Below are 72,089 nucleotides of genomic sequence, written 5' to 3'. Positions count from 1 at the left end.
TGAATTATATGGATGTGAGATGTCAGGTGCTATTCTAATATTCTATAATCATATCAACAAACAACCGATATATTTAAATTAATAAGAATTTCCACTTTAAGACAATTATATCATTTTTAATTGATACGGGAGATTTAGCGTGACCACTAAATGCACATCACAATATGCCACTAATAGCAATTAGTATTTAAATAATGCCTACTTTTCAGTTTTGTTAGATAATCAATTAATTGTCATAATGACAAGCATAATTCAAAAGAAATCAATATTACTGGTTCTGATATCTAAATCCACGTGAAAAGGGCCCTCGTTGAAAAGAATTCTTCCTATGATTAATCCTCTTCCTTAAACAAACCAAAAATAATGTGTACTTGCTCAATTTCTTTTAATTCTAAAATATATTTAATCATACAAGTCAAAAAAATGTAGTTACTCATAATTTTAAATTTGTTTAAACATCATTTCATAATCTATAGTTTAATAATAATATCATAAAATTGAAATACATGTACCATGCATGTATTATGATAAAATATAAATAGTAGTTGACCTTTTTTAGACAGCAACTAGATAAGGTTGTCTACATAAAAAGGTCTGACGATGGCTGATCGTACAGTTTTCTTCCAAAAATCAGGATTGAATGATAGTACTAGATTCTTGAATTATTTCCAATTATTAAAACAATATTATTAGCGCACAAAATTGTGCAATTTTGCTACTCCTTAACACTCAAACATAGAAATACTAGACTATGACATATCAACAGTTAATAAGTGACAGAAACAAAAAGATGCACTTTTCACGATCAATCTTAACCCTAGAAACATGCATGGTTCCATATCTTCGTCCCCAAATTTTTTCCGATTGTCTCGTATTTTATTTCATCAAATTTATCACGATCATTCTAACTGAAAACATTTTCCGATCCATAAATTTTACACCAATCACGTGATATATACTAAAAACACTACTAAGTATTTATCATAATTCATAGATAATTCTCTAAAAATATTGGATCCTTAAATTAGTGTTTTAGTTTATGAATTTCATTCTATCGCCATAAGTCTAGCTAACATGACTTGGCATAAATTTTCTAATCAAGCACGTTGTGTCAATAACAAACATACAAACAAATAAAATAAAATAAAATAAAATCGAAAGACGAGATTAGAAAAGTACCTAAATTTATTGGATTCATCGCTTTGAATCAAGAAGGGGGAGGAGTTGGGTTGAAAAATGAGATATTCAACTTCTCCCACATCGCCCTTCACCCCTATGTTTTTGAATCCATAGGTTGGCCCGGCCCGCATCTTTTCCGGGCCGGGCATCGCGAAGAAGCCCGCGGCTTCTTCCTCCACTTGGGAAATTATCTCCTGCGGCACGCCATGGTTGATCACTTTGAAGAAACCATATTCCTCACAAGCTCTCACCATCTCTTTCATGGCTTCGGATTTGTTTAAGAGGTTTATGATTGGAAGATCAATGTCGTCTCTTATTTTTTCGATTTTCATGGTTGGATTTTGAGATATTACAACCATGTGTGTGTGTGTGTTTTGTTTGAGGAAATATGAATGAGAGTGGTGAATATTGAAGAGAGTTGGGAATTTCTCTATAATAAATAGAGGGAAAGGGAGGAGAGAGAGAGAGGTATAAATGTCAAAGGACTAAAGGAGATCTTGCATTTATAGTATAGTAGTTTTATTTTTATTTATTTTTTTATTTGGAGGTTGTTGACTTGTTGTCATTAAATAGATGTATGTAATATATCATATACTATACTAGTTTATAGAATATGTGACGATGAAGATATGACATAGTATCATGTTATGAGTGAGAATTTGGGTGATATAAAATGTATTTGAAATTTGAAAATGGTGTTTTAATGTACATAAAATAGGTTAGGTGGTGTGGGTGGGGGTTGGGGGTGGCGTGTGTAACGCTTTAGGATTAAAAGGGAGCTACAAAAAATTTATGCCATGAAGAAAGTTGACTTTTTTGGCTAAGTGCTTTTTATTAGAGGGTGTATAACATTTAATGTCATTTTCCTTACTAGAAGAGAAAGAAAAAAAGCATTAAATATGGATAAATATTTTTCAAAATAATACTAATAATTTGACATTTGGTGCATTTAAAGTTCAAAATATGGAATGGACAACTTTTCACACGATTGATCGATCCCTTCTCGCCTTTTCCAATATTTTAATTAGTTCCATCTTAATTTTGTAACACTACAATTAAAAAATCAGATAAGGACACTTTTTAATTAATCCTACTATTAAAAACGCTAATTTGTGCGTCTAATTATACCACAAATGCTCTATAAAATGTCATTATTGTTAGTGTCTCAATTAAAATTAGGAGACACAAATAAAGTAAAAAGTAAAATATTTAAGATAATTGCCCTCACATAAAGACATTTTCTTTTGTGTCCTAGCCTCATAATTTTTGTGTCCCTAAAATATAAGTTTTTTGTAGTGTAAAGTTACATAGTCGAAAATCGAATATATACGTAAAATAAATGAGTCTCTATAAAATTGAAAGGATGTACTACAAACTAAGTAAATGAAATGAATGACTATTTAAATGAATTAATTTTTTTTGTTTTATAAAATACTCCTAACAATGAGCATGAAAATTACCTCACGTTATCGCCATAAAATTTAGTCAAAAAGTGCAAAAAAGTCATGGTCTATCTATAGTAAAAGGGGAGCAAACTATATTTTTTTAGAGAGTGGTCGCAAACAATGGACTCCAATAATATATAGACATTTATGCAGGTCACACTTTATAAATCTTGAATTAGATCTTGTAAACCACTAGCAATTAATGTAATGAAGTTATATTTCCTAATCAATGTGTGAATATGGGAAAGAGTCATTTACTTTGAATTTTCAGACCTAGTTTTCTAGACTTCTACACTTCGATATCACCATATGATATTTCAATTATATTTACATAGCCTAAGATCATTATTTACATAATTAAGTGGAAATTTTGAACCGGCAAAATATCGCCTTGCACAAATATATAAATGACAGATCAGTCTAGAATATCCATTAGGGCATTTAATGTAGAAAAATTAAAAAATCTTGCACTTGCGTGCCATATAAGCAAGTAGCAACTACTTAATTTTGAAAATTCTCCAATTTTTTTCTACCATAGAAAAATCTCCAAACTTCATCTTGTCATAAAGAATGATAGAGAAAAATGATGAAATTATTATTGACTGAAAGCAAATAAATAGGATAAATAGAAAAAAAAATAAGGGGAGACAACTAGAAAAAAATTTACTAGTAGTACAATATATTACCAAAAATTGAAACAGACCCATATATGTGAATGGACAGAAAAAGGCTATTAGTTACTACCTCCATCTCCCAAAATTTGCTACACTTTGACTCATCACGGGTTTTAAAAAATGTAATGGAAAGTGAGTTAAAAAAGTTAGTGGGATGTGGGTCCTACTTTTAAAGTACTAGTTTTATAATAAAATGTGAGTAGGAATGAGTTAGTGGAATATGGTCACTACAAAAAATAGTAAAAGTGAAGTGTATCAAATTTTCAAAGACGGACCGAAATGATAATATATATCAAATTTTCGGGACGAGTAGTATAAAGGATGGAAGTAGTATATAATTAAAAATTAATTTAATTATCTTTAAAAAATACTACAATTAAATGATTGATAGTATAAAATTAAAATTACTGACAGTAATAGTATTATTTTAATATAAGAAACGAAGACAGAAAATAAAATAAAGAAAATAAAACAAAAAACAAGGAAGTGTGAAAAACCTAGTAAAATAGAATAAATTGAAAATGATAAAAAGGAAAATCAAGAAATATAAAAGAAAAATGGAAAATTAAATTAAATAATACAGCGTTGTGCGTAGCCGGTTCTCTAGCCATGTGGTGGGTGCTGTCACTGCATGCGCTCACGGTGTCTGCACCAAGTCGCGTCCACCACATCGCGAGCTGCATCCTTGATCGGTGAGGCCCACTGACTACGAGAAACCTGGGTGCCAAATTTGCTATACATTCTAAAATTCCAACTTTAACGTTAGAGAAACTAGAATGTGACGGTTAATTGACTCATTTTATTTATTTAAATGTGCATACTAGTAGCCCTTTTTCCAATATTCTTATCCTCTTGTTGCATTATTTACACGATTCCTTCTATAATTTTACTCACGCAATGCAATTTTGTAATCAATAATTGAATGTTTTGTAGTTCGTGTTCACATCAATATTCGATATTACTATTTGAGTAAGCTGTCATGATTGGCGTGGTTGAAAACTTGAATTATATGCATGTTCCCATTTTTTATTTTACTGGAAAATCACATCCATTTTATGTGATTCATGTATTGTCACTGAAATTATTAAATAGCAGAAAAACATCTATTTAGTAGTACTTCGTTCTTATAATATTATCACTAGCTAGGTTCTCTGAATATTTCTTTGTTCTACTTAGACGAAATTCGATTTACACCAACTTAATAAATAATATACTATTATAACAGTATATGAAGTAAATTGGTGTTCATTTTTAATATACACAACATTGTTAAAAGTGAAATAGCTAGCTAGGTATTAATGATAATAAGTGGCTAAAACTCAATTTTATTTATTTAACTTATTGATGACCATATGTACAAGACTAGAATGTTATCCTAGTAGAAATATCAAAATTTGTACAGGTAATAACAAATGATAAGTGTTAAGTCCTATACTTTTTAGAATAATGTGAAATTAATTTACTATATATGTACACATCCTCGACAATGTCTTGAAAATCATAACTTCTACTACCTCTCCAAAATTTGTCCTTTGATTGAACGATTAAGAAATGTAATAAAAAGTGTGTAGAAAAAGTTAGCAGAATGTAGGTCCTACTTTTATATACGGAGTATTAGTTTTATAATAAAATGTGAATAGAAATGAGTTAATAAATATGAGATCCACTTGCAAAAAAATGGTAAGAGTGAAATGGGACAAAATTTGGAGGACGGACGGAAATGAAAAAAATGGACAAATTTTAGACGGAGTGTATATTATTTATTAAAAAGCTATAACAACTTTCCAATGTGGCCATAATATTTCAACCTTGTTTCAGTCACAATAAAATATGAATATGTAAATAAAATTTAATACGGAGTACTAAAAATATAAATAAAAATCTTCAATCCCGGTCACAAATAAATGTAAAGCAAAAATCATTTAATCGGAAAAAATAAATTGGGATGCAGCTACCATCGTTTTCTTTTGTGGCGCCGGATAGGGCTGGTTTCCGACCAGTCCGAAAAGAAGCCGATTGTGGATGGTCTAACAACCAAATCATATAAGTATTTCCTCAAATTATTTTAGAAAAAGTGGTCAAGATCGATTCAAATAATTAGTCACATCCAAACATTTCATAGTACAACATATATATGGTGAAAACAAAGGCCAGAGAGAGAGAAGAAGGGCCCAAAGGCAAATGCGCAAATGGCGTAATAATTGTAGACCATTGCGCTGTCATCATATGAATATTCATAAATCATAATCCATTAATTATTTTATTTTTCTATGTTTGACCTAATTCTTTCAACTGTCAATATCTCTCTAATCTATTCCACCCCTCCACCATTATAATATAATACAATTTTCACCACCACAAAATTTTATTTATAAATTATATTCCTGTAATTAACTACATGTCGCTATTTCATGCAAGTTTTATTGTGATATTTGGACTCCGAGTTGTCAAACATAGATGGTAGGACACTAAATTATACTCCCAATTGATAAAATGTATATTTATGTTCTCTATATATAAGAATGTGGTTATGGCCTTCTAGAAAAGACATTGCGAGAAAAGGAGCTACTCTCTCTCAACATCACACACACATACATACATATTTATATATATGTAGATATAGTTATTAAGAAAGCTATATACATATATCTAGATATAGATATTATGATAGCTAGCTATATAAATGTAGAATATTGTTGTGGACGCGAGGATGTGACGGAAAAGGATTATATCTATCTTTTAATTTAGAAAATGACACTCACTTAATTATAGCAATTTTTTGTTCTTCAATTTCACATCCTTTGTTTATTTTCTCTCGTGAACCAATAGGGCATTGAGCACCACTCATTTTTCATTGTTTTTAATTTGCCAAAATTTAAACATAATTAATTAGACGAATTATATGATAATAAATTTATTAAGGCTAATTCTTTTTAAAAAACCTATGCATATATCTTCTTAATCCCAACTTTCATACTCATTGAAAGTTGCTCCATAAATTATAGAGTTTTTTTTTTATCACTTTCCTTCTTCGAAGTTCTAGCTTGGTCTCTTATGATGTATATGTATAACCATAGTATAGAGCAATAAAGTCATAGTTACATAATTGTGAAAATTAATCTACATGTTATATAAGCAAAAAACTAATTGTCAAGGATTCCCTTTCATTTTAGAGATTTCATTTTCATTGGACCAAAAGTATTACTTCAAATTCAGGCAAATAGAAAAGAATATATATGATCATAAAAGACGACAATGACGTGTACACTGATTTTTCGACAAACAAATATATGGAGTAGTACTTTTTTTTAAAAAAAAATTTGATGGAGTTCTCTTATATAGTTGTAGTATATTTTATTTAGTTAGATCTAGTCTATATGCGTAACGAATTTTAACTTGGCCCTCAAATTTTCATTTATGTAATGGGCTCTTCTCTGAACTTCATGCTAATTATGTAGGTAGTTATATAAGTTTCATCAACTACCTATTTAGATATACTTTTATTTTGACCTTATCAATTATCATAACAAGATTCAAAAATTAAATTGAACATAAGATTCGATTCGATCGAGCCAATTTCATCAAGAGTTGGATATTATAACCAGAACTCATCAATACAAACGCAGAACAAGATTTGAAAATTATAAGTAATTGTTCCCTTTTATTATTTTACTAACATTTACCTATATAGTATATTGATACTATAGCTCATATTCACATGTATATATAAACTATAAAGTGTGTGAGAGTTGAATTATAATTTTCATAAAAATAACGATCCAGCTAGTGTATTGAATGTTTGAACTCTTGTGCACAATGGAATATCTCTATGTGTCTTTTCAGTCGACCAAAGACATGTCTTCTCTTTTGGCTCGATGCCCCCTTCAAAGATCTTAACAAGCAAGTTTAGACCTCTATGTTCTACATGATATTATGGTTCAGATTATTACTTTGTAATTTTCCTTTCTTTTCTTTTGGTTGTATAATACCAGGTAATCTTTTTATCTTCTCAGTTTAACAACAAGACATGTGTAATAAGATTGTATTCTATCCCAATTGAGAGTTGAAGAAGAAATAACTTTTTTGGTGTCAAAATTTCGATGAAAGGTTGATGCTCCGAATTTTTCTTTTCTCGTGTAAACATATATATGATAAAGAATTTTAACAACATCAGGATTTGGGCGAGGTGACGAGGTCAATACTTGTGCAAAAGTCACTGTGGGTGCCACAAGGTTCTTTTCTTGTGGTTTTTTTGGTTTTTGGATTGTGAGCTTATTGTTGGGCTTATGGATTGTCAGTTTGTCGCTAATTTTACTTGTTTATTGTTGATACTTTGAGCTTTCTTTGCGTGATTCTTTCATATAAAAAACTGTCTGAACTTATAAAGTGGAGTACTAATACTTAGCTAACACAAATTTAACTGCATTGAAGGAAACTATGGCGAATTCCTTGCAATTACTTTGTGACTGTAAAGCTATTATAATATCAATGTTTTGGGGTGAGTAACTTTTTTATTATAAAATGATTTTGTATCATATAGTAATCTTAGTAAGACTCATTATATGCACAAATATATACTAGTAATAATAACAATACTTGAAACAAAACAAAAGCGCTTGAAGATGGATGGACAAAAAATCAGATAGCAAGCCCATTTATATCGCGAAATCGAACTTTGGGCTTATGAGTGAGGTTTTGCAAAAATAACTCTTATAAACAAGAATGAACCTAACTATATAGGCCCACTAATTTTAATACCCCATTTCATAGTTGTTATTTTTCAAGAATATTTTTAGAAGATAGTACTATAAATTACAAGAATTTTTTTCAACCTTAATAATTGATTCTTTTTGCTGAGTCGTATATTCTTGTGCATTGCCATGTCTCATCTTATGTATGATTTGGGCCATAAATATTGAGGCACTAGTGAGTTTTTCGGATATTAGCTTGTTCGAACTCATTTTATGAAAGCTCGTTAGCGAATGTTATTGCGAATAAAATATATTTATTCAAAAATATAAAGATAAATATAAATTTAGAAAGTTTGTTGAGAGACTATAGATCTACAGTGAAAAAGATTGATGCTTGACTCGATTATATAGAACAATATAGGTATATGTTTTTGTTACATCCACATATGATGTAAAAACATAGGCATGGTGATTTATTTATTTATTTTTGTTATGTAGCAAGGCATTATTGAGAGTGTCCTTGACAAAATTATGTAGCTTTTTTGGAAAAGAGTCTTGTAAGGAATGATTTGGTGTGAAAAGTCCATGTTACTATGTTACTAAAAGATGGAATAATAGCCTGCCACAAATGGGCCCATTTACTTACAATATTGTAACCCTCATCACTCTAAATCATTGCAATTAAACACTTTATTCTGTTATTTAGTACTTATTCAAAAACACCCACTCACCAAACTTATAATAAGGCCAATTTGGTCACTTAACTAACTTGATGTTAGATTGAGAAACGTATTAAACTGGTAAATATTCACCTCAAATATATTAATTGACTAGTGAATTAATGTAACATGATTTTTCAAATGGGAAGAACTTTAATTAACAAATAACAATATATGTGTATATGGATTAGTGGACATTGTAGAAGATTGCTAGCTCAAAATCTAGTTCTAGTGTCCATTATTACTTTGACTAATTTGTCCAAATTTTCATAGAAATAATTTATGGAGAAAATCTTGTTCCAAGATACTCCCACATAGCCATAGATTTAGGATATGAATTAAGGTGGTTGAACATGGAAAAAAGTTGTCTACTCTCATAGCCCAACTTGGAAACACCATAATTTTGTAGTTGGAATTTCTTGACAAAATCTTTTTAATTAATGTCGTAAATCCAAATTCAAATTATTGGTAAATCCAAGGCTGAAATTGTAACTTCCCCAACTAAAGTATTGAAATAGTATTAATCTCAATAAATACAAAAGCCATCATCACAAGAAGACCCAAATATCAAAGAAAGCTGTATTTGCAGAATATGTCAAAAAATGTTGAAACTGATAAAAAAAGGGGCCCCCATTTTCAGACGTTTCTTTTCCTCTTCAGAAAAAATATAAAGGGAAAAAAACTAAAACCCTTTTTTTATTACTTTACAAAAGAAACAATAACAATTATAACACTACTGAAATTTTTTTTGACCTTTTTTTCGGGAATTCGCCCAAAAAAGCTTTGTCTTTTGCACTTTTTTTATTAATTCCAGAAGTATTATCTTGCAGTTTTAGCATTTATATTTTTTATAGTAAGGGAAAAAAACAAGTGCATGTGCAGCTATTTTTCAATTCTTGATTATTTAAGCCCCATATACAGAGATAAAATTAACAGAGAAATCGAATATAATTTCCCTAGCAAATATTAAGTAAATAGTGCATGAAAAAAATTTAAAACTAAAAAAGTTTTTTGGGAGAATCCAATCATAATTTTTTAATTAGTGACTTTACATGAAAACAGTCACGAGAGACAAATTAATTGAACCAGATTTTTAGTGAAGAATAATTCTATTTTTTGTGACCAACAACATAAATATAAAAAAACCAAATTTTGAGGGGCCCTTTAAATTTCCCCAGCATGTCTATATTTGGATATTCTGCCCCTTCGTAACATAATTCAATTTCATGGGCCTACCACGAGAATATACACTGTTAATCAATATATATTTTTTTTTCGATAAACACAAAATTTTCGAATTACATTAATTACAAGCAAAAACGAGTTAATTTTTTTCTAAATTTTTTAAAATCAGTAATGTGTGGACAGCTCGGAGGGATAGACAAGGAAGGGGGAAGATGAGTCGGGGCCGGGGAAGGGGAAGAAGGCGGATACGTCCGTCATCAGACGAGTCTGACATAGATCCGAAAAGAAGGGGATTAGAAGACCGGAACGGCCGGGGTCTTACAAGGTCAAGAAAAGGTCTTCAAGGGCAAGAAGACACAGAAAGGGAAAAAAAAAAAGGCAACAAGTCAAAAAAAAATTTTACGAATAAAAAAAAAAAAACTCAGGTAGGATAGGCCAGTCAGGACAAATTCGCGAGGGGTGGCCGCAGACTTTCATCTTCTTGATTTGATCTTGAAAAACCTAAAACATAGTGTGAATTGAATTAATATGTTATAATATAAGTAAGTGATAATAGTGAAATCAAGAAAATTGTGTAGATGTGAATTTTTTAGTACAAGAAAAGGGTCATGCAAAAAACAAAAAAAAAAAAATTTTGTGACATTTTGTATGTGTGTGTGTGCGTGTGTGCGTGTGTGTCTGAGTGTTATTGCAACCTGGTAGTAGTTGAGGAAGCTCCAGGCTTGCTTTCTGCTCTAGTCTTTTCCCTCTCTCCCATGGAAAAAAAGTGAAAAGAGAGAGAGAGAGAGGCAATGATGGGAGGAATTTAATGAAAAGGTGGAGGGGGGAGGGGGGTTTTTATGGGCACCCAAATGCCCGGGCCCCAGAAAAAAGGGGAAAGGGATGAGGTGGACACGGGGGATGGATACCCGCCCGGGCTGCCGCCCGACCCAGTAAAAAAAAAGAGAAGAGAAGAGAAGAGTTGGAAACCCCGTCCAAAATGACTTCCTAGTAAAACTCATAATTCTGTGAGCTTGTTTCTTAAAAGGTCCAACTGATTTAGTAAGAAAAAAGAAGAAAAGAAATGGAAATAATTCAAGAGTTTTACTACTGCCTCGGTCGCGGTAAAAAATGGTCAACTAAGAAAGTGATATATTTGCATTTTTTATGCTAGTAGTTACCCCCTTTGGAAAATATCCACAAAATCCATGCCGTTCATAAATAGAGCTATTTTTTTGTGGGGGAGAGGTTTTGATTCAAAATCGAGGTAATTTGGGGGGTTGAGGATTGAAAAAAATTTTTAAAATTGTAAGAAAAATTATGAAGTTTATATTTGTTAGAAATTAGGCTAGGTAAAAAATTTTGTGTTAGATTATATCAATATCAAAAAAAAAGATATCCAAGTTTACCTAGTTAAATGATTAGTCATTTATAAAGAAAACAATATCGATTGGTTGAAAAATCAACAATATACATAGATGATTAGTTTTTTTGCCCTGTGATATTGCAAAGAAATCGAATCATTAGGGTTTTTCTGATTATTTCCCTAATTTGGGGGACGAACCATACATTTAGTTTGTTTGCAATTTGGCCTAAAATTGAAGTTAGTTTTAGAATTGTTGCACGAGGGGTATAGAAGTTATATAAATTTGAAACTTTGGTAAATTTTTGAAACTCGTGTATAGCATATACGAGTTATATCGATTGTAATCGATAACACGCAAATTCTTAAACTCGGTGTTATCCCTATTTCAATTTGTTTTTCAATAGAGGATAGATTAAATTCAATGCCTTGTTGGATTGGGATATTTCACAGTTTGGGATTTTTTAAATTTTGGGGGGAAAAAAAAAAAAAGAATATAAAAAAACTATTTTAAGGTCTAGGTAAAGAAAAAGGGCCCTAATTGTGGACAATGTTGGAGTTAATTAATGATTCACTTGTTTCTAGTGTTTATAAAATTTAGGGGTTTTTGAGGGGAAATTTAAAGGGGTTTGAAATGGCAACCCATGGCCAACCATTTTTTTAAAATTTACACTTTCCTAAGAAGTCAAACTTTACAATTATGAAAAAGAATTCGATAATTTCAATTGTAAAATAATGTTGTTAGTATACATAGATCATTTTATGGGATAAGTTTCATGAATTTCAACTGTAAAATAATGTCGTTTTATACATAGATTATTTTATTGATTGTGTGGTTTTTTTTTTTTTCTTTATAAAAAGCTAAAATGAAAAAAAGTAGAAAAAAAAGATTTAAAGTATTGTTTGGGGAATGGGTTCTCTCATTGGGGAAAATGTTTAAATGAAAAATAATATTTTTTGAGCAAAAAAAACAAGTTATTTAAGGACAGGAAAAAATATATTTCCCTTGAAAAAAAGTTTGAGTTCAAATTCCAAATAAAAAGTGTTAAAAGATTTAAATCTAAACTATAAAGAGAAATAGACATATAAATTTAAAGTAATGGTTGTTAGGTATCTTAGATCTTAAGTTATTACAATCTAATTCATAATATTATTAGTCAAAATGCAGTTATGAAGGATGCATGTGAATTTGTGTGGTTGCCATTTCATTCTGCCCTCTCTGACCCCAAATTTTATATGTGTGTCCCTCTCTATCTCAATATCTCTCTATCATAAAAGTATATGTTGTCATAAAAATTAATGTCAACTAGGGGGGAATCTTTTAGTACGTTACTACAGTGTTAGAATAAAAATTTAAAATTTCAGCCAATTTTTTTTTTGAAGTTTTGGTATATAACAATTGTGCTATTACAGTGGACCAGTGTAATATGTATATCTAAATTTAAACAATGAAATGAGAGTTTTTCCTTTGTAGTAATGAACAAGATTTTGCAAGTAAAAAGTTAACATTTGATTATTTCAAATACCTCAAATTAAAGAAATTATAAATTCTTCCAAACACATTTCCTTGATTTACCAGCACATTGAAAAATCAAATGTTAACTTTTCCTTTATAATTATGCGATCATAATCGCTTAATATCAATTTTAATCGGGGTTAGAGTCACCAAAGAGATAGATAAGATATCATATATTATTGATTTTTTCAATAAATAAAATAAAATAGAACTATAATTATTCTAGATCAATAGATTAGAAAATAGATATAGTAGATCATTTTTCTGGATATCAAGATATAAAAATATTACTACTATCAATTTGGGAGTAAAATGGAAAATACGCAAAATACGACTTGAAATTAATAACTACGTCCTCTCTAAAAATATTTTAAATTATAAATTTCACATAACTTTCTATTTAAATTATTTTCAACAAAAAAGTGTATCTTTTATAAGTAATGTAATGAGATCCTAATCATATATGTTTATATTAAAAGAAAATGGAAAATATTGTACTATTATGTTCATATATTTTTGTAAAGTACTACTAGTATATTTTAACTGATATTGATGATAATGTTTTACATTGCACACGAATATGTTTTGCATTATAACTTGATATATCAAATTATATAGTTATTGTATAAATACAATAAAATTGTTTCTAAAATATGTTATATTTTAATTAATATTTATTGAACAATAGGGGCATTTGAACAATGATTCTCATAAAATATTGAAAATCGACGTTATTATTACTTCTTCAGTAAAAATATGTCAATTGATATGGCACGGGAATTAAGATAAAATTGATAAAGTAAGAGAGCGACAAAGTTTAAAGTAGTGTTAGTGAATAATGAGACCTCATTATTAGTAGTGTTTGATGGTGATATAAATTGTAAATAAGTTAATGTATAAAGGTAATAAATTGGAATAGTTTTAAAAATGGAATACATATTTTTATGGACGAGAAAAAACAAATAAAATTAACTTTGAGAGGGGCGCAGGTCCCTCCGCTTGTGTCAAATTATGTTGTTAGTGTAAAACTACAATAAAACCTTGCATGTTAATTAATCGGTATTGATATTAGAGAGAGCCAATGTTTTGCGTTGTAAACTGATATGCTCAACTGCACTGAATAATAGTATTATTTTTTAGGTGTAATAATTAAAGATGCTAATATTTAGCCAATAATATCCTTTTTTTAATAAAATTAAAGAAAAAACTGTTTATAATTAAATTGACTATTACATCTAATATATAATTTTATTTTTTACTATTTTTTTAAAGTTACAAATTGATCTTCGACTAAATTTGATGGTGTTTGAAGCAATTTATTATTTATCCAATTGCAAATGAATACACGCGGTAGATGTCATACTTCACAAATTCACGAATTATTTATGCCATATTAAACTTGATGTGCTTATTATGCATTCGTTATTTATTGTGTCATTTTTCATCATGTTAATTTATCATTTTTTCCTAGATTCTTCCTCTTTCCCATATATATATGCGTGTAGTTGTCGTATTTATAACGAATTAAATTCTTGCCGTCTCCACCCTCCACTCATTTATTTCATCTCATTTTTTTAATTGAATTTATTTTATCATATTGATGCTACAATTGCTATCCAAATTAGGTTGGAGCATCAAGGCTACAAATGGAATGTGAATGCTAATGATAATTTGTCACGAACCTTCTTGCTTTTAATGCGAAAGCAACCTTTCATAAGGATTTTTTGTCCCTAACACATGTCTATTTATTTATAATATATGATCAAGTAAGTCAAGTAATATTTGTTCCACACATATAATTTAAATTTCGATTCTTAGGATTCGGCAAGACCACAATTTGCACCATTATTTGTAGTAATTTTTTATATGTCAAAACGATACCACCCATGCCAGCCTTCAACAAAATTAATATAATTGGATTCAATCATTTCATTGTTGACTTGATAGAGTTCTAACTAGCCCCTTTTTTTAGATATTAAGTTTTAAAAAAGTACACTAATTTATCTGAGACCAAATATTTTTTCCATGAGGAATGATACAATAGTTGTTTATAGAAAAGGAAAACATTTCTTAATTATACCTATTGTTGGGTTGTTAATTAAATAACATGTACTATTAGTTTGATTTTATATATATAAAAAAAAAAAAATCAAATGGACCTCATCTTTAGCCCATTTTTGGTGTCCCACGCTCATTTTCATTTTTTTTTGTTTTTTATTTATTCAATCTCTTGTTATTAATATGAGGTTCATTAATTTCATCAGGGCTTATATCCATTTTTTTAATTCAATTTGTTATTTTTAATTAATAATTGATTATTAGGATTGATTATTCAGAAATATAATCTTTTAAAACCTTAATTTTGTATAGTAGTAATTAGCAAATGTTAAAATTAATCTTTTTACTGACTAGAAAAAAGTAGTAGTATGTGGCAGTATAAAACTTGTGGGACAGAAGACCTAACCTCAAAATATCAAGCTCCAATTGTCTCCATGGATAATAAGAGTTTTATATAATCTCATTTTGCGTCTCTCTCAGCATTCATAAATAAAATAACTATAGGAAATTTAAAATTTAAATTTCAAGTACACAAAACAAAACTTAACAATGCTCATGAGTGAGAGAGATAGAGAGAGACAAGTGAGCAATACCTTCACCTTGAAATATTTATCTAGTAGGAAAGTGTGACTTTCAATCCAATGACCAAACAACATCAAAAACCTAAAAGCAAGTATATTTCATGAGTGTGAGACCTCAATTTAGTAATTGCGAAAGCATAACATTTTCCTATCATGCTTCACCCTCTCAATGATCAATTCATTTTTTTGGCATGGATTGTGACATTTTACTCATTTATGCATATTGAGAGGGCAAGAGCATCAAATTTTGATTTCAATGTCTATGCTATAAGGACAATTGATCATAACAAACAAGATTGTGTGTATCATGACTTGTCTTTTTGTTCTTTTTGTTAGGTTTCAACATGATGATAGAAATTTCATTTCAAGACAAAACTTTGCCCCAAATAAATACTCCATAATTTCTTGTGACTAAGTAATGAGCTCAATTGGTAATTTCAACAAACAGCTTCCCAAGCTTTGAATTAGCCTATTAATGGTGTGTGTGTGGTCCTCTCTACATATTTAAGGTGGATATATAATTATTGTATATAAAATACGGTTCACTTATGTAGTTCACTAAATAATGGCAACTAGTGGCTCTGAAATAAAAAAATAAAAAAAAATCAATAGCAAGTGATATTTATACTATGTAAACATATTGCTTGCATTACAGCATAATACTCTTGTGGTTTTGTATTTGTTATAAAAATGAAAATTTGAGTGTTAAAATTAAACAAATTGAAAGGTTGTACCATAATTGTAGCATTTGAAGCAAATTACAAATTCAAACTAAGCCTTATCTATTTACAAATTGCTATTCTTAGAATGTTCTCATAACTTTATTTGAGAGAGATTACTCCCCAATAAAAGTATCAACACAATGTTTGTGTCGACAAAATTATCAACACATCACCATGGTTCCATATTATACCACAAGGTTTACTATATAAGAATAAGTTTTGATTATTCAAAGTTAAAATTAGCACAAATTCGAATTTAAACATTTATGTAACTAAATTATCATTTTTGATTGCGCATAAGTGAACCCAACCATATCAATTATTGTGACACCCCTAACCCCTCAACATTTATATTTGTAATAATAGAATTGTGACACTCCCAAGCTACATCTTGAGACCAGTTAGCACAAGAGCGATCTTGCTAAATAATAATAGAAGTGTTTATGATTTGGCTATTGGCATATTTTGACAATATTCTACTAATCGATCATTTCGTATACAAATAACTGGATATATACATTATAACATGATATGAAATGTTTTACTCCTTCATCCTATTTTAAGAGGTTCACATTTCTTTTTAAATTTCTTTTCATATTTAGAATAAAAACAATTTTCACACCCTTCTCCGTATTTCAAGATATTCACATTTCTTACTCCATATTAAAATACTTAACTAAGTTTTTCGTTATACTTTTATATCATCAACATTCCACTTAAAATCTTGCATCATTCAAAAATGAATCATCTTAAACGGGATAAATAAAAGAGCATTTATTATATGACTACTTACTTTTATTCGTGTTTATTTATTATAAATATATACACGTGAGAAACTCACATCGCCACCAATTATTAGCTCTTGATCCGCAAGTGTCGCTGGCCCCCTAAAACAACTTACAATTTTGTGTACAAAAAGCATATGCATTTAAAATGTTGCTAGTAGTATTAAATGTTTGAATCAAAAACAACACGAAAACCCAATAAATTAGTTGCCCAAAAATTGAAATATTCTGTAATAGTAAATGCAAAAGAAAAGTGAAGGTTGGATTATCCTGAACTGTCAAAAAGTTGGGAAGGGGGCTGACATGAAATTTGTGAAAAATTGAATGGTTCCAAAAATGGTGATTGAGATATATTGATGAGAGAATTTAAAACATGAAATTTTGAAAGGAGAAGAGAGGGCCAGATGAGTCAGAAAAAATAATAAATGCCCAATTGATGGAATTTTGGATGAAAAGAATTTATTCTGAAAATGATGGATCAGTGCAGTTGACACTTATTGGATGAACAGTATCTTTCAACCCAGAATTTTCTGAGCCCAAGTAATCATTATAACTTATAACTCACTCTCTACTCTTCTTCATTTCACAGGACCACTCTACTACTATATAATTAATGAATTCTTGCTTACACATTTTACTAGGTTTTTGGTTTGACTATCATTTTTGGGCTAATTGTTCAAATTTTTACCAACAATGCTTCAGTTTTATATTCAGTCAAGATTATTTATTACTCTATTGCATAGCAATGTAGATGTATGTTCAATTTTGCTATATAATTCAACAGTTTGTTTGTTTCTTTGAGATTTCTAGTGAGAGTAGTAAAAATCTTTGAAATTAGATCACTGTTGCTTAACTTTGTAAAAAATTTCTCAGTAGTAACACTTTTTGACAGCCTTTGGAATATATTTTCATGTCTTTCACAAAAGCACAGAGTCATACTACTATTTCAAATATTCTATGCATTGCTTTGATGAAAATGTCATACTACTAAGGAAAGTAATGTTCCAATCCATGCCTAATCAAGCCAGTTTTGATTTTATAGTACAGAGTGATAGTATAATGTTTAATTTATGAAATTAAATGATAAATGATTAGTTAATTATCTTATTAATTAATGAGTCTTCATAATCAAGTAAGTAGTACTATATGAGAGGCTTTGTTGTTAAATGTAGTAATTATATGCATAAGTGATGAGTTGTATAGACAAGAAGGCTCACACATGCTCGTTGCCTCACCGGCCGAGGTCGTATCCGTGAGTTAGTGTCGTGCGTCTTGGGCCTAGATTTGGATCTTGATAATTTATCTTTGAGCTCTCAATTATACATGTCTGGCTCAATATATGTTTTGCGCGATCATACAAGGCCATCCAGGTACATCTCGAGTGACATTGACCGAACACATGTCCAAGTGAGTCTTGCTTTCAGAAGTTAGTCGATATTGTTAGTAATCCCACGTAGTTACACCAATCTTGATGAAGCGACATGAATGAGTGATTATTTAAACTAGTAACTCACCCAACATTTAAATCGCAAGAATATTCAACATTGATTCTAACAAGCTCCTCTTGCAGTGGGCTTACCTTATATATGCGGAGCATTAATCTTTGCATTAACACACCTTTTGCATCTAAAGAGCTCTGCATCCACATTATTGTCGAAGATCTGTCATTGCATCTTCTATTTTGTCGGGACTGTACTAAGTGCGATATTGCATATATATACAAGACAAAATACTTTTATTTTTTAGTCGACTCGCCCAAACCAGAGCCCATTAAGATTTTGACTCTATTGTTTAATTGAGTTTTATAATTATGTTTTTTTTGAATTTCAAAAATTTTTTTTTTTATCCTTAAATTTATGTTTTGAGTTTTATTACCCAGTAAAGATTAATTCCTACAAGTAATTTAGACATGTAGCGATTGATTTCAAACCTTTGATTTTATTTAAATTTTGGGGGTTGTGAGTAATGGTTTGTTGAAAAAAGAAGCACACAACAGAAATGACTGTGTAAATCATTTTTATTTAAAATGAAATAATTAAATAAATATTAAAAGATGGAGAGGAAAAAGAAAATTACTTGGGTTGCATAGTCACTAAAAATAATCGATGGCCTCATTTAAAAGAAATTTTTACCCTTTTGCCCAAATTCCCATTAATTTTTTAACACAATATTTCAATCATTACCAAGTAGAAGACGTACAACAGTTGGGACCTAACAATTCATCAATACCAATTATTGACTTTTTTCACAAGAGATAATTTATATAGAAAGTAAATATAAAAAATTTTTTTTAAATAGAGATCAAATATATATACTCCCCCCATCCCATTTAAAAAGAATTTTGGAATCGGCCCGGTTCCCATGATTTGGTTTTTAGAAAAAAAAAGTAAAATAGTAAAAAAGAGAGATAAAAGTTTATTTTTAAAGTTTTTTTGAAAAAAACCCAAAAAGAAAACGTTTTTTTTTAATTTAAAGTTTTACCATAAATCTCTTCAATTTTCAGGATAAATTCATCTCAATTTTTTATTTTCAAGTTTTTTGTTTTTGTGTTTGCAGTTTGCCATTTCTTTTGTTTTTATAAAATTTTTGGGTAAGAAACTAATTACCCCATTACTAATAATTGAGTATGGAATTAAGGGGGAAAAAATTAATAACATAAAAAAAAAATTAGTTTTGGATGATTTATTTGGTCTAATTTTAAATTTTGTTAAACATAATCAAAAAACCTCAATTTAAACAAGTTTTTAGTTTATAACCCTTTTCCAAATTTTACTAGTAGTATTTTTTATTTTAAATTTTTTTAATTTAGGGTTCTTCAAATTCGGGGGAAAATAATGTTTTTTATACAGTTTCAATATCATTTGATTTATTTTCATTTGTTGGTAAATTTATTTTTTGTTAGTTTTTACAATGAAATCAAGATAGATTCAAAGGCCACCCAAAACCCCAAAAGGATTGGGACGCCCCGCCTTAGCCCCTTTCAAAACCTCCCCTGCCCATCCTGCTCTGACAGCACACATTTTTGTTTCGCAAGGCCCCCTTTGCGTTCAAAGCCGACAGAAAATTTTTCTTTTTTTTTTTTGTATTTTCTTCTATATTTTCACCATTTTTATTTATTTACACCCACCCACTCTTTTCCCCATCTCATTTCTCTAAATTCAAAAAAATTTGGGAATTTATTTTGCAAGATAAAATATAAAAAATAAATAATGACAATAGGATATGCCTTTAATTTGTGTGTTTTTACATTTTTATTCTTGCTAATTGATATATTTGCAAACATAAAAAATAGGGTTAATAATTTTTTTGGGTTTTTAAAAATTCAAATAATAAATAAAAAGCTTTTGGGATTTAAGCCTTTTAATCCCCCATTTAAAGGGGGGGATAAAAAATGGATTGACGATAAGGGGGCTTGTGATAGTTCCCCATTGCAGCCCAAAAAACAAAATTTTGAACAAGCAGGGTCCGAAAGGGGAAAACTCGGTTCTAATGAATAAACCCGAATGTTTTTGTGTCCCAATAATTTTTTGGCACCCAGCCCATTGCATATGCGTTATCCCCTTGAAAAAGGATAACCGTATTTTTAAAATAAATAAGATTTTATATTGAATAAATAAATGTTAGTTCTTTTGTCCAGTGGTAGAATTTTCCTTCCAAATTAGTAGCCCAGGGTTTGTTCCCATTCTGCTGATTTTTAGTCCCTTTTTCTTTTTATTTATTTCTTCATTTTTTTTTGTACTTTTCTTTCAATTTTAAGTCTTTTTATGTATTTTAGCAATCTACTATAAGATTTGCATTTATTTTATTTCTTTTTAAATTAGTTAACTCTTGAAAGTAGTATTTTTAAATTTTTTTTAGTGAATTTCATTATCTCTTCTAATGCGTCTTATTTTTTACATATATTTCTATTTTAAATTTATTTTATACATTTTACATTTATATTTAAAAAAATTTCTTATCTTATAAAGCATTATGATTTAGTTATTTTCTAATGAATTTTAATATTAACTTTTTTTTTTAATTTATTCTATTGTATTTTTTTTTTTTATTTTTTATTTTTTTTTAAATAATTGAAACATTGCTCAAATAGCCAAATGATGATTTATTGGTAAAATAACCACAAAAAAGATAAATTATTAAAAAGATAACACAATTTATATTATAGATAAAACAATTTATCTATATTTTAGTTAAATGATGATTTTTATATTATAGAGTAAAACAATTTATCTATAATATAAAAATCTAAGAACCTTTATTTTGAATAATGCATGTCATTTAAGTAGTAGTAACACTAATTTAAAAACAATTCACATCTATATACAAAGTATAATCTTAATTGAAAAGAAAATAAAAATTTTGATTAGAAAACAAATTAAAAAGAAGAAAAAGCATCGGATATTGAAGATTTAAATCGCTAATTATTTATCGTACTCCAAACCAAATTTCTGACCACTGCATGTATACGTCTCAATCAATAACAAAAGTCAAACAAAATCTATTTCTATGCTAAAACGCTTAGAAAGACTCTTAAAAACCATTAGTTTCCCTTTTCTTTTGCCATAAGTAAGAATCTAATTTGAATTTATAAACTTAAAAACGTAATAGTTTCACGAGTTATACCACAAGCATTGTTTCTGTACCTTTGTCATATTCTAGAGTTCCACATCATCTGCGTGCCACGTGGCCGTCTGGGCACCTCAAAATGTTGCCCAGCTAATCCGACCACGCACGACAACCATTCGATGAAATGACGCTGACGACATTCTTCTTCACGGCGACGAAACTCGCGAGTTTTGGTCTCCGTCACCGTCGCGCCAACGCACTCTCCTTCTCGCGCTTTAAAGGAAGAATTTAACGCCGTTCAAGTCGCCAATCGATGAGTCTGCCGATATTCTTCGAATTTAACATAAATCCTACTTCAGGTATGTATGTGGTTGTCTTCATCTTCTACGTTTTCGATTTTTTCCCTTTAAAAATAAATAAGTTCATTTATGCTTTAGTAAAATGAGTGATGTTAACTTATATTATGGGGACAACGAGATAATGCAAGGATAAATGATCTTTATTAGGTGAATTGGTGATTTCTTGAGGGTTTTGTTAACATAGTAGTAAAAATTAAACTAATTTCATTTTAAACTTGGTTGATTGAGTGAGCTTATTTGTAATATATAGTAGTATTTGGAATTTGTAGGGATTGGAGTTGTGAAATTCATGTATTTGATGTGTGTGTGTGTGTGAGAGAGAGAGAGAGATAGAGAGAGAGAGAATTTGGCAAGAAAATCAAGTGTATTTACTTGTGTAAAATCATGAAAAGGGGCCAGAGTTTATGGAAAAATGTGTTTGTGTTGGTACTAATTAGAGAGGGAAATGCAATTGATCATTCTTGTAGTGTGAATTGATCAGCATTCATTTCATTTGAGAAAAAGCTGTTCTCTTTCTGCAGAAGGGGAAAAGGGGTTCTTTTCGGATTAGCTACGGCACCTGCACATGTTGAGGACAGGCTCAACGATGCTTGGCTTCAGTTTGCAGAAGAAACTCCATGTGATCAACCAGAGTCGAAAAGGGCAGTGAACCAGCTGATGCGATCATGGGATCGTCTGCGGGAGACGGTGGTGCTCAGCAGGCAACCCTTTCCAGAGAGGCAAGTAAGAGCATGAAGCGAAAAAGCAACTCAGGATAGCAATGGAAGCAAAATCCGAGGATTCGAGAAGTATGAAGAAGAAGAAGAAATTCAAGAACCTGCCTCGAGTGAAGAATGTCATCATACTGTTGCAGCTTGGCATAATGTTCCACACCCGTAGACGATATACATTTCACCCAACGTTTAGGTGTATTATAAGAGTTCAATCCTTCTCCAATGATGTTTCATATGGATGAGAATCTTCTACATTTTATAATGATCGAGATTTTGTAAATTAATGTGTAATCTTAACAACATTTCAGGGAGGAGAGGTTGAGATTTTGGTCCGATCCTGATACGGAGCTAAAACTGGCTAAAGATACGGGAGTTCAAGTTTTCCGAATGGGAATAGATTGGACGAGGATCATGCCTGAGGAGCCGGTGAATGGCACTACATCGACTGTAAGTGTGCTTTCTTGAATTAGTGGATTACGAATGGTAACATTTAGGATAGCGTAAGGTGATAAAATGGATGTGTGATACTTTCATACATATTGCAAAATGTGTGTAAATATAGTGACTTGGTAAATTAAGATTTGATTACATTGTGGTACATATCAATGATTGATCCATCAATTTTTGTTAGACCAACTTTGCAGCATTAGAGCGATATAAATGGATCATCAACAGAGTTCATTCATATGGGATGAAAGTCATGTTGACATTGTTCCATCATTCCCCTTTCCTCCGTGGGCAGCGGAGTACGGAGGGTGGAAGCTCGAGAAAACTGTGGATTATTTTTAGAATTTACAAGGTGCTTCTGGTTGCATCTTCGTCCTTTTGTTTAATTCTTCAACACATCTTTAAACCTAAGCAAACAAATATTGACGTTGCCTGTCAGAACCTTAGTTTAAGCATAATATTTTAGGCTTCTATTGCATAAATCTTCATTCTTGATTGAGATTCTTGTATTTCGATGAGTTTATTTGCTCGATAGAGTTAAGATCGTGCATTTACATCTTGTGTTAAGGACTCATCCGTGTCTCTTCTATTTTACAGGATTGTTGTTGATTCTTTGTCGGATCTGGTTGACTACTGGGTGACATTTAACGAACCACATGTGTTTTGTATGCTTACATACTGTGCTGGCTCTTGGCCTGGTGGTAATCCCGACATGCTCGAGGCTGCCACTTCTGCGCTGCCTACTGGCGTTTCAACGTAGCCATGAATTGGATTGCAGTAGCGCACTCAAGGCCTATGATTATATCCACGAGAAAAGGTTTAGATCTCAATGATCTTCTTAACTCTATTCATGGATTGGTTATTGATTATATTTGTTCTCTGCATCAGTGTTAGCTCGACTGCTATTGTTGGAGTAGCGCACCATGTCTCGTTTATGCGGCCTTATGGGCTATTTGACATTGCTGCTGTTTCGGTTGCCAATTCATTAACCATGTTTCCGTTTATGGATAGCATTTCCGACAAAATGGATTACATTGGGATAAACTACTATGGGCAGGTAGATATGATCAAAATACGTTTAATATTGCTGTCATAATCCTAATTCTTTTGATAATAGGGTTAATTATTGTTTACGGCTTGATCTTTGGTTTGAGCAGGAAGTTGTTGCCAGTGCTGGACTAAAACTGGTGGAAACGGACGAATATAGTGAATCAGGACGCGTGTGTACCCCGATGGGCTATTTCGCGTGCTACTGCATTTCCACGAGAGATACAAACATCTAGGCTTACCGTTCATCATATCAGAAAACGGTGTTTCCGATGGCACTGATCTGATCAGACGCCCGTACATGCTCGAGCATCTCTTGGCAACTTATGCCGCAATGCTAATGGTTCGTCCCGCAAATTCTTGATTCGTAGGTTGAAAAGCTTAACATGTGGGTAACGTGTGACATTCGTTAGGTGTGCCGGTTCTTGGCTACTTGTTCTGGACCATATCCGACAACTGGGAATGGGCTGACGGTATGGCCCCAAGTTCGGATTGGTTGCTGTGGACCGGAAGAACAATCTTGCGCGGATTCCACGCCTCGTCTTATCATCTGTTTTCGAAGGTAAGAAGCATTATTCGTTCGCTTGTAATTGTTAGGAAAGGAGTCGAGACTTTGCTTCATTTCTTCATTCGCAGGTTGTGAAGTCGTGGTAACACGACTGGATAGAGCACGAGCGTGGAACGAACTTCAAATGGCCGCTAGAGAGGGAAACGAGGCCGTTTACCGGGCGGTCAACAAACATGGCCTCATGTATGCTGGTAATACTATACCTCTCTCTATAGGTGGCTAAGCCCTAGACCTATTGGTTGGAGGGGAATTATCTTACCAACTGAGTTGTTTTTCATCGTTACTCTTTCTATAATCTCGAGTGCTTACTGTTCTCCTCTATGTAGGAGGTCTTGACAAACCAATATTCGGCCGTTCATCAAAAGGGACTGGCGTTCGGCACTATGAGGTTGAAGGCTTACAGGATCCTCTAAGCCGCTTTCTCACGCTACATGCTCGCCTTTCCCCTTGTGAAGAAAGCAAGACGTCGGCAGAGCTCGATGATTTGGTTGTCGAGCCACTCACCGTAGAGGCATAAGCCCAGCAGATAGGTCGATCTCATGATTGAAAGATAATCTCGTTGCTTGGCAATGGAGATCAATGTGGAAGCTTTAATGGAGCTCAAGTTATTGAAATATGATTGATGAACGCAGCTCAAGTCATATTGTGAGCCAATAAATTGAGTATTTATGTAAATATTTGACTGTGAAAATATAGTTTATATACAGTTAGGCATTAGTACCTGAATTATACTACTGATTTAGTGAATGTTTATAATTTAACATCAGACTTAATTTAGTCAAAAATTAAATAATTACTCACTTGAAAATTTAAATAAAGGTTTTCGTTATGATTTTCTTAGGAATATCTTAGCCTATGAAATTAAATTGTAGTATTTCATAGTAGTACATTATAATTTTGGCTAGAGAAATTATACCTTAATTGCTTAGGAGATATTCCAGGCACAAGAAAATAATATTTTCTATTATGTATACTTGATTATAAAATCACAATTCAACATCCATATTCTTTTAGTTTTAGTTAAATAAATTATAGAATGGTTTTATGAAGATTTTATCATCACAATCATTAACCCTTATTTTCTCCTTGGGAGGCATATAGTTGGTCCAAAATATAAGTCATGAATTTGAATATTGCTAAATATTTCAGATAACGTTACATAAATAACACTAATAAAAGATATCTGAACTGGTACTAAGGAAAAAAAGATTAACATCTGGTAAGTAATTTTTTTCAAGATTTTTTTTTTTTTTTTTTTTTTATCAAATTACTCATATAGTATGTAACAATTTTATCATTAAACTAAAAAAAAGGCAAATTTCTATTTTTAAATGAATTTACATCCAAAGATATTGGACTCTCGAAGTAAATGTAGATCAACCGTTTCATAATGGAGTATAGCAAAATTTTCTTAACATAAAACTACAAATTTTTTAGAAAAATTCTCAAGGCACAAGCAAAATTTTAAGCCACTGCCTATGGCTATAAAAGTTCATTTCAATGCCCATTTCTTTTTCAAGAAATTTTGATGGGCATTCATGGAGAAATATGCTGTACAATCTGATTGCACCGTATACACTCATCTCTCTCCAGTATATAATTAACACTACTTAACACAAGAAAAAAAAACAAGAAAAAGATAAGATAAACACCCATTGTTTGCTCACCATGCCTTCTTCCCCTTTTTCTTTTCTTGCTGCTGCTATTGGTGCCGCTGCTGCCACTCTTGGAATTTGACCCGGAAGGGCTCTCCGATGTGGTGCCACCGAAATTCTCAAACATCCCACTCTGCATTGCGTTCTGCAACCACTCGAAGAATTCCTCCTCTGACATCGTCTCTTCCATGTTGGGCGCTGGCATCCCGCCCGCTGCCGGGCTGTCCCTTTTGCTGCTTGGGCGTTCTTGGAGACCACGCTGGTGTTCACATGGAAGCTCGGGTTTGTGGGTGTTAAGGACACCTCATTCCCTGCCAAAATTGATAGAAAGAGGTGTAAATCTCAGAGGCTTCAAATGGATCACCATTTTAGCAAGGGAAAACCGAGGCTCTACCTGACAAATGTACCATTCTGTTGCATCATATACCTTGCCACCAGCACAAACATACGCAGACGGGGTTTCGACCTAAACAAATTATTCAGGAAGGTCATCAGTACCAGTATTTGAACAAGGCCACGGTGGCTCGTATCTTCCCATGGTTTTTAGTGCACTAACCTGCTGCAGCAAGCCAAAGAAGAAGGGTTGTGAGGATTGCTCGACCCACCCATCCCCATCTTTTGCCAGATGAAAATCTTTGCATTCCTTCAATATATCAGAAATAGCATCCAACTCAATATGAGCTCAATTCTTGGTAAATTCAAATAATAAGACAGATTTAGCTAAAGCGGAATCCATTAGGTTTTGGGTAGGGGGGAGGGGGATTACCTGACACCATCTGGCTTTAACTTTAGGTTTGTTGGTAAAAACCCAATGATGGAAATGGCCACACTTTCTGCAAGCAATTTGTCGAGACTCTCTGAGTGGGTCATCTCCATTTCTGGGCGACCAAACCTGGACTTAAACGAGCCATGACCTTGGTTCTGAGAAAAGGATAAATCAAGATTAAGCCAGGGATCAAATGAAGTGTCCGGTTTGTGAAAATGAAAATGCAAATGCATCCAGCACAGAAACAGAGCTGAGCTTATTATAAAGTAAAGAAAAGGTAGGCCTTAAACTAAGCAGAGGCAGACTATTTTAACTTAGAAAGTTTAGTAGAAAAAAAAAGAGACATAGGTTTGAACCTGAGGAGCGTATTCTGGAATTTACGGAAATAATTCAATAGCTCTTCCCTTCTCAACTCATCATCATAGTCTTTTCTCTTGAAAGAGTCTAGTAAAACCTTGGATCCCGTCTCAAGTTCCATCAATTGCGATTTAAACTTTCAAACATGTATAACGTTTAAATGAAAGAGAGAGAGAAAAGGGAGGGGTGGAGGGACCTCATAAGCATTCTGAAGTTTCTTGAAAGCTTGGGCAGTTTTCTCGTCGCCCATATTTTTATCAGGGTGGACAAGCATTGCCTAAAAAGAACAACAGTTATCGACTGGATAAGCGCTCTTTTTAAACCCCCAATATAAAGTTATGAAGACATTGACCTTCTTCCTGTACTCCTCTTAATAACTGATGCATCAATATTTTCAAATCGAGACAAGCCCAAGGCAGCATAATGATCTGCACAATTCAACAACCGGACAACTTCATCTTCGGACGTCATTTCAGAATCAGACCCACTAGTTGAAGGCATTCCCGGGGTACAATCCCGCCCGGTGACCACCAGAACCGTTCTCAGTTGGTACAGATTCATTAGGATGAAAAGGCGTTTGGCCTTGAAATCCCGTTGTTTGTTCTGGATTGCTATGTGGCGTTCCTTGCTCAGTAATGATATTCCTCAGGAAAAACAGCAGAGCGTCACTTGATATAAATGATAAGTTCAACCCCAAAACTAAACCTAACCACCCAACGTAATTCCAGGCACAATACATGGAATACACACTAGTGATGAAGAGAGCAAGACGATCATGAGCTGTCATGAATGCCAGTCCTGAAATTCGGCAAGTCTCAGTATTAGTTTTACTCAAAATGAAAATTCGACACAAAGATAGCAACGCTCTTAATTTTTGTGTATTAAGAGACTCACCTCCAAGAAATATAATGAGCCCTGTAGTCCAAAAGCTGCCGTAAAACCATAGAAAGATTATTCCAATGAGGCCAGACATTACTATTGCAAGTGTGAAGCCAAGAAATAGTCCGACTGCAGCAGTTACTACCTACATTACCCGGGATGTGCAGAGAAAAAATATATAAATAAAGCATAACACAATCACACAAAAATACAGCTTGGATATTATACTCTTGACACCAAATTGTCCTGCTAATGGTAAGTAGTATAAAATGAAACGAAGCTACATAGAAAGGATCTCACAAACACCGAGTGAAGATGGAACACATGCCATCAATAACATCACAAGGTATTATGATATGAGACGAAACCCTTTACCGAAGATGTAAATGACATACCATGGTAAGTAGAAACTTGCCAATGCCAGCCATGGCAACCACTGAAAGAACACTACACCATAGTATCAAGAAAAACGACGTTGTTCCCATGCGCAGAAAGAATCCATGCCCCTCACAGTGCAGTCCAACCAAACCATAAAGAGAAGAAGCATTATACTCCCTATATGCCTAATCCATCTGAATACAATAGGTTTTGCATGCTGAATCTTCGTCCTGACGTGATCACGGCCATTTAATATGTCGGACTTTAGAGTGGCAAAGGTAGGCTTGTACCTCTCTACCCAATTGGCAGATGACCGTGCCACTGAAAGTGCTGCAGTCCTTATGAATTTAAAAACTGCCGTTTCAGGGTACTCCACATTTCCCAGCCCTTCTTCTCTACCAAGGCCACTCACCGAATCATCAAAACCATTAACATTATTGAAATCATTATGGGGCATGTCACTTCCATCTCCTACATTTGAAGCTTCAGCTGTAAAAGTACCATTCTTTTCCACTTCAATATTAACATTAGACGATACTGCAGGTCCGGTAACAGTCTCATCTGAACTTTTTATCTTTACATTGAGACTTCTAGATTTTTTCTTAGAATTCTTCCCATCTTGAGCACGATCCACATCATTAGTGTTCTTTGTGAAATGCTCGGAATGGGTACCATTAGGAAGTTCCTTGCCCAACTTCATCTCTTCTTTGTTTGTGCTCCCTCCATCCTTAGTGGCTAAAGGTGAAGTGGCAGGATCCAAAACTTCAGCTTTACGGTTTCTTGGACGCTGATCCAAACCATTCTTTTGTTGTTTTTCCTTTCTAGCCATCACCAATGTAATGGTTATAGGCTATAGCTTTTGTGTGATATGACACTGAGTCAAATTAAGCTCATTGCAAAATGGAATTCGGATGAAAATCTGTGACAAGATAAATATGGAAAATTAAATTATAGCAGTACTAGCATTGATAGGTAAATATAATGGAAACAAAAGAAGCTGGAAAGGTAGGTAAACTGTTAATTTAAGGAAATATTAATTGTCCACAAAAAAATGGGGTCATAAATGGTCAACCAAAGGTGCACAACCGGATTCTTTCGAAAAAGGTTGAGGCAGGAATTACAACAACATCAACATCACCTGATTCTTTTGATGAAGCCTCACATCTCAATTGACACGAAAAGTGCTATCAACGGATTCAATTGTCCTAAACGAGAATCAATTGTCGCCTAATTATCTAAACTAACATCAAGAACAAGGTTCTAGTTACTTAAAACTGCAAGTGATAGACTTAAAAAACATAACAATAATAGCTAATGTGAGATATCTGGAAAATCAATCACAGCCATACATTAACCATCTTTAACTGAAAATATATCCCCAGCAATTTCAGAAAACCAATGTGTCAATAATGCTCAAAAAAATCACATACAGTAAATTTCACAAACAAATGAAACCTTTATCAAATTCACACATCTCAAAAGCCCCAATTTTATTCCTGGCATTTTCCCTAACCCTATATTCAAATTCCCCACCCCGAAATCCCCAATCCTAAATTGTCAAAATTACAATTGAATAACGCCTAAATACCGAATTGAAAAGCTTAAAATCAACAGAAATATAAAAATTCAACAGAAACTTACCAGCAGAAGAGAGGTTCCGAAAACAAAAGCTGCAAAACAAGAGGGAAAGCCTAATTGAAAAACGAAACAAAAACGCAGCGAGAGAAATGAAGAGGCGCAACGCAGTGTGTATATCTATTTCTCTCCTCTCTCTGTGATTCTCTTCTTCTCGCTCTAGGTGGAGCCCAGAGAAAACAAGAGCAGTCAGCAAATCAAAGAGCCAAACTCAGTTTGTTTCAAAGTAGTGAAACCAAACCCACTGTACATTTTCTTTATTGTCTTTATTTATGTTTTGCCCCACTCAACTTCCTCTAACTACGATCTCACCCCATTTTAAATTTACAAATTCACCTTTTATCTTATACTAAAATTATTTAGTACTTACTACTAATATTTTCGACCTATGAAAAAATGTTTTACTAACTAAATTGAGATTAACACAAAAAAATGGATAAAACTTGGGTGCCCGAACTTATGAACCCATTTGTTTGCCGAACCCAACCCAAATTCGATCAAAATCGAACACAAACCATTTCATGACCTATTTTATAAAAGTAACATTTATTATAAATAAAAGTAAAATTTGTGATTAATATAAGTAATTCTTGTATAAGTTACCCATACATATCTTTTTATCTTTATATGAATAAAAGTTATTCTTATTATAAATAAAAGTAACTAGTTATATGATTTGAATAAAAAGTGGCACTTCTTGTGATTAAAAGTAAATTCTTGATAAAAAATACTATAAATTAAAGAAAAATTATAAGAAACATACTATAAAAGAAAAAAATGTTAAAGTTGAATTGGACCTAGCTTGGGTTGGATGAGAGACGTGGATTTAAGTCAGTGTGACTCGAACCACTAGCTCTTTAGCATGAGATTTCATGTCAATTCCGGTAAAACATTTCAATTGAAAGATCTCCTTTTGATAAGAACAAAATTTGGGATGTCTAATATTTTGTCGCGTGGTGATTCTATAACTTTTACTATTGTTGAATGTTTCCCACTTAAGTTTGTTTCATCATTATATTCTTGAACTAAAAAGAACTCCACTAGTTATTTTTTTTAATAATGTTTAGGGAACTTTAATTTTTATCTAAGGACCGTTCGCAACAAAAACTTAGTGTAGGGACTCAAATTAGTACTAATCGAAAGATAAATCCTAGAAACTCTAGTCAACTAAAGTTATAGATCATCTAAAAAATTGAAAAAAAAATCAAGAAAGCGTAGCATTTACCACTACTACTAATAGTGCATCCATATTTTTAATGAACCTGGATTTTAGGGTGCCACATTTTCAAAGCTCGATACTATCGAGATGTACGTGATGTTATAGGAGTAGTTAATACCGAAGCCAAAAGTCTCGTATTCGAATTTACCTACATATGATCTTTTAGAATTATTTCATCATGCACTCTTGAATAAAAAGATACAATCTTTGAGATTCTTGATGAGATGATACCAAATTTTGATTTCTTTAGCAACCAGGAAAGAAAGAGCCCAAGATTGATCAACTGATATTTACACAGAATAATCAGAGAATTTTCACAAAGCAATCAATCATAATCTAAACTAGAAAGTCTAAGAGCCCAAGTCCCCATTTTTGTTCCCTTCATTGCCAAGAGAAATTCGATACTGCTCCCGTTGGGATGGCTAAATGAACGCGCATCGTCAAAGATGCACAAACAAGAGCGTGGAGAACAGTTAAAGAAAAATATGCTTGCACTATGCGGAAGGAGAGGCTCATTTCTTCGCCTTTGCAAACCGGAGGCAGCGATATTTCTCACCACTGACGGTTATTTCAAGAGCCCCGTCTTGGTTGTCCTGATTTGATGCAGTCCCCATCAGCACGCTCTTCTCTTTCTCGAGGTTTTCCCTCTCCATCTTTAACCGGGCTTCTTGCCTAGCAATTTCTGCCTGAATACGAGCAAATGTCAAAATACGAGTGTAGGGGAGAGCTGTTAGGAAGCAACACCACACAAAAATCAGGAAAACAATAAAAAGACACGAGAATTGTTTAGTCAGCTTCTTGCGATATGTAACTACGTTAGTGGGCGATGCAAAGGCAGTTCCTTACGATATGTAACTATGCGAACGCAGGGTTTTTCACTATATTTCCATATACAGAGGGAAAACATCTATTAATATTACAAGCAAGGCCCTAACCCAAACCCATTAGGATTCCATCTACGCCAGAAATGTAGGCCATAAAAATCGGGATATAATATTCAGTATCTTCAGGCTCCACAGTCCAACAGAAATAAGACAAAAATGCTGATATAGGTGCTAAGAGGAGTGTGTGTGTGTGTGTGTGTTGTTTCAACCAAGTTCTTTACATCGTCCTTTGATAACACGTGAAAGTTTATCTATGTTCAGGGATTGTATATTCATGTAATCATGTTTTAGACGAATAAAAGGCATGGTTACAGATTTCAAAAGACATAAAACACTACAGTCTACAACAATAGGCTTTAATCACCCAGTGGAACTTTGATAGAAAAGAGAGAATGGAAAACTAGCCATGTCTACGACATCCAAGGAAGAAGCATCACTTTCACTTTCTACAGCCGCATATTGGATTACTAAGCTGCTCGAGTGCTATGCTAGAGAGGCAGATTAACATCCAAAAGGCCACTATCAAATCAGCCGTTTCCATTAAAAATTATCTCGTGTGCTTTTCTACATCGCCAACTAGTATATCATAAGCCTCTGAGGCACGGAAAGAAACTCCCATCCAAATCACAACTCAAGTTCTCTATTCACAAAGGAAACCCATTTACATATTTGATCTAAAGCTGCAAGATGTCATCAATTAGGACTAATTCCTCATATTTTCTACACAGCGCAGGAATGAATCAGTATACAACCATAAAACCACTCCCTAAACTCTAACTCTAGGATAAGCATATCTCCTACACATTCAAGAACTGCTACACAGTAGTTAGGAAACATCTCATTGCCATTTCAAGAAAAACAACAAATAGCCAACAATGCCATTTCAAGAAAACAGCAACTAGCCATCCTTATTTCACAAACAAGACGGTTGAATCAGGTACCTCCACGGCGTGAGAGTTCCGCCTTCCAAGCAGCTTCTCGCTCGGCAACCTCACGCTCACGTTCCTCGATGTAACTCTGCATCTCCCTCTCCTTCATGATCCTATCTTGTATATCTGCATCTAGAGCCTCCTTCAACTCTTGCACAAACTTGTCTACAACTGTTTTTATCCTCAACGACATCAGAAATTAGGGCGTTTACACCACACTTCTTCACTCTATCTTCCAATAAACTACAAACTCCTGCAACATAAAACATCTCCTTCATTTACCATAAAGAATTCATCTGTACATGCTAGAACATTAATTATATAAGGGCTAAAGTCAAGAAATTAAAATTAAAATTTTCCCTTCTCAATTTCGTGAAGAAAAAGAAGACCCATATCATGAAAAACGTAAACAAGCAATCCCTAATCAGATCAGAAACAGCAACAATTTCATAGAGCCAATAATGAACTAAAAATCCACCTTTGAAGAAAATAGGAAAATCGAGTATCGAATTCGATTGCCGTAGCTGGTAGAAAACGAGGCCGCGAGCTGTGCGTGTGCGTGTGAGCGGCAGAGGGAGAGAGAGGGAAAAGGAGAAACTCAATTTGAGAGGCAAGGGGGCCACAAAAATATGCTCTTGTTCTTTACTTGAACCAGGTTATTTCCAATTTCTTTTCTTGATTTCTCCTCTTTTTGTTTTTGTGTGAATGCTGGCAAGTTGTTTTTAAATTGATTGTTTTTTTTGGCATCTTGTTTTGTTAAAGCATATATCAAATATTTAAATGAAACAATATAGATTGAATATAATGTTAAAAATACGAGACATGTGTTTAATTCCGTATAGGATTTAAATTTGTGTGACTTATAAAATGAAAATGTGTGTTTTTATGTCGAATTCTTTGATGACAAAAACTTGTATTTGCAGTACATATAGCATATCTTTAGTAAAATTTGATAAATTTGAATAAGTTTGATTTTTATCATGAGATGAGATGACAATGCAAAACCAAGAACCAAAACACAACATATATTTGTGCCTAGAAATCAAGAAAGAAACATTAACAACATAAAAATAAAAAAAAAAACAAAAAAAAAAGCATGCCCAGAAAGTAGAAAGTCAATAGTGAAAATTTACGGAAAATCTTACTCTTCTATATTAATAAAATCATTTTTTATTTTGGTAAGTTCCAATATAAAATCATTTTTTTATTTTAGCAAAAATTAATCTTGATCTTCCTTTATCTCTCTTACTTTATTCATCATCCCTTAACACACTATTCTTAATCTTTGCTTGAAAGAAATGTCTCAACTAAAATGCGACCCCATGCTTCGAAGATTGTCTCATCGCGCTCCCATGCCAGGTGGGCTTCGTCATGTTGTACGCCTCAACAATTCTCTCCTGGAACATGCGACCTTCGACCGAACCGACAACCGGTCTTTGATGTAGCAACCGCCTTCGACTCCTCGATGGAATATTTCTTCATGCACGCCAAAGTCTCTTTCCTTGCCTTTGCCTTTGCATTTTTGGCCTTTAGTTGGGAACATATGCAATCTCGGTCTCTTCATGGGATGTCTCGAACGATCCAATAGGCTCCATATCCGAAATCTCATAGTCATTTACATTCTACATTGATTCCAGATCCATGAGTACACGGGGTATCAAACGCCGGAATCGTCATTTGCATCGATGGTTCCTAAGTCACTGAACTTGTGCTGGCAGAACCTGCATCAACGTGACTTGTGGAAGAAAATCTCTATTCCAAGTATTCACATCATTTGGGTCCCGACCCATTGCGTATGCATAGGCCAAGAACGTTGCTTGAGAACATGGCTCCATTTTTTCGACTACTTTTAAGATTTGGAAGTAGGAAATCGAGTGAGAGGTGTGAAAAATGAATTGAAAATATGTATATTTATAGAGAAATAAAATTAATTAAAAATATAAAAAATATTAAATCGTACGACTGAGGTTGAATTTGGGAGAATCGTACAACAGTCAGCAATTCAGCGCAAGAGGGGAGGACAGCCGGTGGCTGTCGGAATTTGGGAGGATAATGCAGCCCTCGAGCGACAGCCGTGAACGGGCTGCATTGTGAACGCCCTTAAAGGTCTAGCATATAATTTTAATGATCAAACAAAATAAAAATACACAAAAACTCCCAGGTTGAATTCCAGCTTCACTAAGTAAATGCCATCTTACCATATAAGCTCAACACTCACTATTCATCTCTGATGTTATATTCTTGACTTCGTTCAAGCAAACTACACGACCTAATCAAGCTTGTATACCTATAGAAAATAATGTACTACTATAGCAGTGATGATTTCATGCAAATGATTAATCAACACAAATTTACGACATCGAATTATAGCTCAGAAATGAGAATGCAAATTAATTAAATCCTTACTCCTTAGTATTTCAATTTGTGACACATTTCTCATAGATTGCGAATAACTGAATAAGTTAAACCCGTAGCTAGGACCACATTAACACGAGGCAATGTCACCTGAGACAAATTAGTCAGCTTCGATTAGTTTCAACGCACCACGAATCAAGTTGTTAGATTCACCATGGGACAAGTTAGCTATCTTCACCTTGAGTGCGACTAAGAGCCCTGGGATGGGGAAAAAATGCTTTTAGGTGATCAAGTTTGGAAATATTAGAATGAAAATCATATTATAAAAAAGGTAGTGGAAAAGCATATATACCCTTATAGCCAAAACCCACTGCCCTTGTATCCAATCTTGATGAGGTCTCAACTCAAAATGCTGAAACTCCATCATCTCATTTGTCGCGTTGAAATAGACAGTGTAATTTCTGCTCGGAGAGGCTTTCTGGACTCGACCAACACGCCACCCATTGTTATGCCAAGCATCAACTCTGTCAAATGGCTTATAGGAATCTCTTCTTTGGATGACCGAAGGGGAAGGCCTTATGCACGGGCCGAAAGCTTTTTGGTGCAGTTGTGTTCCGTATTCGTTAATTAAGGTTTGGTATTGAACTAGATAGTTTCTTATGCCTAGTGATTTCAGAATAATAGCAGGGTACCAAATGCCCTCGTTTTTGTCGCCATGATCACCTTTTATCTCTGCCTTCATCCCATTCACAATGAATGGTTCTACTCCCATTCTGTCGTGCTCTCCAAATTTTATAACTTGTCTGTTGTTGACTCGCAACTCCGCTTTTTTCTGCATTCAAAGGATCGTACATAAGAAGATGGAAATGGAAATACAGAACAAGTATTTCAAAATCATACCATCATTGCAGCAGTCCATTTGCCACCAATCCAATCTTGATGAGACCTTAAATCAGAGTGATTAAAAAAGATTTCCTCGTTCGTTGTCCAGAAATACACACCATATCTTCGATCATCAAGAACTTTAGAGACGAGGCCAACCCACCACCCATCATTATACCACGCGTCAACTTCTTCCAGCAACATGTAACAGTCAATCCTCATGATTTCAGGGGCGCAAGGCCTGATATATGAAGCAAGCGCCTCTTCTCGAAGCAGTGCAGATTCATCGTCTGTTTTCAACGTCTGGTACTCAACCAAAAATTCACCGGAGGCTAACGAGCAAACTATCTCAGCAGTGAACCAAGAGCCGTGATAGCCTTCTTCATCACTTCTCACCTCCACCATCATCCCCTCCCTGAAGATTGGCTCTGCAGTTTGCCTATTTTTAATCTTCAACTTCTTGTTGTTGGGCTTAACGTTCAATTCAGTCTTCTCTACCTGCAACACTAATGATGATGAAGAAGAAAAACAAAACATTATCATCACCAGACTGCAAGAGAGCAAGATGTACTCACCTTAAGATCTGAAAACCATTTACCATCGATCCATTCTTGATGAGGCCTCAGTTTACGATGCTCCAATATCAGATCTTCATTTGTGCACAAGTGAACCATGTACGAACCGCCATTCAGGACTTCAACAATGTAACCCTCCCACCAGCCACTCTTAGACCAAGCATCAACACGTTCCAGAGACTCAAAAGGCTTAACACGCCTTATAACAGGTGGGGTGCACCTGATGCAAGAAGCATGCACTTCTTCTCTCAAATATTCAGTCTGGTCACCAGTTCTTAAAGTTCTATACTCCACCAAATACTTCTCGTCTTCCAATGGTTTAACAATAACAGCAATGAACCAAGAACCTTCGAAGCCTTTCTCATACCTCTTGACCTCCACTAGCATCCCCTCACTGAATCTCATTTGCTGTGGTTTCTTCTTGCACTTTATCTTGAGCTTCAAACCATTTGATTTTGCCTGTGATTCAGATGACGACTTGCTCTGCATACATACAACTTACAAAAATAAGCACTAACAGATTGCAATCAGCATCACAAGAAAAGTACATTTTGCTGTTAAACATCAGCAGCAGCTGTGATTGTGAACACTTTGATGAACCCAATTTTTAGATGATGAAAAAATCTCCACCAGCTACGAATGATTAACCTAATCACAACTAATGTAATGTTTCGTCTTACAGATTATTTCTTCTGCTCCTACAAAAAAAAAACGAAATAATGCAGAAAAGGGAAAACCAAAAGGGGGAAACCTGAAAAAGAATTCACATGTTTATTGATCAACTCAAAAAAAATTTTTCCCCTATTAGATACACTGCAATTTTACAAACTTTGATGAGCCTCTTTCTTATATAACCACGCGATAGTTTAACATCAATGAAAACCTTTTTAAAAGTTTACATAAATCCAGCAACCACAAATTCCTTTTTTTTGTTTAAAATTTCAAACAATATGAAAAATTAAAATTGAAAATGAACAAGCGAATTGCTAACATGTCTATGCAAAATCCAGTAATCAGCCAGTTATATCCAATAGACACACAGACTAAAAAAATTCACAATACCTTCACTTGCATAACTTGCTGAAGCAGCAATGGCGGATTCCACATGCCATCACCCGCCCCAAACCGTTCTCACCTCCCACTGCCCACCGGGAACCCCTCGATCCGCCCCTCAAACACCACCGAGTAGGGAATTCTCCAAAATCTCCGCGATTTCCCTCTCCTCCACCCCTTCCCTTCTCCGAAAAAACGCCTCCACATTTCCCCCCAACCTTAAAGTCCCTTGGGATCTCCCCCGGCTGCGCCGGCCTCCTCGGCGGCGGCGACGCTGCGCCGCAGCGGCGACGGGGATCGTCGCTGTCCCGCCGTCTCGAGCTTGAGTGGCTCTGTCCCCCAGAAGGGATGAAGGTGGCCGGATGGGGTGACGGCGTCGTTGGGGCCCGGACTTCGATTCTGTCACCTTTGACGACGAATTGCGGGGTTTTTTTTGGGAGGTAGGTGCTGCATAGTGATAGGTGTGAGAGAAAAGGGGAAACCTAGAGAGAGAAGGTTGATGGGATTGGTGCGAAATGGCAATGGCGGGAGGAAAATGACCTTTTGTTTGCCTTCAAGTTTCAAATCTGCAATTTTGGTTTTTCGGCAAATAGAGGTTGGGACGATGAAGTAATTAATCTGAGAATTAAATGACAAATTAGGTTTTGTAGAGAAATTTGTATTATAATTTCTTTTTTGATTTGATTATTTTGGATTTTTAGGTGTCATTTCCTATATCGAGTAATAATAGATTATAGAGATATGTTCTTCATCTAGTTCCACAGACTTTGCCTTATGATCCTTAAAATAGCCTTAATGATTAATTGAAATGGGTGATTATAGAATTTGATTTATAGTTCCAATATTGCTTGACATGCAAGCTTGATAATTCTTTAATGCTCATAAGAAGAGTACTATAGTACTATTGCCCATGATTGGTAATGCTATGATTCTGTACATACCCATGTTTTTAATTCCATATTTAAATACTAAAAGAATCATTGGCTTTCAAGACTAACTTGATGTGATCACATTTTGAGGGGAAAAGTTTACTTCATTATAAATACTATTACTACTGTATAGTGTATAGTTCGTTCTTCAAAGTCCAAATTTTGTGAAATAAAAAGAGAATGGAGTGAAAAAAAAGGAAAATGGAGTTCAGGCATTGAACGATCCAGGGCGCCGGGGCAGAGACCCGGTGGTGGAGGATGGTCGCTGCAGGGGGTTTACCGAGATGGTGCATAGATGAGATCATTGAAAGATCTTCAGGCCGCTGGAGTAAGGAACGAACAAAAAGCATTGCTGCTCCAGCACGAACAAAACATCGCTGCTCCAGATTAGTAATGTGAAGATTGACAATATCAAGGACACGAACTTTACTCGGGATGTGCTCATGTTCTCTTGCAGGCTGCAGCTCAAGTAAGCCATGTCAAGATGTGTAGATTGGGAACGTTGTTATCCGGTTTTCCGAAGATCCTGCTCTCGGAGGAGCCACCACCAAGTGCCAGAACGTCAAGTACGTTGCAATCGGCAAACAGAATCCACCTCTGTGCCAAGACCAGCCCCCTAAACCTCTACCCAAGTAAATTCGGCATTTTCCCTATTCTATTGAATTTGTTTATGTCGATATTTTTATATAGCTAGATTTTAATTTTCACAATTGTGTGTTTTTAATTAATTCGTTACATTATTAGTATGTAATTTACATTATTAGTATGTAATGGAGCGATGAGAGAGCATGTGAGTATATTATTAATCTTCTCGCGCATTGATTATAACATTTCTTAACAATTGGAGTGGAGTGGAGTGTACATTTTTATTTCTTCATTCTTTCCCATCTGTATATATCTATCTGTATCAAACTAGTTCGAGTGTTTTATTTGTTTCGTGCTTACGTGTACCGTGCGAGTTCTTTTAGCAAGGTTCATCTAATTTATCACCTCTTTTCACATATAGTACAAATGATGTCATATCGCATTCTCTTGAATACAGGATGTGATACTGTACAACATGTATTAAAAATTTGACAAATAACGCCGAGTTTGTTTGTTGATTAAGAAACTTAAATAAACAATAAATGGGTCAAATTGAAAAAATAAGGCCAGGTGTGAGTGACTAAATAAAAATATCCTAGAATAGAGAGTATGACGATGTACAAATAACAATATCAAAATTACATGCAATGTGTCCTCGGTGTGACGTCGCATGACTAAATATCCTGGTTCTAATCTTTTCAAAAATGAAATCCTAATTATGCTTGGCAATAAGGTCTAAGCCATGAATTCTATACAAGGTATTTTAAGAATATATGGAGTATAAAAATATTTTAAGAATTTTAAAAGAGCATGCATAAAGGTATTCTAAAAAAATTCATAAAATAATAATCAAAATAGAATAAATGTTTTTGAGACAGGGCATTGCCTCTTGTGGAGCTGTCCCTGCTTGGCAACAATTACGTGGTGATGTAGTTTAACAACCATCTCCTCTTGATCACAACATACCATGTAATTGCTTCCAATATAGCAGCGCAAGCACCAAGATTACTAACACCCAAATATATGCATTTTCCCATTTTTTTGCAGGCTCGAGATTCGAGAATGTCTAATCCTTTGAAAACATTATTGATGATGCTAAAGAGCAAGGATGATCACCGTGTATCCCACACTTTGGTGGTATACATTCCAGTAAAATCGGTATTTGTGCTCAGCACTAGCGGACACACATAGGCATGAGGGAGGGCTTAAGCCCTTTCCAATATTTTTTTTGACTTTTCTAGTTGTCTAATATTATAATTTTGTTAGTAATTTGTGTGAATTAACGTACAAAAGCCCCTACCAAAATAAAAAGTATAAGGAAATTATTATCTCATACAAAATTTGAATATGTAGCCCATATCCTGACAAATTTCTGTGTCTGCCATTTGTGGTCAGGCTTCGGCTTCACAAGAAACACCAAAACCCACACAAAATATTGTAACTTGTAAGTATATCTTTTATGAAAATGACTAAATTTAGTACTCTTCTCTATTTTGTACTCCTAAAATTATAAAATTTATCCCCAGCTTTTTAGCCAACTTTTAGCCAACTGCTCCAATGGTTTCTCCCTTATTTCTCCCTTATTTCTCCCTAACTCAACATTTCATTTTTACAAATTTAGCCGTTAAAAATAAAAAAACGTCGAATTATCGCCGAATCGCGCCCACAGTGGGCGGCGATGATTCGGCGATTTTTCGGCGATGAATCGCCGGATGGCGTTAAATCGGGAGAAAAATCGCCGATTTTTCGCCGAATTCCTTTCATTGGTCGGTCGAAAACTTCGGCTTCACAAGAAACACCAAAACCCACACAAAATATTGTAACTTGTAAGTATATCTTTTATGAAAATGACTAAATTTAGTACTCTTCTCTATTTTGTACTCCTAAAATTTTGAACTGTGAATATAAAGTCGCTGAAGTGTTCCAAGGACAAAGAGAGTGATGCCTATGTCTCTGTGAACAGTCTTCTCGACTCCGGGGGAGTCATTTCCGAGTTTGATTGTGGACATCTGGCAGCTGACGTGGATGTAGAACCACACCGGATTGGCTGATCTCAACACCTTCAAATATCTAGCAGCCATTGCTCCCATTGGCATCAAAACATCCCAACTCACATGATTCAACACCCAATAAACCTGCAAAACACATAATCATTCATTTACGCTGTGGTGGCGAAATCAACGTTTCCTACAGACCTAACGTTGTCTCGGCTGAGGGGAGACGGGAAGACTGTTGCAGTTTCCGTAGCGTCTGCTGTTGGAGAATGCGAAGGTGGAGCAGTTTTGAGCGTTGGATGCAGTGGCCAAGATGAAGAGGAAGACAGCGAAGAAGTTTTTGGGGACAACTGCCCATTATGAATTATGATGATGATGCTCAACTCCCCTTCTCTGTTTCTAGTAGTATATATTAAGACTGAGTGATGGTAATTATTTAGAAAGTGGAGATGCAAGGAATCTGAATGTGAGAAAAGTAGGGGGAAGGCCTTGGATTGTCTTCAGTTTTGACTGCTTCCACTGTTTGAATTCTGATTACTGATGAGAAGGAGAAATTTAAATACTACTAGTACTACTCGATTTCTCTTTAAGGCATTCACCACCCCTCTCTAGAAGCCCAATTCCAAAATAAAAAAAGTCAGGTGTATTAAAGTATCTATATGTTGTAATAAAAATTTGATAATTATTTTAAATAGGTATCTAATGTTTTGTTTTTTTTGGTAAAGAGTATCTATTGTTTTTAAAAGCGTTTAAAAGTAAAGTTCTGGAATAGGGCGGAGTTGGCAAAATGTAGTTGACGGAGATTCCAATGCTTCTAAAACCTGAAATCCCCCATCCTTCTCTCCCTCTTTCTCACTCGCAGTCGCAGTTGGAGGGACTCACTCACTCTCTCACCTCCCTCCCTCAACAATGGCGTCTCTACCCCTCTCCTCCTCCTTCAACCTCCGCCTCCGCCCCCGCCCCCTCTCCCTCTCCTCCCCCTCTTCCAAATCCCTCCGCCTCAATCCAACAATTCCATCTTCCATCAAATCCCGCATTTCCCCCAATTCTCTAGGTCAAAATCGAATCCAATCAGTCCACCATAGATCACCCCTCTCACTCTCTCTCCCCGCCCCAAAACGCCCGCTTCTAGCAGCCGCATCTGCTTCCGCCGCCCCTCCCGCCCCGCTCGCGCCCCAGCCATGGCAGGGGGCTTCCATCAAGCCGCTCGCCGCCTCCATCGCGACAGGCGTGATTCTGTGGTTCCTCCCGGCCCCCAACGGCGTCTCCCGCATCGCGTGGCAGCTGCTCTCCATTTTCCTCGCCACAATCGTCGGAATCATCACCCAGCCCCTGCCGCTGGGCGCCGTCGCACTCATGGGACTCGGCGCGTGCGTTCTCACTAAGACGCTGACCTTCGCCGCCGCGTTCTCGGCTTTCGGCGATCCGATCCCGTGGCTTATCGCGCTCGCGTTCTTCTTCGCGCGAGGGTTTATCAAAACTGGATTGGGGAACAGAATTGCGTACCAGTTTGTTTCCCTATTTGGAAGCTCGTCGCTAGGGTTAGGGTACAGCTTGGTATTCAGTGAAGCGCTTTTGGCGCCGGCGATTCCATCTGTCTCCGCCAGAGCGGGCGGCATTTTCTTGCCGTTGGTGAAATCGCTCTGTGTCGCGTGTGGTAGCAATGTAGGCGATGGAACGGAGAGGAAATTGGGGTCTTGGTTGATGCTCACATGCTTTCAGACATCTGTGATTTCGTCGTCTATGTTTCTGACAGCGATGGCTGCGAATCCGTTGGCTGCTAACCTTACTGCAACCACGATAAATATGCAGATTGGATGGATGGATTGGGCCAAGGCTGCAATCGTGCCGGGGTTGGTGTCGTTGATCGTTGTTCCGTTTCTGCTGTATTTAATCTATCCGCCCACGGTGAAGAGCAGCCCCGATGCTCCTAAACTTGCAAGGGAGAATCTGGCGAAGATGGGGCCGATGTCCAAGAACGAGATCATCATGGCTGGAACTCTGCTTCTCACGGTATAGACTTACAAAATTTGAGTTTTTTTGCTTCATTTAGCTCTGCAGATCATCGTGATTGTTCGATATGCTTCTATTTTCAGATGTGATTTTTATAATCAATACTAGGAGTTCTACGATCCTACCCTTTTAGCGGGATATGCATCGAACAAAATTAGATCAAGTGATGTAAATTATCTAGGGTCGTAGGATATCCCAAAGTTTGAATCCATTTTATTAAACAAGAAATTAGCCTATATTGTTTTTATCAATCTAGGTTGATCCTCAAAGTTAAACAGCCCCTCATAGAGTAATGATTGGGATTATTGGATGGCTTGTCGTACTAGTATATGTTTTAATTGCTTCCACATCGAGAGATTTTCAGTGGTATTCATTTGCACTGTTGATCTCTCACTATGCGTTAGATGTTGAGACAATGTTTTGATGCTGGAAAGTAGTAGTAGTAGTTATTCTTTGCAACTTGGGTGAAACACACAGGGTCGAACACTTGTACAACTTATATTTGGCTAAGGAGGGATTTTTTTGGGTAAACCAATGTTTAGCTGATTTGGTAACCAATTTGTTGGGATTAATTAATCCCTGCATTGTTGCCGTAGGTCTCATAATCATGAATTTAAATAATTTGTTGCTTATTCATTGTTCCTATGCAAAGTAATTTGTGCTGATAGTTGAAAATTTTAAATATCAGGTGGGACTCTGGATTTTTGGTAGTGTCCTGAATGTGGATGCAGTAACTGCTGCAATTCTTGGGTTATCTGTCCTCCTGATAACTGGGGTTGTCACATGGAAGGAATGCCTAGCTGAATCAGTTGCATGGGATACACTGACATGGTTTGCTGCGCTTATTGCAATGGCTGGGTACCTAAACAAATACGGTCTTATCTCCTGGTTCAGCCAAACTGTTGTCAAGGTTCGTTTACCTCTATATTCCAAGCCTACTGACAGGAAATGAGTACATATAAAATTTGTTTGATTTGGTCATGTACAATCCGTGTTCATAATTTTGGCCCCACTCCCCAGCCCCGTGCATCATACTAATTCATTGTTGGCCATCAATATGGAAGACTTATTCTCATCTGGTAGTATGCTCTCAATTTGGCAGTGTAGATGCAACTTATTTTGTTCATCAATCGCAGTTATGTTGGTTAACAGTAAAATAGTCCGGGAAGAAAAGAGTTTTCTAGATTCGTTCACTGGCTAGTTGGAATTACTTTACCATCATTTTCTTCTCTTATCTATTTGAGATGTCTCCTTTATGACAATAATACTGGTTCTTCACTCTCTAATGGAATGGCATTGGTATAACATAAGCCTTACAAAATTGTCCAAACAAGGATTTTGGTCTATTCATTGTTCAATACTTCAGAAGCTTTAACGCCTTAGAACAAGATATCATTGGTTATCACATCTGTATCTGCTTATTATAATTCAAAATCTCAGCTCTATTTGTGTGTGTATTTGGTCTTTTGTTCCTCTTCATTTCCATTACTTACTTAAATAGCTGAAGCACTGAATAATTCTATTTTCTTGTCTATGCAGTTTGTTGGTGGATTGGGTCTTTCCTGGCAGCTATCTTTTGGCATTCTTGTCCTACTATACTTCTATTCCCATTATTTCTTTGCGAGCGGGGCTGCTCATATTGGTGCCATGTTTACAGCATTCTTGTCAGTAGCCAGTGCACTGGGTACTCCACCCTATCTCGGTGCTGTCGTGCTCTCCTTTCTTTCCAATCTTATGGGAGGCATTACTCACTATGGGATAGGATCAGCACCTGTGTTTTATGGTGCTGGTTACGTCCCACTCGCCAAATGGTGGGGCTACGGCTTCTTTATCTCGATCGTCAATCTTGTGATTTGGCTCGGAGTTGGAGGGATATGGTGGAAGGCCATCGGCTTGTGGTAGAAGCATGGACGAGTTCCTATCTGTTTTTGTGCATCATATTCACATAAATAACTCTTTGAGTTTTGAGATTTCGATACTCTTTTTAACGGAATGAGGATTTTACAAGTTTTGGTGGGGGAGAAGGCATAATTAGCCTTACAATTGTGTATTATCATTATCTTTTTCATAAGAGCTCAAGGGTTTGAGACAGCATTTGTTGATTAGTTAGGTTTAGAATCATGAGCAAGAAAGCAAGTTATGTACTATTATTGATGGTGAAATTGAACCGATTTTAGCTTTTCTTACTTATGAACCCATGGAAATAAATTTCACCACTCTTCCACATGTGGACAAGGAGATGCAAAAATTTCACAATTCAACAAAAATAAAATAGGTGAAAAAAAGTAATGTAATATAAGTTCTATTTTTATTTAGTTTTATTTAGAATAAAATGTGAGGAAAATAAAATAATAATAATGCGGGGTTTATCATTTATAATAAAAATGAATTGAGATTTTTGACGGTGGACAAATCAAAATAAAAAAAATGAGACTCCTTCCTAACCGTGATGTTCCAAATAAAAATTGCGATATTATCTGATTAAGTAGTAGTATAATAAAATGGTGATCTTTATTTCAAAGAAATCGTTCTCGGCCCAAATCAAGTCCTCTAACCCAATAAAATATTGGGATCAGTTTGACCCGGCCCAAAATCAACTCGGGTTGGCCGACCATAACCGCTCAAACAATGATTCTTCTCCTCCACCTAATTAAATAGGCTAGGCATATTATAACTACTTTTGAATAAATTACTGTGCTTATATTATTCTTAAGTTTTACCATAGTAACCCATTTTTCACTCTAAAATCAGATCTAATCTTTTTCACCTGCAATTTCTGTCGGTTCTCATTTCCCGGGCTATACATACACCAATTCTTCACCGCGTTGAGGTTTTTTGTAATGCTGCTGGATTCCAACTGAAAAAATGGTGATGTACGGACCACTGGCGCCTGGTCAGGTGAGTTGATCGGTTGATTTTGTTTATAAGTAAGCAAATGCGATGGATCTAAGCAGATTGCAGCTTATTTTAGATGCGATTGTTGTTTGAAGTTAGTTGCTGGAGTAGATTAGCACTGTTTGAGTAGCATTTTAGGAGTAATTGATGTGTTTTTGCTCATTTTTTTATGAAGATGTGTGGCGAGCTGGAAAATTGAGTGCGATTGTGAACTTGTTTTTGTTTGATTGTGTGTTTTGTTTCTGGTATTTTGTAGCTCGATCTTCGATGATTGGATGAGTTAGCGATTGTTGTTTGAAGTTAGTTTTGGAGTAGAGTAGTAGTGTTTGAGCAGCATTTTAGGAGTAATTGATGTGTTTTTGCTCATTTTTTGATGAAGATGTGTGCAGCGAGCTGGAAAATTGTGTGCGAATGCGAACTTATTTTTTCGGTTGATTTATGTGTTGTGTTTTGGTTATTTATGTAGCTCGATCTTCGGTGATTGGATGAGTTAGTTTCTGTGTTTGGATGTGATGTGAGCTTGATGATATTGTGAATATGCAGGTATCGTTTTTCCTTGGAATTGTACCAATATTTGCTGCTTGGTTGTACTCAGAATATTTGGATTACAGAAAGAATTCATTGTCTGCATCTGCGAAGCTGTAAGTTTAAGGACTTTGTCGAGTTGCACATCTTTTTTGTGGTGTTTAAAGTTTTCGATAGAATGGAGTACTGGAACATTATGTGAAAATAGTATTATGGATGTTTCTAAGAATTTTGGTAGTTACGTTACTGAATTATGGATCAGCAATGAAATACTGTGTGAATACAGAAGGAAAATGCTGTGACTGATTCCTGCATGATCTCAAAGCATAGGGGAATTCGAAATCACTGTTCCTTTCTTTATAATGATGATTTAAAATGTTCTACAACTCCCCTATATGTTGTCTCTGATACTGAATTCCTCTAAATTCCAGTGGAAGGGATTCTGATGTCAGTTTGGTTGAGTTGGCTGGGGCAGTTAAAGACGATGATAGAGCTGTTCTTCTGGAAGGAGGAGGCCTTCAGTCGGTCTCTCATGGAGTGCGGAATTGCCTCGTAACATCTCAATTGATAAGGTTTGTGAGATATGATCTGAACTTACTCTGATGGTATGCCATGGTATGCCACCTTATGCAATTGACTTCATTATATTTCAGGTTTCTTACGTTGGATGAGTCATTCTTGCTGGAGAATCGGTTGACTTTAAGAGCCATGTATGTGTATAGTTTTAAGTTCTTAGCTTTATAATCCAGATTTGGAATGAGTTGGATTTAGTTTCTTTTGTTTATTCCTATGATTTGGGAATATCTTATGCATGTCAGAGTTTGGTGCCCTTTAATCTACTATTACATATGTGACCGAACGGATCTCCTTGGAGAATCAAAAAAGGTGTGATTGGATTTCTCCTTACCGCGCAATTGGTGTATGCATTTCTTATACAATTTTAGTGTGAGAAGTGAGAACCAATCGGTTTGTTAGTAGTACTCTAGCCATCAAAACTTCTTTTGCCACCTTTGCTCCACGAAGAGGATTAACAAAGCAAAATGGGAACTTGAAGTAAAAAAGAGTGAGCTTGAATGATAGAGATAGGAGATCTAAAGTGGCTGGGTGCAGAATATTATTAATTATTGTATTGTTCTTTAGTAGCATTAATTATTGTAAGGAATCTAGTTGTTTTATTTGTTAGAAACAGCTTTTATCTATTAGAGTTAGAGTTGGATTAGGAGTCTTCTGTATAGGAGTCAGTGGCCATTAGTTATTATATGTAGCTCTTCAGTGGAAGAGTAACATGTCTTGGGTGTTGGTTTAGGGACAGTTTTACCATAGGCCTAAATTGAGAATTTCTCTGCTCTTTTTATTCAGTTTATATTCAATTTATTTTCTGTCCATTTTTTTCTGTTTCGATTATTTTCTGTTCCTTTTTCTAGCACCCACTGTCTTCTCTATCATTGATATATAGCCAAAACCCAACATCTATGTGTTTTTCTGGCAGTTCTGCATAGGATTAATAAATTTGTATGTAATGGATTACTGAGCCAACCTAGTTTAGGTCTTACAAAGGACATGCAATCATATTCAAAATACTCCTCACGAGAATCACAAACGTGATAAATATGACATCTTGCTGATGCAGGGAAGTAATAATCCTCTTCTTTTGCCATTCTTCCATTTCACAGGGCACTGCTACGATTAATCACAAATATAGCAATTCAACATAATAAGAGAGGGCTTAACTTTCTTCTTTAGTTATGTTAAGCGATTCCAATCAAATCTGAGCTACTACCGCATATGTTTTAATTTATATTCTGCAGTACACTAACTCATTGAGAATGGTTGATCAATGGCTTTGCTGTAAGCTTATCTGACTAAATTTCATTTCTGATGGCAGAGTTATAACCGGATCTTTTCTTGTTCCTGTACTTCCTTCTCATCATTGTCTCGGCAGTTACTTCATTCAAGATACATAATGACAAGTCAGCATTCTCTGGAAAGTCAATGATGTATCTGAATAGACATCAAACTGAGGAGTGGAAAGGTTGGATGCAGGTAACTAACTGTTTAAAGAAATTATTTATGTTTCAACTTTCAATAAATAAAATAACATTTTAGTCTTTTTCGTCACCTTTAATTTTTGGTTTCTTTTATGACATTCTGCACTTACCTATGCTTTGAAATATACCTGAGCTGGAATGAATTGTCTTAGCTATCTTTCCCTCTGCTTACAGGTTTTATTTCTTATGTATCACTACTTGCTGCCACAGAAATCTACAATGCCATAAGAATCTTCATAGCTGCATATGTATGGATGACTGGATTTGGGAATTTCTCATATTATTACATCCGCAAGGATTTTAGCCTTGCAAGGTTTGCTCAGGTTGGATTCTTTTCTGATGCGTAATATCCCATGGCGTCATTCTAATCCCATTTCTAAAGGATTAATTTCGATATGCAGATGATGTGGCGGCTAAATTTCTTGGTATTTTTTTTCTGCATTGCGCTTAATAACAGCTATGTCTTATACTACATATGCCCCATGCACACTCTTTTCACATTGATGGTGTATGGAGCACTTGGAATATACAACAAGTATAATGAACGTGGAACTGTCATGGCTCTAAAAATATTAGCTTGCTTTTTAGTAGTCATCTTTATATGGGAAGTACCTGGGGTATTCGATCTGTTCTGGAGTCCCTTCACTTTTCTGCTAGGTAAAATTCTAACCTTTCACTCTCTGTGTCTCAAGTGTATGAATGTGTATCTCAATCTCAATACAAGAATGTGTCCTCTTTCAGGATACAGAGACCCAGCCTCGAAAGTCGAACATCCGGCTTTGCATGAATGGCATTTCCGTTCAGGCCTTGATCGCTACATTTGGATAATTGGAATGATATATGCATATTACCACCCAACAGTAAGTTCTGTGCTTGTTTATCTTCATATGCATTTCAGATAAATTTGCTTGTTTTTTCCGTCTCTCTGAAACTGCGTACACGTTGATCTCCTGTACTTCAAACTGTAAACCTTCTGGATGGATTTGCAGGTCGAGAGATGGTTGGAAAGATTGGAGGAAGCTGAAACAAAGCGCAGGATATTTATCAAGTCAATGATTGTGACAATATCCTTGACGGTATCCCTCAATCTCTCAGCTCGTTCTTAAGACTTGTGAAGTTCACATCTGAAATAATTGTTTTTCTATTTACAGATTGGATATCTTTGGTTTGAGTTCGTATACAAGCTTCCAAAGATTACATACAACAAGTACCATCCTTATACGTCATGGATTCCTATCACGTATGTGCATTTTCAGTCTCTTCATTGTCTAGACTAAATATGTAGCAAATACTATGGAAACCTATTATTAATCTGGATTTATCTGCATATTCTCTGCTCCCAGTGTTTACATATGCTTGCGGAATGTTACTCAGAGTTTCCGCTCCTACTCATTGACACTTTTTGCGTAAGAATCCATATCTTTGTTTGAGTAAAGGACATTAATATTTTTATCATTTTTTGTTCGTTGAGATGATTCAAACAGATATTTATTTGCCTTGATGAACAGATGGCTCGGCAAGATCACTTTGGAGACCTACATCTCGCAGTTTCACATATGGCTTAGGTACATAATTCAGTTTCTAAAATCATCACTCATTCACTCGTGGTATCATCTTTATCCTGTGATGTGCATATGTGACTATTGTTCTTGGATGAAATTCAAGACAAGAAAGTCTGTATATACAATAATGGGGGTGGGGTTCTGAACAAAGTAAATGTTCTCTCTGATTGAATGACATTTCGCTGTACATACTTGAGTCTCGGGAAGATGAATCTGAACTTCATCCAACTCAATATAGGTCCAGTGTGCCAGATGGTCAGCCGAAGCTGCTACTTTCATTGATTCCAGATTATCCGATGTTAAACTTCATGCTCACCACTGCAATTTATGTAGCGGTAAAGTCCCTTAGTCTCCCTTGTTTTATTTTCTTATTTCACCCAATCAAATAGACACAATCCCGATTTACCTTATTATCCCAAAATCCCAAAACTTGCAGGTATCCTACCGTCTTTTTGAGCTTACAAACACTCTGAAAACAACATTCATTCCATCCAAGGACGACAAGCGCCTTGGACACAACTTGGCTGCAGCTTTAGTGATTGGAGGCATCCTTACATCTTGGCTTTTGTATTAACAAAAGTTCCTCAAATGCTAGTAAGTTTGTTGTCTTACATTGTACCTGCATTAAGCACCTAATGGTTCACAGTTATCTGTATAAAATCTTCCAAGTCACGAACATAACATATTCAATCACAATCTGGAATACTTGAAAATCTCGATCATTGTTAATGTGTTGTTTCCTACTAAAAAATTGCAGGTGTGAAATTAGGATTACAGCAAACGAGAGAATCGATTGCTTGCGAAAAGCAGATTATTGATGCGCTTGAACGAACATCAAATTGAGTAATTGCTCAATATACAATTTTAGTGTATGGTATATGGGAGAGGTCTGGTAAAATTGTGTATAGAAAGGGCAGGGCTCTTAGCTATGAAAATCTACTACAAACTTGACCATTGTTGTTAATCATGTTCTGTTGCGAATCATGTTCGTGATTTCCACTCTGCTACTGTATTTGATGCCATTTTATTCACCATGAAATCCCATTTTTAAGAATTCATTAGGTAAAGTGTTACTACTTTTTGAATTGTTTCTATGCCATTTTATTCAGCATGAAATCCCATTTTTAAGAATTCATTAGCTATGAATGTCTTTTTGAATTGTTTCTTTCCTAATAATCCCTCTCCGTACCATAAAACTAACACATTTTGAGAAGCACAATTAGTAAAATAGTAAAAATTGAAAGAAAAAAGGTGATAGAGTCAGTGGAGACCACGCATAATTGGGAGAAAAAAAGTCAATAACTGAGTTCTATAAACCAAAATTTCACTTGTTACCAATATAAAATACAAACAAAATAAGTTAACGCTTCTACATTTATACTACTGCAGCTTAAATCAAACTTAATGTCACAAATGGGTATACAATGGGTTGCCTCCATGAAACCGCTCGTAGCAGAGTCCTCAGAATATGAACCATATCGTAGGCAAATCTTTCCCAATGTCAAGGAACACAGGCAAGATTGGAATAGAAGACACTCTGATTCATACTATGTAACTGTGTGTGTCTGTGTGCGTGAGATAGTATTGTGTGTGCATGAGATATATTGTCTGTGTGCGTGAGATAGTATTGTGTGTCAGAGATAGTATTGTGTGTGTGCAGAGAGTATTTTTGGTGGGGTGTCTTATCCAAATGCCAAGAGATCAAAACTATTAGCAATTGATGCTAGATATAACATATAATGAGATGAAGAAGAATAAGATTTTTTCCAAGACTAAAATGTTAGTAAAAAGGGAAAAAAAGAGTAAGGTTTACTCGAATAGCAGAACGACTGCAAGAAGTGAAGAAACACCATGGTTAAACGTTTATCATGAAAAATATGAAAAGCAATTGATGCATACAGTCAAGAATAAAAATTCAATTCACAAGATGCAAGGTGTATTTTTTTGTGACCTATAGGCTATAATATCATAGACCATGGTTTGTTATAAACAACAAATAAGGATCCTCAATATTATGTGAAGGAATTTATCTTTATCTCTAGATCAACTAGAGAAAGTCAAAACCCGGGCACAAAACTACTATACTCTAAAAGAAAAATATCACAAGAACACCACAGTTATGCTTAAACAAGCAACACATTCACCTCAAGAAATACATAAATGAGACAAAGATGATGTTAAAGAGTTACCAAAGTCCGCCTAGAATGCCATCAAGACAATCTGGTTCCAGCTATCGAAAAAAGAATGAACAGCAAAGCCAGTCTTGCAGCCAGCCCTACAGTAGTAATTGCCATGATGACAAAATAGAAAATAAATCCCGTCAATCCCGTGTACCCCAAAATTCCAGCAATCACGCCACCATGATAGACATAAAGCGGCTGCAGCAAAAGCAAAGAAGACGGTTTAGAAGGAGCATTCTTTTGCACAAAACACAGAATTGCAGAATGCAACACAAATAATATAATGAGCAAACCTATAATTGATTATTCTTGTGTTGTTTTGCATATTTTCGACATTAAAAGTTGGTATCTCATCCAATGCATCACTTGATTTCTTCTTCTGCCATTCAATCATCATGGACTGCCATTGCCTTCTTCCTCCTTCCAAATTCTCAAGCCCTTTCAAATATTAACAAATCATATCAATTTTGAGCAACCAATGCAACAACAACAGCTCACAATAAATTTAACAAAAAATCAAATAAAATAGAAATCCCAATGATATCAACAATCATTCCCCAAACCCTTCCGAGACTACTAAAACCAACTCACAATAAATTCAACAAAAAAAATTTAGCAACCAATGTAAATACAATAGCTCACAAAAAATGAGACGAAGATATTTCATTTTTAAATCAATCTTAGCACATAATCCACTCTCTATTTGGCGTGAGGTTTGGGGATTGGAGTAGATTTGTTAGAGTTACTATCACAGCTCACGATATATTCAAAGAAGCTCATTATACGATATACAAAGCTGAAATACCTAAGATTTAAGATTTAGAATCAAAATACACCAATTCGCAACGAACCTAGAATCAAAATCACCCTAATTCGAAGCAGAGACCAATTAAAGCAAGTAATTTACAAAAGAAACCGATGAATTGGAAGAGATCTGAGATTGAACAGGAACATATAGTAAAATTATTAGCAGCGAGTGCGAAATTACCTCGAAATTTATGTGGAGAATGAGATCGATCAATGCTTGGTAAAAAAATCGTAAATTGTTAAATATACTTATAAATTGGATTGACCCGCTTTTATTTTGGGCCCTATAAATCTAGAATGAATCGAACATTCTTATTTGGGCTTTGCTATTCTCCCATTTAATGGGCCTAAGAAGCATGGCTAAATATTTTGTATTTTCCCCTTCGTCCCATTAGCCATATGTTTTTTTTACTGTCTCATTACTATTAACTTTATTTTTAATCAAAAAAATATTCTTTAAAAAAAGAACGTGTATAGGTATTTTTATTTAATTAAATATACTAATTTGTGTTTCTAAATACATGCTTCAAAAATATATATCTTAGATCGGAAATGGAAGTATTCCACAAAAGGAAATATGTATTCACAACTTAAGAATGCTATTTTAAGCAAAAAAATTGGCCAATTCCAAATGGTGTATTGGTCCCTAAGAGCATCCATAATGGATGTCCTATAGCGCTAGTGGTTGCCACATCGCATTTCTTAGTCGCCTTCTTTTTGCAATGGTTTCACCCCAATCTCCGTCCTATCCATTTCCATTTTTCATTCAATTTTAATATCATTTTTCTATGTTTACACAATATAAATAGCAAAATTAGATATTAAAATTAAAGAACTAGCAAAACATACATTACTTAATTAAAAAAATTAAAACAAAAATACTTAAAAGAGGTACAATTTCAACGACCCCTACGTGCCCAAACTTCTTCAACCATGTCATTCATTAGTTGAAGACGGGCTTATCAATTACGCATGTCATCCTATGCTTATAATCGCTCACTGACTCCAAAGGCTAAACCTCGAATGGCCGTGGGGTTGCGCACGCTCGATCGGCTTCATCGTCGGACCAATCGTCGGGTCTTGGACCTTCATTGTGAATAATCATGTTGGCGATATGTTGGCGATATGATGCACGTGTACATGACATTGGCGATATGATGCATGTACCAGAACGAGTGAGCCTTTCACTATAGTCCAAGCGCGTTTGAAGCACATCGAATCCTCGCTTCACGTCCTTCCGTGCAAACTCTTCCCGCTGTGCAAAAAGGTTCTCTTTGGATTCGTTGGGCGGAGATCGTCTTGAAAGCTGGGCATCTCGGGTATATGACATCGGCTAAGTAGTACCTTATATGATGCTAGCGTCCGTTGGTAGTAAACTCGATAACCGGACCGTTGTCATTGCATTGCTCGGTGAAGAGACTCGACGTGTTCAGCATGTTGATGTCGTTGTTTGACCACGCCTACGCCATAGTGAGCATTCGGATCAAGACGGTGGTCAACGATGGCTTCAAGGATCATCGTCGGGTGGGTCACCCTTATACCCACTGTGAAGCGGCCTCCCCACGTTGCGGAGAATTCTTTCACTCCGGTGCATACAATCAATGCCCCAAACTTTCCCGGAAAGCCGTTCACCTATCGTGAATCGGATCGGGAACTAGCAATCTTCGACATTCGGCGCAAATATGTGGCGTTGAAGGAGTCGACCACGCCTCACAAAATTTTGCCACACTCTCGCCGGTTGTATCGCCGACGTGAAGATACTTCGTCGAACATATCCGCCGTGGTGCCGTAAGTCGGCGCGAGCGCAACCGTGCACTTCGTAAGCGGGGATATACGATTTTGTGGACCGCATCTTCCCCTTGCTAGAAGTACTCGTCGCGCCCTTCCATCATCGAACAATCTGAGAAACATTTCTGCAGCACCCTAAACCGTCGCGAAAAACCGTCGGTCCCCACCGTGGTTCATCGGCGAAGTAGTCTTCAAATAGACGTTGATAGGGGTGAGCATTCGGGTTTCGGTTCGGTTTTTGCCCAAACCGAGCTAAAATCAAAAAACTGAATTTAGTTCAAAACCAAACTAAACCGAACCCGAAAACTGGAAAACCAAACTAAACCGAAAAAACCAAAATTATATGAAAAAACTAAAAAATCGAAAATCCGAAAAAAAAAATATATATATATATAGGGATGTATTCATATCCTTTTTCCATCTTTTGTTCTATTTCCTTCTCAATCTCGTCCATCCATTTTCATGATCCTATGGCCGAAAATAAAGTCTTATGAATTAATTTTAATCATAAAAAATTTCGTAAGGGCAATTTTGGGAGCTCAGATTTGTAGTGGTTAATTTAATTCCTAAATTCTCTCCTTCTAGTTTGGTAAATACATAATCTGATTTATTTTCCTTAATTAAGTTTTTTCTCTCTTCCTATTTTACGGTAAATGTATTGGGAAGACATTCTTAGCAATTCTTCGAGACAATCATGAAGCTCTTTTTTTAGAAGTTATTAGTAATCCTTCATTAATTTCGAGACAATCATGAAGTTCTAGTCCAATTAACTTGTATATGATTCTAAATTTTTGCACCAATTCTTTATAGAGTTCCTGTATTGATTGTTCATTGATATATATTATTTTATGTATTAACAATTTTTCTATAGATTACACGCTACAATCTTTCTTCTCTCCCTCATCATTTTTTCTTCTCTCCCCCGTCGTTTTTCTCCATTGAAGATATTCTCAAGAAATTGTTGTCGACTTTTTTCAATTGCGGACGTGTTTTTTTTTTAATTGATAAATTTTGGTAGAAAGTTATTGTATTAGCCGTGTAATTAACATCTATGGTTTTGTGTATTTGTTTGTGATTAGTTCGTTCTTGCATTTAGTTTTATTTTGCATCATTTGTCGTTTTATTTTCATGAAAATATCAATTGCTTCGATTTTCGTGTTTTCTTTTCGTAAGTTACAACTTATAAATTTTCGACAAGTAATGTACTATATTAAGTGTATAATGTAGATTCTATTAATGTACATTACAATGGGTTTAATGTGTGAGAAGTTAAATCAATTCCCAGAAGAGTTTAGCAATCCATGGGGCTAGGGTATAGCATTGACTTACTAAAAAAACCTTGACTACGGAAGAAAGTTAGAGTCATTCCCATGAGGTTTAGCAATCCATAGGGCTAGGGCATATTACTAACCCATACATCAAAATTCATTTTGAATTATGTACGTGTTTCAGGGAATAATGTTTAGTTTGAGTAGAACTAAATAATTTACGTCAGTGGCCTTTAATGTACCTAGTGTTAACACTGCATAGCACGGGACAAAAGATTTTTATATAATGAAGATATAATATCTTAAAATAAAGAATATAGAGTAAATAAGTATAAAAATATATTTACGAGATAAAAACTAATTGAAATAAGTATTTGTAATATTATAAACAACAACAAAAATTATTCGTACAATTGTACTTCTCTCAACCCACTCTCAATGAAACATTTCACATTTACGAGATAATTGTATACTTTTTTAATATTTGATATGAGTGCAGTACAAAATAAAAGAAATAACAAAAGAGGAGATGTGTGGATGAAATAGAATAAGATATACAAATAAAGAAAAATGTAATACTACAATTTACAAAAAAAAAAAAATAAGCAAACTATTTGAAAAAAAAATAGCTCACCAATTTCGATTAACAAAATCAACTCTATTATAACTATGTGTACTTCTAATAATTTAAATATAAATATATTTATAAATTATATATCTTGAATATAAATATATATACGTATTTATAAGTAATTTCAACAAATTTAACTAAACTAATATATTATATAGAAAATTGTATATTACTATACACAACAACAATTAATGTTATGCAATATTGTTCTTTGTTTGATAATGATATTAATTTAGTTTCACTTTACATCATTATTTATTGGTGTTTCATATTTACTTGGTTTAGCCACATTTGAATTCAATATGAACATATTTCAAACCCCTCTCTCTCGTAACTCTCGGGTATCGGGCTTGTCGGTGTTCGAGTCAAGCCGCCACTTGATCGGCTCTCCTTTCCTTCTCTTTATTTTGTTACCGCCGTTGTCGGTCCTCCTGCCCGCTCGGCTAAGTAACCCATCTGCACAGCAGCTCGCCACGCTTCATCTTCATTTTCGGCATCTCTCTCGTCGCCTCACCCGCGGTTGTCACGAGCCGTGTCGGATTCCACACCTATTGTGCTGCGCAAAATCGAAAATCAGTCCACAAAAAATCATATAATTAGTCCTCGTCATCCATCTGTGGAGGCTTGGAGCTGTCGGCGATTGCAATCAAAAAATCGATAATTAGTCCACTAAAATGCAAATTTAATTAATGGTGTAGGTATATATAAATGTTTAATCTTATTTGAGAAGTCAATATTGCTCAATAGATCTGCCTTTTTCTATCAAGTGATTGGCATTTTTCAAAATGACCTTTTAGTAAACAAAATAGCTTCACATTTTTCCTCCAAAAGGGCAAAAATATCTTTTCAATAAACTCTTTAGATCAGTAAGATAAGATAAGAATTGATTTGTTAATTTTGCTAGTATAGATATAACGGAATTGTATTTCCTATATGTAACGGAAGATTATTCAATTCTTGATAATTAACAAAAATAAAACAGCATTTAAACAAAATAACCCCATCAATTCAATAAATATAAATCAATTCAATTAATCACGGAGCAATATACGGGATTATGTTATAAATTTTTTTTTAAATTTTAAAAAGTTCAAATAGCTTTTTATTGTCTTTGATTATTTTTAGTGCGTTGAAAACTAAAAATATAGTACCCTTCCGTCTATAATAGAATTAAGAAAATAATTTCATTATATACAATACACTTCAAAAAAAGAAAATTTTTAAAAGATGATTAATAATTTTACCATACAAATAATTATATATATTTATATTCATTGAATAATTTAATTATACCACAATAAATTTGATTTACAAACCAATAAATATTTCTTTAAAAGACTCAACTATTTTTTGCACCCAAAAAAAAAAATTGTTAGTTAGATAGTTTGCTAACATGAATTTATTTAAAATTTTTTATAATCAAATAAAAAATAATAATAATAACATTTAAAATTTAGGGTTTGGATTCTAGTTTTTATTTTTTAAATTTTTAAAATATTAGTTTTTATTTACTTATAATCAACTTACTTGAAGTTTTATAAAAGCAGTAGTAATTTATTAGAATAATTTCTTAAATATCAACTTTCTTTAAATCTCATTCTAAAAATTTATTACTACTCCATAACTTTGTAGAGTTAATAATAAATCTTAATTATTTTTTAATATTATAATATACTAATATCCATATATATATATACTATCATTGATGATTTAAAATATAGTATAAGATCATTGATGATTTAAAATTTGACAAATGTATTAATTTATGACGATATACTAATATTTATGGTACTAAAGAAGTCGTAATCGTATTTTCATTAATTAAATATTTTTTTTCCATACCTGTTTTTTCTATTTATTGATGACATGAGTATTTCTCAATATATATACGTATGTGTCATGTGACTAAAGTCGTAACCTAAATACCAAATATTATTAGTACTATACATAAATTACTCCATTTTTAATTAACCCTAATCTTCAAATCTACAGAGGTGCCGCCGTCATTTCCCTCTCCCCCTGCTCTGTTTCTCTCGCCTACGCCGCCGCCCCCTCCGCCCTACTTTCTGCTCGCCAAGCCTCTCCACCGCTGTGCATCCCTAGTTCTACCGCCTGCTTCAGCTATCCCACCAACCTCGGGCAGCCGCCGCCGCCGCCCACACCGGCAGTTCTCTCGCTCAGCCGCCTCCCGCCTCCCACTGCTTCTCTTTACCTCCTTCGTCTCCTTTTCTTCTTCTAGCCATTATCTCAGATCTCTATCGGTATCACGCCCCTAAAATGCAGATTTTGTTTACACTAAAATGCATATTTAATTAATGTCGTGGGTATATATAAATGTGTAATCTTATTTGAGAAGCCACTGCATTGCTCAATAGGAGCTGCTTTTTCTATCCAATGGTTGCCATTTTTTAAAATGACCAAAAGGATAAATAAAATAACTTCATATTTTCCCTCCAAAAAGGGCATAAATGTCTTTTCAATAACCGACACTTTAGATTAGTAAGATTGTAATACTAAATGATGTGCCGTGTAAGTATTCCCATGTTTGGCGAGTATTCAACCCATATACCCTTTGGGTTTAGCGATCCATAGGCAGGTTGTAGTATCCACTCCAACCGAACCATCACAAAGGACGAGTTTGAATCATTCCCCTTGGGTTTAGTAACTCATGGGACTAGGTTATAGCACCACCACATGAATTAAATTTTATTTTTAATGCGTTTAAGATTTGTGTCGATGCAATATACCAATAGTATCTAATAATGTGATTGGATCAATGAATAATGCATGATTAAAGAGAATAATGTTGATATGAACTTGAATTCATGCCCTTTGGGTTTAGCAATCCATGGAGTTTGAATCATTCCCCTTGGGGTTTTGCAACCATGAGGGGCTATAGCACCACCACATGAATGAATTTTCATTTTTAATGCGTTTAAGATTTGGTACGGTAAATAATGTACCAATAGTATCTAATAATGTACACGGATCGGTGAATAATGTACATATTGAAGAGAATGATGTTGAAAGGAAATTGAATTCAAACTATCCCAGCTTTACATCGTCATAAGTCTAGACAAAATACCCTACAAATATATTTCAAATCAGTTGGACACCTCACCCAAGTACATGTTGTCTTTCTTGTTTCGACTAGGTGCTTGCAAAATCCTCTCTCACCGAGACCACCACAGAGCCGTCGCCACCGCAGCGCACAAGGAATGCGGTTGATCCATGGGCACGAGCATTTCGAACAAGCCTACTTGGTTCATCTTCCTCCACCACCTCCTGGTTGGGTGAATTGAGATCGCCATTCCGCCAAGTTCCTCCAACGCCTCCCGGTTTAGCAAAAGTAAATTATATGTATAAGTGATGTAACGGATCAATAATGTACAAAAATATATGTATAATACATGTGTAATAGCAACAACAAGTAATGGTTAATATAACATGTCATAATGTATGATGAATAACACATAATGCAAGACTACATAACAATAATGTACCAAAGATATTTAAAATTTTTCCCATGCAACTCAAGTAATGTACCAAAAGTTCATATAATGAGTAGTAAATCGACTTTAAAAATGTACCAAACTTTATATATAATAATGCCTTTATTACAACGAACACAATATTTCATACTTGTAAATTGTCATAATGTATGAAAAGTGGTAATGTAATGTACAAAACGATAGAAATGTTAGGTTTGGTATACTGAAAAGCATGTTTCGAGCAAGTTTTGCTCGAATAGAATCTTCTTATATACGTAAAACTCTATAATCCACTTTTAACCCGATTCATATTATTCGAGCAGTTTTGCACGAATAGAATCAGTATATTATTACATTGTGTTTGCTTGTGCATTTATAAGATGTTTTATAAACACTTAAATGTATAAGAAAACAAAGTCTAAGTCTTTTGCTTAGTAGACTAGGGCATTGAGCATACGGTATTGATTATGCACTACTTTGACTTATCAAATGGTGCGGGTTTTTGCAACCCAATTATCCTGATATATTGGGTAGTGGTGATTAATATCTAGCGGTGCTAGGATTGCTATTATGTTGAATCGTGCGCGAGGTGAGTCTCGTTTGATAATGTCCTCAAGAGGAGCTCGAACAAGGTTTTATTATTCGAAACGGCCGTTGGAGTTTTATCGCTCTGTGAATAATAATTAAGTGTTTCTTGCTAAGTCCACTCTTGGAATTAATAAGATGTTAATTAATTAATTAATGGACATTTATATCTTAAGCGCGGGAAATAAATAATATAAATAATGGAAACCCGGATTACTTGTAATTTTGGATTTTATGGGGAGTGCAATATTACTTCTGTAGTGGCTGCTCGTAATATTCCAATATAAGCTTGTATTAAATTGTGGGTTCAATTTAATTAGTAAAAGCTAATTGGGCGAGCCCATATCCAAAACCTTCCATAGATCCCTCGTCCGGGCCCAAAAGGAACTTAATATAAATAGGAGAATAAAGGAGCAGAATAATCACAATTTCATTATTTGTAATTTTCGAAAATTTCGCTTCCCCATGTAGGAATTTTCGAATTCCACTCCTTTTCCCAAAAGGATTTCTTTGTCTTCTTTATTCGAGTCCTAGTATTTTGATAAGATCAGCCCACACTGATATTGGAATACAGTTTGGGAACCAGTCAGAAGATCTGTGGTCTAGTATTGAAGATCATCCCGTGGAGAAGGCGCGAGCAATCGTCGATTCTTTGGAGAATCAAATCGGTAACTCTAAACCGTAGTATTCATGTTTAGGATTTATATTATCTAAGCATGAATTATTTGCGTTCTAGCATGCAATTATCTGTTTAACATGTGAATTGATTAATCCCATAATCGGTCAAATAGATCCGTGTCGATTTATTTGTTTTGTACAAGTCTTCCCATGTGCAAGGGGCTCCAAACCCCAGTAATAAATAATGTAGCTTGCAACAGAATAGGATGTATAATGTATCAAATTAAACTAATGTAATGTACAAAACGGTATAAATAAATGAACAACACGTAAACACAAAAAAGAACAAATATGAAACAGACCACTGCCTATTACAATTTAACAACCAATGTCTAAACACCATTGTACAATAATGTATATAAAAAAACAAAAATGCACAATTTCGAAGTGAAACCAAACGTTTTTGACTGAAACAAACTCATGATGTACAACACGAGTGCAATAATGAACAATTTACATCCAAATAATGCAAAACTCTAGCTGAACCAATGATATCAGATTTGAACAAATTCAAGAAGAATGCAAAAGATTTATCACATGTAGTTTGTGTTGGTTGGATTTTGAAGGGTCTGCCTCTTTCGTCATTGATGTCTGTCGGACACACCACTGAAATCGGTTAAATTTCTTCATCCAGAATCATAAAAAACACAGATATAACTCAATAATCAACCCAAATCGTCAATAATGGACAGAATCAACAACACATTGAACACAATATCGAGATTTTCAGCAACATCTACGACGTCAGTATGGTTTCACCGAATAATCGAACATATACCAAATGTAACTCGAAATCAACTACACACTTCAATAAGAGCAGAACCCTAATCCGAATGATTACCATTTCATTGTTAAAGAAAAATCCACCAAAAAATTGTGTATTAAACTTAATCGACGCTGAAAACGTAATCGATTCTATGCGGTCTCGTAAATGACGACAATCGACGTTTAGGAGTAATTATTACCCAAAAACGGAACTTTGGAAACCCACCTTGTTGCAAATAAAAACTCAATCGGCGCGGGCACAACTGAAATTCGGAACATTAAGCTGTGAATCGTCGACCGACGGTGAATTCGCGGCGAGAATCGCGTGGAGTTGGTTTCCCTTCGATTGGAGAGGCGGCTAGGGTTTAGGCGGTTTTGAAATGGTGGAGAATAGTTTTGATCGTGGGTTGATGGGATGGAGTGAGAGAGTGAATTAGAAGATGGAAGGTTATGAAAATCTAGCTTAATTATAGGAATTTCCGTTTTGGAATGCGTACAAGCCATTATATTTTTACTCTTATACCCTCATAATGCCAGATTAAGACAAATAATGCAACACGGGATCAGATTTCTCCTTTTAATCTAGTTCGTCCATTCTATCAATCTAATGGATGATATTAAGAAGGAAATAGTATCTAAAGGGGTAAAAGTAGCTTGATGCTCCCTATATATATATATATATATATATATATATATATATATATAAAGGGATGTATTCAGTCGAACGTAAGTATAAGTAAAACTCAAAACACTTGAGTCCATTGGATCTTATGATCTAACGGTTAGATTAATGCCACGTGTCATCTAATGATGTAGAATTTTAGACTAATAATGCAGGCTCGGATAATAATGTAGCATTTTAGTTTAATAATGTACGAGTTTTAGTCTTACAATGTACATTTCTAGTCTAATAATGTACCTCGGCTAATAATGTAGATTTTTAGTATGATAATGTAACTAATCACAACCATCCAATCTAATGATCCAAGGGTCTGTGATTAGTGCTGTGTTTTACACTAAGATGCTGTAAGGACCCTAACACACCCTTATATATATATATATATATAGATATATATATCTATATATAGATATATATATCTATCTATATATATATATTATATAATATAATATATTAAGTTAATATAATATATATATATATATAATATTATATTTAAAATATAATTCGGTTATATGGTTTATCGGTTTTTTTTTCACCGAACCAAACCGAACCGAAAGACCGAAATTTTTATATTTTCAAAATCGAACCGAACTGAAAAATCGAAAAAACCGAACCGAATTTTAAAATTTCGGTTTGGATCGGTTCGGATATTCAGTTTCGGTTTTTTTACTCACCCCTAGACGTTGATGAGCTAGGCCATGCTCTCGGTGGACGGATGTCCGGCGGCGGATGGGCCTCGAGACTGCTCTTGGTCTGTTGCACGAATACCTTCGAAATCGGTCCCCAGCAAACATTACGCGTTCCATAGCTCGATTTAGATCTTTTCCGGGAAACATTTTGGAAAAGTGAGTGAAAGAGAGATGTTTTGATTGAGAGATGTTGTGTGAGAATTGTGTGAAATGAGTGGAAATTTGGTGTATTTATATAGAGAATAAAAAATAAATAAAAATGGAAAACGTGTGCTTGTCCTCGTCCTCGATCGTCCGTGCCCTTGCAATGGGCGGACGAGGGGTCGCCGACGCGTCGGGTGCCCGACCGAGACGACCGAACTCGTCTTCTGCTCGTCCGCCGATCGGTCTTCCGCTGCAATGGGCGGACGATCGCGGCGAGCCCGAATTGGTCGATCGGGCGGACGATCCACAACCATTATGGATGCTCTAAAATCACAAAGTTTGACCAAATTTTTTTTTTTTTCATGAACTTTAAAGTTGGTCAAAAAAACAATGAACTTGGGCTTGTAGTTAATTTCCCACGAAAACTTTTTTTCCCTGCTAATTGGATATTCACTAGAAAGAATAAGTTCATGATTTTTTCAACCAAATTTGAAGTCATAAAAATACTCCACTCGTTCCAACTAAGTTGAATCAAAACTTTTGAGTACGGAGATTAAAAAGTTATATTGAAAAGTAGAAGAGATGAAAATAAAGTACAAAAGATAAAGAGAGTGTAAAGTAGATGACGAAATAAAATAATTTAGAGATTGGATGTTTTATTTTTTATCGAAAAGAAAATGACTCAACTTAGTTGGAATATTTCAAAAAAGAATACAACCAACTTAATTGGGATGTAGGGAATATCAAATTAGGTCAAAATTTGTGATTTTAGAGACCTATGTTAACTTCACTAAATTTCATTTTCAGAATATTTGATATGACACTAAATCTTATTTAAGAGCAATTTAAAAAGAATAACTATTCTGGAAATCAAGAAATAAGATCACAAATCACAATTATGGGTTTACTATATCTTATTTAAGAGCAATTTAAATATTTTGGGAATAAAGAAAGACAAAATTACAATTATAAGTGTATTTCCAATACATTCAAGATCACAATTATGGGTGTATTTCCAATTCATGCATGGTCATATAATAATATTTTAAGAACAATTTAAAAGAAAAACTATTCTGAGAATCAAGAATTAATATCAATCACAAAGATCACAACAATATCTTAAAGAGCAATTCAAAAGTATAATTACTCATTTTGGGAATCAAGAAATAAGATCACAATTATGAGAGTATAAATAGGACATGCAATGGGAAAGAGGATACTCAAAACACACTGCACTTAATCAAAAGAACAAGAAAAATGGCAACGTTCAACAAATCATTTGGCCTCATCCTCTTGCTCGTTTTAGCCTCAGGTAAACTACTTTGCTAGTACATCAATATAGTAGGGCAATTGGCCACTAATATCACAAAATTTGAACGAATTCCAAATTTCGTATGAACTTAAAACTTGATTAAAAATCATGAACCCTTTCATGGTTTGATATTTGCAACACTCGATGATTCCGGCTATATTGATGCCTATTTGCCTTGCTGGATAACACAGGTGGCCCAAAACGACGTTCATTATTTTAAGACCAAGTTTAAAGATCATTGAAAACTTTGAAATTCAACCAGTTTGTTATATTAGCGACCAATTACGGCTAATTTACATGGTACTAATAATTAAATTTGTATAAAATGATGCAGTTGCTGAATTTGGAATGGCAACAAAAAGATGCACTCTTGGAAATGGTGAATGTGGTGAACGAATATGTTGTGAAGGAGGAATTTGCGGTGACAGTTGCTGTGATGCTAAGTGCAAGACCAAATATGTCTTAGGCAATACTCAGGGTTATTGCAATAGGATTGCTTCACAAAATTTATGTTTCTGCGAATTTGATTGTTAATCACTTTATTGTTGCTCATCTTTCATTTCAAATAAAAAATTCAATGGATGAAATAAATTACTTTTGTTTGTGATATGGAGTAATATAACTGAATGGCTGTGGTTTAATATTTCTGAAATTCTTTATTATTAAGTGAGAATAGTAAATTCTTTTCAGTATACAAACTTTATTTCTTAGGCAATCCGACTTCGAAAATAAAACCGAAATATTATCATGAAACCGAAATAATTATAAAAATATTTAATTAATAGTGATTTATTAACAATAATGATATTTATATAATACTATACTTTTAATATTATGCAATTTCATTTTACTTATTGACAATAATTGTATAATATCATTATTTAATCAAATTATCATTTTAATTAAACTAAATTATTATATACTCCATCCGTCTTATTTTACTAGGCTTGTTTTACCATTTTTGGATGTCCCATTAAGAGCGTCCACAATAAGGCGGACTAACCAATAGCCTAAGCTAGGACTACTAAAACACCTTCTCACACGTCATAGGACTAACCACAACATGTCATATTACTAGGACTAATCACAACACAATAATAGGCTAGCACTAGGACTAGCGACGCTCTAGCTAATAAAACAAATGGAAAAATACGATTAATTCATTTTAATTATTGGTGTTTATCAAATATTAAAAAATGAAGTGAAATGAGTTGTAAATATTAAGTATAAATAAAATAAGTAAAAAAATGGGTAATGTGCGGACTAAATGTAGGACTAACAGTTAGGGCGTGGATGAGCTCTCGTCCTACTTCGGTTAGTCCTACCTTTGGTCCGCTATTGTGGACGGATATCCCCACGCCCTAAGCTAGTCCTACCTTTAGTCCGTTATTGTGAAGTCTTAATTGGAATATTCGATATATAAATGAGACCTCACATTCCACTTACCTTTTTCATTCACATTTTTATTATAAAACTAATACTCGTGTATAAAAGTAGGACTCATATTTCATTATCTATTGTGCAAGATGATGCCATCGGCTAAGTAGTACCCCATATGATGCGGGCGTTCGTTGGCGTAAACTCGATAACCGGACCGTTGCCATTGCATTGCTCGGTGAAGAGACTCGACGTGTTCAACACGTTGATATCGTTGTTTGACCCGGTCATGCCGAAGCGAGCATGCCAGATCCAAAGACGGTAGTCAACGATGGCTTCAAGGATCATCTTTGGGTGGGTACCCTTATACCCACTAGTGAATTGGCCCTCTCCACGCTACGAAGAATTCTTTCACTCCCAGTGCAAACAATCAATGCTCCCTAACATTCCGAGGACAATCGTGCACCCTATCGTGCATCCGGACCAGAAATGGCAATCTTCGGCATTCGGCTTGCGCAAATTTGTAGCGCCGAAGGCGTCAACTACGCCTACAAAATTTTTCCGGACACTCCCGCAGTTGTATCCCCGACGTGAAGATACTCGTCGAATATGTCCGCCGTAGTGCCGTAGGCCAACCGACGATCGTGCACTTCGTAGACGGGGATAGACCGATTTTGCGGGTCGCATCTTGTCGCTCGGAAGTACTCATCACGCGCCTCCATCGTCTCAAAAATGTTGAGAAACGGTTCGCAACATCCTAAACCGTTGGCAAAAACTATCGGTCCCACCATGGTTCATCGGCAAAGTAGTCTTCGAACGACGTTGATGAGCTAGGCCATGCTCTCAATGGACGGATGTCCGCGGCGGATGGGCCTCGGGACCTGCTCTTCGACCGCACTTGCTCCGTATTGCACGAACACCTCCGAGATCGGTCTACGGAAACATGTTGAAAAAGGTCCGCCCGATCAGTCTTTCGCCTACAACGGGCGGACGATCCCACAACGATTGTGGATGCTCTAAAACTCACAAAGTTTGACCAATATTTTGTATTTTTTTATGAACTTTAAAGCTATTTACAAAAATAATGAACTTGGGCTTGTAGTTAATTTCCCACGAAAACTTTTTTTCCCGCTAATTGGAAATTCACTGGAAAGAATAAGTTCATGATTCTTTAAACTAAATTTGAAGTCATAAGAAATACTCCCAGTTCCAATTAAGTTGAGTCAAAACTTCCGAGTACGAAAATTAAGAAGATATGTTGAAAAGTAGGAGAGATGAAAATAAAATACAAAAGATAAAGTGAATGTAAAATAGGTGATGAAATAAAATAATTAAGAGAGATGTGATGTATTATTTTTTTATCGAAAAGGAAAATGACTCAATTTAATTGGAACAATTCAAAAAAGAATATAACTAACTTAGTTGGGATGTAGGGAATATCAAATTAGGTCAAAATTTGTGATTTTAGAAACCTATATTAACTTCACTAAATTTTATTTTCAGAATATTTGATATGACACTAAATATTACTCCTCGGCAAGTAATTAAATTAAATGAATTAATATGAGAACTTGGATCTGGAATCTTATAGTAAAATAAAATATGGAGTACAAAATATTTGATTACGTTTGACTTAACATGAAAATTAGTCAAACATGAAAATTAAAAATGAAATGAATACCGTTTCAAATAAGAATTTTTTGTGTGTGAGAAATAATAAATGATTAATTCTAAATAAGGTATTGGTCCCAAAATCACAGACATGGCCTTATTTGATGGAGTATTTCGCATGAAACAAAATTTGATCGAAAATCATAATAACCCTATTTCTTATAGCGAATTTCTCATTAATTTAAAAAAATAGATTTCGTGGGATATTCACTATAAATATTACTAAATTCATGAGTTTTGCAACTAACTTTAAAGTTTATGAAAATTTTAGCCAAAATTTATAATTTTAAAACTAATATAATTTTTTTCAAAAAATTCCCACGCAAGTGCAGTGACTTTGTTTTTTTGTTTTATAAAATGAGTTCGTTGTAAATATTGTAATATGAACATTTTAATATGAACAATATATAACCTGACATAAAATGACATAAAATGACCTAAAATGACATCTGTATTTTTAAATCTGGATTTTATAATATGACTTAAAACAAACTAAACATGACCTAAAACAAACTAACAATGTCTTACAATGATCTAAAACAAGCTAACAATAGCGAGTTCAGCGGTTCGGCAATAAAATTAGTTCGACGTTGATTATAACCCATTATAAGTGTATTTCCAATGCATTCAAGATCACAATTATGGGTATATTTCCAATTCATTTATGGTTATATAGTAATATTTTAAGAGCAATTTAAAAGAAAAACTATTCTGGGAATCAAGAATTAAGATCAATCATCACAAAGATCACAACAATATCTTAAAGAGCAATTCAAAAGTACTATAATTACTCATTTTGGGAATCAAGAAATAAGATCACAATTATGAGTGTATAAATAAGACATGCAATGGGAAAGAGGATACTCAAAACACACTGCACCTAATCAAAAAAACAAGAAAAATGGCAACGTTCAACAAATCATTTGGCCTCATCCTCTTGCTCGTTTTAGCCTCAGGTAAACTACTTTGCTAGTACTATAAATTACATCAGTTTAGTAGGGCAATTGACCACTAATATCACAAAATTTGGACGAATTCCAATTTTCGTATGAACTTCAATTAAACTTGATTAAAAGTCATGAACCCCATAATAGTTTGATATTTGCAAAACAAGACAGTTAATTATTTTAAGACCAAGTTTAAAGATCATTGAAAACTTTGAAATTCAACCAGTTTGTTATATTAGCGACCAATTACGGCTAATTTACATGGTACTAATAATTAAATTTGTATAAAATGATGCAGTTGCTGAATTTGGAATGGCAACAAAAAGATGCACTCTTGGAAATGGTGCATGTGGTGGTGAACGAATTTGCGGTGACAGTTGCTGTGATGCTAAGTGCAAGACCAAACATGGCTTAAGCAATACTCAGGGTTATTGCAATAGGATTGATTCACAAAATTTATGTTTCTGCGAATTTGATTGTATAATATCATAATTTAATTAATAGTGATTTATTAACAATAAATGATATTTATAAAAATATTTAATTAATTGTGATATTAATATAATACTATACTTTAAATATTATGCAATTTTATTTTACTTATTACAATAATTGTATAATATCATTATTTAATCAAATTATCATTTTAATTAAACTAAATTATTATATTCTCCTCGTCTCATTTTACCAGCCTTGGTTTATAATTTCCGTCCTCCAAAAATAAAAACTCAAAAGATTTCATAAATTTTAATACAAATTTAATAAAATAGGAGAAATGTTTTACTCCAAAAAAAGTGATCAAAGTATTATTATCGAAAATGACATATCTCACAAAAGAAAAAATTTGACAAATATAAAAGCATGACTAATTTTATAGAACGGAGTAAAATGGCGAAAGAAGAATATTGTATATGGGGAGGAAGGATTATTTTTGGTCGGAATGTGGTAAGGTATGAGGTATCAAATACTCAAGTTTATTAGAACAACTTAACATGTGATATAATAGTAAAGAAAATGTAAACAAATACAACAAATAATTATTTGAAATCGCACAAAATTTAATTTTATCAGTTACCATTTATTAGTGGTCATATAATAATATCTTCGGAGCAATTTAAAAGAACAACTATTTTGAAAATCAGAAAAAGATCACAACTATGGGTGTATTTCCAATTCATCTATGGTGTTATGGTAATATCGTAAGAGCAATTTAAAAGAATAACTATTTTGGAGATCAAGAAATAAGATCACAAATCACAATTATGACTATATCTTAATTAAGAGCAATTTAAAAAATTTGGGAATCAAGAAAGATCACAATTATAAGTGTATTTCAAATTTATTCAATATCACAATTATGGGTGTATTTCCAATTTAGTTGTGGTCATATAGTAATATTTTAAGAGCCGATTTTAAAGAACGCCTATTCTGGGAATCAAGAATTAAGATCAATCACAATTATGGGTTTACTAAGAGCAATTTAAAAATTTGGGAATCAGAAAGATCACAATTAGTATATATAAGTGTATATTTCCAATTTATTCATGGTCATACAGCAATATCTTAAAGAATAATTACTCATTTTGGGAATCAAGAAATAAGGTGTATAAATTGGACATGCAATGGAAAAAGGATACTCAAAACACACTAGTCACTACAGCTAATCAAAGAAGAAGAAAAATGGCAACGATCAACAAATTATTTGGTCTTATCCTCTTGCTCGCTTTAGCCTCAGGTAAACTGTTTTGCTATAAATTACATTACATTATTCTAGGGCAATTAGTCACTAATATCACAAAATTTGGACGAATTTCAATTTTTGTATAAACTTAAAACTTGATTCAAAGGGCTGATAATTCGGTCATCGGTTAGTCGGTTAACCTATGATCGAACCGAACACCTCGGTTTTTGGTTAACCCGAACCGACACTATTCGGTTAGGAACCAAACCGAACCGAGTCCAATTCGGTTTCGGTTCCGGTGCTTCTACGTCAGTTACATTTGGTCTCGATTAACCGAGTTTTCGTTCGGTTAGAATCGAACCGACCGAATTAGTTGATTGTAAAAATCATGGTTTGAGATTTGCAACACTAGATGCCTACGTGGCTTGCTGGATAACATGGTTCATTATTTTTACCATCAAATTTAAAACTCATGGAAAATTTGAAATTGAAATTTAATGTATTAAATATATTTGTAATAAAATGATGCAGCAGTTGAATTTGGAATGGCAAAAAGATGCATTCTTGGAATTGGTAGTGAATGTGGTGAACGTGTATGTTGTGAGGGAGGAATTTGTGGTGACAGTTGCTGTGACTCTAAGTGCAAGATCGAACATGGCTCAGCCACCACTAAGGGTTATT

General features: G+C 34.4%; 4 protein-coding genes, 1 long non-coding RNA gene and 3 pseudogenes across 6 annotated transcripts in view; 4 read left to right on the top strand and 4 right to left on the bottom strand.

Moving 5' to 3' along the window:
- LOC125199486 (gibberellin 2-beta-dioxygenase 4-like) overlaps positions 1-1,791 on the bottom strand; it is a 4,054-nt gene extending 2,263 nt beyond the window's left edge. The window contains exon 1 of the mRNA XM_048097473.1: positions 1,180-1,791. Within this exon, the coding sequence (XP_047953430.1) occupies positions 1,180-1,538 (359 nt within the window). The 5' untranslated portion in view covers positions 1,539-1,791. The remainder of the gene's footprint in view (positions 1-1,179) is intronic.
- A 19,856-nt stretch (positions 1,792-21,647) lies between these two features.
- LOC125199484 lies at positions 21,648-25,358 on the top strand (annotated as a pseudogene).
- Positions 25,359-26,133: 775 nt separating this feature from the next.
- On the bottom strand, positions 26,134-29,461 carry LOC125199482 (dnaJ homolog subfamily C member 14-like). Its single transcript, XM_048097471.1, is given in 10 exon segments — positions 26,134-26,548; positions 26,550-26,563; positions 26,647-26,718; positions 26,809-26,895; positions 27,019-27,144; positions 27,572-27,652; positions 27,929-28,173; positions 28,270-28,399; positions 28,650-28,744; positions 28,747-29,461. Coding segments are annotated over 10 exon segments (1,980 nt in total).
- A 6,296-nt stretch (positions 29,462-35,757) lies between these two features.
- On the bottom strand, positions 35,758-38,220 carry LOC125199487 (protein AGENET DOMAIN (AGD)-CONTAINING P1-like). Of its 2 annotated transcripts, XM_048097475.1 has the most exons (6): positions 38,174-38,220; positions 37,112-37,594; positions 36,555-37,034; positions 36,007-36,486; positions 35,893-35,912; positions 35,758-35,804 (listed from the first exon to the last, which is right to left on the bottom strand). In XM_048097475.1, exons 1-5 carry the CDS (start codon positions 38,216-38,218, stop codon positions 35,904-35,906), a joined length of 1,497 nt encoding a protein of 498 aa, XP_047953432.1. In that variant the 5' UTR covers positions 38,219-38,220; the 3' UTR covers positions 35,758-35,804; positions 35,893-35,903. The 2 variants fall into 2 exon arrangements, with proteins under 2 accessions (XP_047953432.1, XP_047953431.1); XM_048097474.1 differs by having other exon boundaries at positions 35,758-35,912.
- A 4,238-nt stretch (positions 38,221-42,458) lies between these two features.
- Positions 42,459-45,871, top strand: LOC125199477 (dicarboxylate transporter 1, chloroplastic-like). Its single transcript, XM_048097470.1, has 3 exons — positions 42,459-43,685; positions 44,374-44,595; positions 45,225-45,871. The coding sequence occupies exons 1-3, from the start codon at positions 42,582-42,584 to the stop codon at positions 45,585-45,587; spliced, it is 1,689 nt and encodes a 562-aa protein (XP_047953427.1). The 5' UTR covers positions 42,459-42,581; the 3' UTR covers positions 45,588-45,871.
- A 613-nt stretch (positions 45,872-46,484) lies between these two features.
- LOC125199473 lies at positions 46,485-51,414 on the top strand (annotated as a pseudogene).
- A 1,486-nt stretch (positions 51,415-52,900) lies between these two features.
- Positions 52,901-53,302, bottom strand: LOC125199481 (annotated as a pseudogene).
- Positions 53,303-65,649: 12,347 nt separating this feature from the next.
- On the top strand, positions 65,650-66,341 carry LOC125199475. The gene is made up of 2 exons (XR_007172593.1): positions 65,650-65,732; positions 66,067-66,341. It is a non-coding gene; the product is annotated as an uncharacterized LOC125199475 (long non-coding RNA).
- Positions 66,342-72,089: the final 5,748 nt, after the last annotated feature.

This window comes from Salvia hispanica, unplaced genomic scaffold (genome assembly GCF_023119035.1).
Source record: "Salvia hispanica cultivar TCC Black 2014 unplaced genomic scaffold, UniMelb_Shisp_WGS_1.0 HiC_scaffold_516, whole genome shotgun sequence".
NCBI classification, from domain to species: Eukaryota; Viridiplantae; Streptophyta; class Magnoliopsida; order Lamiales; family Lamiaceae; genus Salvia; species Salvia hispanica.
The sequence above is the reverse complement of the archived record's forward strand: the minus strand, read 5'-3'. Positions and strand labels throughout refer to the sequence as shown.

What these genes read in the sequence shown, in the direction of transcription:
- LOC125199487 (XM_048097474.1), bottom strand. Translation starts at nt 38,218, where the DNA reads ATGTGGAATCCGCCATTGCTGCTTCAGCAAGTTATGCAAGTGAAG. An exon ending in AGCAAGTTATGCAAGTGAAG is followed by an intron (nt 37,595 to 38,173) that starts GTATTGTGAATT and finishes GTATGTATGCAG; the next exon opens with AGCAAGTCGTCATCTGAATC. An exon ending in AATGGACTGCTGCAATGATG is followed by an intron (nt 36,487 to 36,554) that starts GTATGATTTTGA and finishes CTTTGAATGCAG; the next exon opens with AAAAAAGCGGAGTTGCGAGT.
- LOC125199477 (XM_048097470.1), top strand. Translation starts at nt 42,582, where the DNA reads ATGGCGTCTCTACCCCTCTCCTCCTCCTTCAACCTCCGCCTCCGCCCC. An exon ending in CTGGAACTCTGCTTCTCACG is followed by an intron (nt 43,686 to 44,373) that starts GTATAGACTTAC and finishes TTTAAATATCAG; the next exon opens with GTGGGACTCTGGATTTTTGG. An exon ending in TCAGCCAAACTGTTGTCAAG is followed by an intron (nt 44,596 to 45,224) that starts GTTCGTTTACCT and finishes TTGTCTATGCAG; the next exon opens with TTTGTTGGTGGATTGGGTCT.